General features: G+C 41.7%; 1 non-coding gene and 1 pseudogene across 1 annotated transcript; both read left to right on the top strand.

Annotated features, from left to right (window-relative positions):
- Positions 1-34,562: 34,562 nt before the first annotated feature.
- Positions 34,563-35,609, top strand: LOC142427302 (heterogeneous nuclear ribonucleoprotein A/B pseudogene; annotated as a pseudogene).
- Positions 35,610-40,423: 4,814 nt separating this feature from the next.
- Positions 40,424-40,586, top strand: LOC142428197 (U1 spliceosomal RNA). Its single transcript, XR_012780168.1, has one exon. It is a non-coding gene; the product is annotated as a U1 spliceosomal RNA (small nuclear RNA).
- Positions 40,587-72,089: the final 31,503 nt, after the last annotated feature.

The following is a 72,089-nucleotide window of genomic DNA, read 5'->3' on the forward strand; positions in this document are numbered from 1 at the left end:
GACCTAACGTCAATCCCAGAGCTATAGGGTCCATCTATAAGGAAGCAGGGACACATGTAAATGCCCCATTGCAGGGCACTCGTGCACTGTCAAACAGAGTAAAAGAAGTACACACAAAGAAACAATATAGATGAGAGTGACCTTCTAAAAATCAGACATTTTTGCATCAAAAGAATAAAAGGGGAAACCAAGCAACAAATAAAACAACAACAACAAAATTCTTGTAATTTTAGGCTGCAGTGTTGTATGTCTATTTCGTGTACAACTATAGACAACTGGAGCAAATATAATTGAATTTTCCTTGGAGCCATATTTTTCATCATTTCCACCTTTCAGAATTTTGAGAGATTCAGTGCACCTTGATTAAGTGACCGAACAAGCCTAACTCCAGGAGATAGGGGACTGCAAAGGAAACCCAGAACATCTGCGTCTAGAGTTGGATGTGTTGCTCCTTCAGAGTAAAGGGAGCACTCAGGAGCTCATTGAGAACATGTGTACCAACCCTGTTAGGAAAATGATGTGCAGATGGGTAATGTCATGAGGGTGACATTTAAGGAGACCCCTATGAACCACTGCTATGAAATTATCTGAGATGATTGTGGCAGTCAAACTCAGACATGGAAGTGAGCTGAACTCATGTGCAGCTACATCACGGTCTCAAGCTTAAATCAGTCAGACAAGCACCAAGGGTAGACGGTGAGATGGGGGCTTGGTAAAATGAACAGGATCAGGTGATGCTCTGCGAGTGCACATATGAAAAGGGAACTGACTCAATTATCTCCAAATGAAAAATGCTAGTGTCCTGTGCTTATACCCCTGGATTGTACTGATATCTATGTGTCTTCATTTCAAAGCAATTGCTTATTCCCTTCAGCAAATTCTGGCCCAAGGAAGTCCAGGTGACCAAAACCTTGTGCTTGGATTTCCCCATTGTAATATGTATATATATATATATATTCAGTAAATGAATGGTGTCAAAGCTTAGTCTGGGGAAAATATTTTAAACTGTGTTATTGAGGCTAACAAAAGAAACTCCATTTTTGTAAGCTGCTAAGTGACTTACCTGTTCCTCCCTCCCATCTCAAAACGTAGACTGCTAGTTGACCTGTCCTTTCTCCCTCCCCTTATGGGAAAGTATCTGCTTGTGATTAATTTTAGCATGTACTCCCATGTTCCCAGGTTCTGGACACAATTAGTTTTGACTATTCTTCAATATATCATTTGTTCTGATTCAATATTGCTTCCTTTGATGTTGTAATCTGAACGGTGTGGTTAATCTTATGGTTATGGTAACCAGGTTGTTATAGTCAATTTTGGCATTGTTTCTTTTATGATAAGGAATGTACCTGGTAATGCATGCTTGGTTTTTTTAGTTGCAGAATGTTATAATCAATGCTGTGCCCTGTAATGCTCCCTAAGCCTAAAGAATAGTAGCATTAATTTTTCTTTCTTCTTCTGTCCATGCTTGAGTACATCTTAGACAAAGGATAAATAAGCTTTTTGCCTTTAAAAGATTGACTGAAATGTGGACTTGGGACTGCAAACAACAAATCACTTTTAGATTCTAGCCATCCAGTTATAACCAAATAAAGACTCTTCTAAATTATTAAGACATTATACTGACTGTCATTTATTTGAAAATGATACATTATGAAGAAAGTATTTGAAGAAAGTAGCATGGCTAGAGATAGTGGCGCAGCTTCTAGAGTCAATAATATGAACAGTTTTACAAAAGTAGACTCTCCTTGAGTTTAGGGAATAAATGTAAGGTGAGACCCATGAGCAGTTGCAATGGGGCTGTGTCCAGAGCACAAATGGAGAGGTTGTCGCTGGTTGGAGATGCTCCCATTTCAATTGAACCAGAGCCCCCTGGGTAAGGGACATTTAAGAGTGTCTGCGCACATTCTCTAAATGTTGAGGATCAACTGCATGGATGAACCTAATGTTAATGGAGAGTGCCTGTTGGGTCTCAAGAAAGTGTCTTTTGGTTCAAGATCTAAAACACTGTTCTTGGTTCTTCTTACTCTGATTATTTTCTCAAATGATGGTTTTCCACCTACTGCTCTTCTGAATTTTTATACTTGAAACCAGGATTCGACTGATTTGACATCATTTTCGATATTCCAGAAAACAAAGGTGCGTGTGTGCGTGTCTATTGAGAATCTTGCATTTTTTAGCGGCTACAGAGTGAAAACATTATCTTGTCTTAAGCCCAACTTTTATAGGCCACGTGTTCTTCCCTGAGACCCTTTGGCACTCGAATCTCTTTACTTACACTGAGAGTGACCTCGATCATTAGGCTCTGGGATGTGGTGTGTCTATTGCTTGTAAGAGAAGTGGAGTTGGTGATGACCATGACCCAAGGTTGGAAAAATCCTGGCGGAATAAGCTTAGTAGCAGGACAATGCCAACTGGAAACATTCTGTCAGAGGCTTCAGGTCAGATGTGCATAAATAAAATGCAAAGCTAGGAGTGAGACATATCTTTCTACCCAGTGTCTGGTTTAACCTCTCCTGATCTTCAGAATTTGGACTGACCAGACCCCACCACCACGTGATTGATTCCTTCAAGCTTTCATGAATTTCTGGTGGATGTTGCAGTGATTCTCGGAAACCAGATACATGAGGGGATCTCCTCAAGGGAGGAGTGGGTGGGAATTGGAACTGAATGGCTTCATACAAGAGTTGGACCTTTGAGACATTATCAAGCCCAACTCCTTGGGACTGATTTGGTGTTAATGCTTCTAATAGATATTACTCTCACACATGTAAAACTTCTCAGTAATATGAGGATGTTAATTAGGAGGTGTCAGGGTGGACAGGAAAAAAATGGGTCTTGGAGAGTGTGATCTGAAGATGCCTTGGTGTCCAATGGATGTTTTCAACAAACCCTGTCCTGCCCACTCTCTGGGACACAGGACTTATAGAAGTCCAAGGTAGGGCAAGGGCAATGAGAGGCTGGAAGAAGAGAACACTGGACTCAGAAATTCTGGACATTCTTTGTCCTTTACCACACACCTCTTCAGAAAAACCTTCTTTCATTATAGACTAAGATGCATATGAGCTAAAGGAAGCAGTTACCCTAGAATGGGCTCAGAAGGAAGAGGGGAGTCTGGTCTCTAACACTTTCTGCTTATAAGGACAGGGCTCCCTCACATACAAATTATTCTTCAGGCACCAAGGTAAAATTTACCATTGGGCTAAGAAGGCTATCAGTCCTCTTCAGACAGGGCTATAGGTCTCTTGGGAAAGCAAAGCTGTGGTCTAAAGATGCTATTGCTGTGTGTTCTCCTGTGCCTGGTGACAGTTCCCCAAGGTGGGGGTCTCAGATATCTGACTTGAGTCTATGGGGATGGTTGTGACTTCAAGTCACTGACTGGGACCATCTGTTTTTGTTTGCAGGGATCCTGTCCCCGGTGCAGCTTCGAGTCAGGCCCAGGATTGGTGAAGTCCTCCCAGGAGCTTTCCCTCACCTGCACTATCTCTGGTATCTCCATCACCAGTGTTTACACCTGGAGCTGGTTCCGCCAGCCCTTGGGGAAGGGACTGCAGTGGATGGGAGATATAAGGTATGATGGTAATACATATTATAATCCGTTCTTCCAAACTGGACTCTCCATCAGCAGAGACACACCGAAGAATCAGTTCTCCCTGCAGCTGAGCTGCGTGACTGCTGAGGACACGGCCGTGTTTACTGTGCAGTGAACACAGCGAGGGGAAGTCAATGTGAGCCCAGACACAAACATCCCCTGCAGGGAAGACACTGGGCAGCAGGGGCCACGCAGGACCCACAGAGCACAGACACCCAGGCCTACACAGGCACAGATGGATGACAGGGAGAATTTCCTGTTGGAATCGGGGTTCCCTCACTTTGCTCTCAGCATCCCCAAGGATGGTGTTTTTTTCTCTCTACATTTTCTCCTCACTGAAAGCTTGAGAAGGAACTAGCCTTCTCAATACACAGTACAAATAGTCAACAGATTAACATGGTCATTCTCATTATATCTCTTAATCAAAGTTTGTTGAAGAGTCAGGTCTCTGGAGATGTCTCTCTGCATTGCTCCCTGTGGGCTGTGGGTAGTGACTGACAAAAGATCTCTAGGTCTGAGAAAATAATTGTGGTGAATTCTGGGGCCAAACTTGTTTCATGTCTTCAGGGATGCTTGCTACCCATTGTCTCCCTTGATGCAGAAACAAAGCATATGGAGACCCTCAACACTGGGAACAGGTGCACTGGAGTGACCTATCTTCTTGGCGGAGTCCTATGTGAGATTCCTCTTTGGAGTCATAAAGAGTCCACATTCTTTGGAAGGACAGTTTTGATTTTAAAAATAGCAAATGTAGAATTGGGGTCATGATAATTGGGAGGGGAGGAAGCATTCAGGAATTACAGGAAGGTTTTGAGTTTCATGGTTGCTACACTGAACCCTGAGTGACTCATCTCCACCGCACAACCCCTCAGGAAGGGATGTCCAACTGTCTACAGATGGGCATTGGGTCCCCCATCACGCACTCCCCCTCATTCACGATGATGTGATTCCCACCACCACCACCCCCGGCCTTTGTTGTTTGAGACCTGGTCTCCTCTGCCCTTCACGATCACCTATGTTGGTGTGCTGCTTCCATGTGGGCTTTGTTGCTTCTGGGCTAGATAGCCGCTTGTTTGCTTTCAAGCCTTTAAGTCCCCAGACACTATATCTCTCAGTAGCTGGACACCATCAGCCTTCTTCACCACACTTGCTTATGCACACTTCGTCTTCAGCGATTATGTGAGGAAGGTGATCACACAATGATTGTTTTTGTTCCTTGGTGTCTACCACATGGTCCATTCAGCACCTTGTATTTACTTAGGCCGTGTGCTTTGTTGCTTCTGAGCTAGATGGCTGCTTGTTTGCCTTCAAGCCTTTAAGACCCCAGACGCTATATCTTTCGATAGCCGGGCACCATCAGCTTTCTTTACCACGTTTGCTTACACACAGGTCTGTCTTCAGCGATCATGTCGGGAAGGTGGGTGCGATAGTTTATTGTGCCAGCCTGGCCGATAAACACAAGTAGGATTAACTGAAGGGCAGAGGGATAAATGGCTCGGTGAGCTTTGCCTTGCTTGTTCTGTGCCTCAATTCAAAGGGGTACACTACCTGTGGGATGCCTAGCCTGTGGACTTTGTCGCTGTAAGTTAAGGTCCCTTTAAGTCCACATGATTGGAATGTTCATCTCTGGAGATGGGGACCGACAGTTGATGACAGTTGAGGACCTGCCTTCCTGTTTGTTGCCTGGAGATATATATCCCAGCTCTCTCTACAGAAGGGGACTGGCAACTGGCAGCTCTCAAGCCTTAAAGGACTGCTAGTGTCTCACTGCTTTATAATTTAACTGTTAATTTCTTGTATTATCTATCTGTATATAATTTAACGGTTCATTTCTTGTATTATATATCTATCTTTATAAGTATATTTATATATAATTACTAGCAACCTGGTTTGTCTCTCTAGAGAACCCTGTCCAACACAGTGGGTATCATGCAATGACCGTTTAGCAGGGCGAGGTGCTATTGTATTGGGGGAGTATGCATGAGGAGGCCCAATGTCCATCTGCTACCCTACTATTGAACCTATAAATATATGCACATAGGCCTATTGGCCCCATAATCATAAATATATGTACATATGTACATGTCTGTATTTAGGCTTCTCTGTATGCACTTTGCCTCCTACTCCTTTCCTCTATTTCCTTTCTCCTTCCTCCCGTCCCACTACCATGTTCAGCCTTCATTCTGGTTTCAGTAATTCCTCTCAGTTACCTTGCCCTTGGCACTCCCTACCAGTCCTCCCCTCCCCTCCCTCCTCTGGTTTTGAACCACTCGCTGTTCCCTTGTCCCTGTGTTGTGTGACACCCCAATTCTACCTTGTGGACCTGGTTATACCAGAGGATGTACAGCGGTGCAGTAGGAATCTGGAAACACAGGGAATCTAGGACGGACGAACCCCTCAACACCCACGGAAGGAGTGGCGACACCAGGAAGGAAGGGGGTGTAGAAAGGGAGAAACGATCTTGCAGATCTATGTGTAACCTCTTCTCTGGGAGATGGGCAATGGGGAGGTGGGTGAGGGGAGATGCCGGGCAGTATAAGATAAGATATAATAATTATTTATAAACTATTAAGGGACCGGGGGAAAGGGGGAAGCGGGGAGGGAAGGGGAAGGGGAAAAAAAGGAAAACCGAGCTGATTCCATGAACCCAAGTGGAAGGTGAATTTTGAAAATGACGAGTGCAACAAATGTATAAGGGTGCTTTGCTCAATTGATGTATGTACGCATTGTGATAAGAGTTGTATGAGCCCCAATAAAAAGATTTATTAATAAAAAATAGCAAATGTGTCACGAGAGGAGGAAATTTCAGACTAATATCTAAGAATGCTCTTTAAAATTGAGAATAGTGAGCCTTCTCACATATTTTGAACATGTTATTGGGGAACCAGTCCCGAGAGAAGAACATCCTGTTTAGTAAAGTGTCAGCAAAACAGGAAAATGCTCAGTTAGATGCGCAGACAGAGTGGCTGCAAACATGGTCTCAAAGTTAGGAGCATGTGAGGATAACTCAAGACTTGGCAGTTTATGTGTTTGTTCTCTTGTACACACAGTTATTGTGAGTAAAACTGACTCAAAAACACCGAACAACATCCCTGATGAAGTGCGGTACAGAACATTTAGATTAATTCTGGTTAGTCAAGTAAATACCTAAAATAACAATATATTACAGCTTTTTATATTCAGAAAGTGATAAATTATTTAATATTTAAAATTCAATACATATACCATTCCTTATTAAATTTAACTATATGGCTATCATAATCAGGAAAATAAAGTTTAATAAATAAGTAATAAACATGATATACAAATATACTCTCCCTGATACAACATTGGATTTCACATTGGAATGCCAAGTACAAGATCAGCAGTTCAAAATCACCAGCCAATCCAAGAGAGAGTGATAAGGCTCTGAAAAGATGTGCCAGGATTGTAAATTGTATTATTAAAATCCAAAAGGGGGGATAGTATCAGGGCGTAAATTGTGAGATTATGGTGTGCAGAAAGCTGTGGGTGACACTGAAAACTCAATACACACTTACAGGAAAAACTCAAAACATACTTACAGGATTTACACCGGTTATAAGCCTCCGGAAATTTCCCTCGAACCTTAATTGAGGAATGGAAATAACCTGGTGCTCAGATTGAGAGCATTGGAGAAAGGACTAAAGTAAATTAAAATGGCAAATCTGACTTGAATGATTAAAACTTTATCATTTGATCTCCCTTTTGATACCCTTTGTGCTTGATTTGGTTTTTAATATTTTCTGTGGGTTTTTTTTCCAGGTACAGGTTTATTGCTATGGTGTTTTGTCATTGTTGGTAATTTTTTTGACTCCTGGTTAGGTCTTTTTCTGTATTTTGAAATTTTTAAACCCCAGGATGGGTGAATCTACAGAGACAATAATTAGAATTAGGGTTCTGGGGGCTATGGCAGGGGATGTGGCAGGTAAAGGGAAGTTAACATAAAGGATTTCAAGAAGGAAGACAATGTTTTGAAACGGATTGTGGTAGTGACTGTACAACACTGCTTAATAGGACTGAATTATAGAATAGTATGATGTCTGAAATAGATCATCATAAAGTGTTTTTAAGACAATATTAAAGACTCTTACTTGATAAACAAATGTTTCAGAACATTTTTATTTTGAACATATTTAAAAATTACTTTTATATAGCACAGTTGCACATTCAAAAGGGAGTCTAAAATTGATTATCTAATACATATGTGTCAATTTCTCAATGAAGGAAAAAGATTTCTGGCGGCTGAAACAACACTAAGGAGCAATCTCTTCGGTCCTAGAGGGTCACTGTGAGTGTGGGTTCACTTGGTGCCAGTGGGTTATGGAAATTGTGTCTCCAATTTGTATCTTATTTTGATTGCATTTCTCCAGTAGTTTGTTTTCTGTGTGTTCTGTATTTTGTTTAACAGTATTTAATATTATTATCAGGAATTGTTCTATTTTTCCATTATCTTGGTCTCCACATAATTTTCTTCATGGTATTCTTATTTTAATTATGCCCTTTCATCTGTGACATCACTTATGATACCAGTTATAATATTTTTATTAAGATGTTAATGGTTTATATTGTTTATTTTATAGTTTATTTACTCAATCCTGTCATGGAGAATTTTACAATCGCCCCACATCAATTTTAGAGCATCGTCCCCTGCCCCGCCATAGGTAAATTGCCTCTAAGATGATTTATGCAATCACAATCTGTCCTAGTGCTCCCACCCCCTCCCATCTTCATTAGTTTCCCTCCCGATCTCCCCCTACCTATTCCTATAGACCCTTATAGACATTATTATCAACATGCATCCGCTCTACCTGTACTTCACTGCTGGATGACCCAACAAAAACAAAAATTCGCTAAGGTGGTAAGGGTAAAAACATAATAGTATAAAGACAAACATACAAACAATGTGCAAGAAGGAAAAGACCACCAAAAATATTCAAAAAGCCAGGGAAGAGGTTTCTGTCATAGAACCAGTAAGAAATGCTTGCGCCCAGAACAAATTGAAGTCTCGTCGGTTTGGTGGTCCCCTGGCCAAGTGTTGAATTCAACCTTGCATAATCAGGATGACCATGGTCTCTGACAGTAAGGTTGATGGAGACTCTTGCCTGTGACTAGAGCCATCTGCCAGTGGCTCACCTGACCAGATGCTCTGCAGATGGGTGTGGGGCTCTCACCATCCCCATAGGCCTTCACAAATTGGGTGTTCACAATGTGTGCTCTGATGCTCTTCTCCTCACTGTACTGCTGTTTTGTAATTGCCATCTTTGGGTCACACGAGCTGCTGTGCTTTCTCAGTGTGGAGTTAGCAGACTCCTTGCTTAGATGGCTGCTTGTTTGAATACAAGCTTTTAAGACCGCAGACAGTGTTCTGATTGATAGTCAGGCACCTTCTGGTTTCTTCACCACTTTGCTGTAGCACCCTTATATCAAGTGATCATTTCATTAAGCTGAGGATCAAGCAGGACCATGATGTAAGAACTGATTGTTCTTAAATTGGGGATAGGATTTAGTGCAAGCTCCAAACCAATTCCTTGATCTATTCCTTTATTTCCTTTTATTGGATAAAATTAAAATGATTTAACTTGGGAACCACTGTATAGGTCTCATTGTTCCATAGTTCAATTCTGTCGAAACTAATTGTGGAATTGCTTGCATACTTATAACATGTTTTCCAAATGATAGGGTTCCTTCCTAGACTTCTGGAAATCATCTCCCTTTTGTCTCCTCCACCCTTCAAGCACCCTAAACCCTTGTTATACTTTCTTTCCCTGTGGGCTCAACATCCCTAGGTTTCATTTTCTGAAAAATAATAAAACAAATTACACTGCTTCAAGACGGTGAGCCCCAATGGCGGCACACCTCTGAGAGACAGGCTAATGTAGATGAGTATAAGCAGACTGCAATAGGACAGCCACACAGGGTTGCCAGGATAATACAGGTCTTAACACAGCACACTCGCTGTACCAAGACTTGTTTGTTTGACAACCAATAGTACACAGCTCTTGGTGCAGGTCTTTTCTTCAACCCGACACCATGTGTTTTCCTGCTTAAATCCTCAGGTTACAGTGAGTCTGGGGTAGAATCCAATTCCCCCAGTGGAGTTCCCATTTGGGGATCTCACAGATGCAGCTCTGCAGCATGACTTGTACTCTGAGAGTCAGGATTCAGTTTCCCACTGTTCTGTGACATCTGGCCTAGCTTCCCAAGTAACCCCAGAGTCCTAGGTCAGCTCTGCTCTCCCAGTGCAAGACATGAACTACCCTCCCTACCTGTTGATCCCAAGAGCACCTGCAGTCCCTCCTTCCCCCAGTTGGCTGTCAGCTCTCCTTTCCCACACCCCAACAGACACGCACTTATGTTCACCCAAAATTGACTGTTCCATCCCCACTCTCCAGAGCTGCCCACCCCTACCATCACTAAGCCTCAACCCTTTGAGAGGGCCACCACCCTCTCCAGGGGACCTCACCCCAGATCCATATTGCTACCACTCAGCATCCTGCACCCTTTCCCGCCACCAATGGATCCCAGCTATAAGGTCAGGAAGTGCCCTCTGGCCAAATGACCTCCACTGTACTTACCTTGAACAGGATTTGTGGTTCATGGCACCGGTCCAGCTCTTTCCCAGGTGATCTAGTTCCCAGCCAGAAGACCTGATGGCCAGTAAACTTGAGCTTGTGCCCATTCTGCTACCTTTTCCAAGTGCAGTGGACTTAGATAGCATTTGTCCTTTTGTGCTTGACTAACTTCACTCAGCATGTCTTCCAGATTCCACCACGACTTGAGGTGTTTCATTGCTGCTTTTTAGGGATTCTATTTATTTGTGTGTATGTATCAGAGTGTTTTAAAAAATGTATCTACTCTTCTCTTGATGGGAATTTATTTGTTTCCAGCGTCGTGCTATTGTGAACTGTGCAGCAATGATCATGGGGGAACACATGTCTGTTCGTCATCTCTTTCTTATTTCTTTGGGGTATATGCCCAGTAATGGTATTGGTGGGTCATATGGTAGTTCAATTTCCATCTGTTTTATGTATCGCCATATCTCCTTCCACAGTGGCTGTACATATTTACATGCCTACTAGCAGTGTACAAGAGTCCCTATCCCACCAGGCCCTCTCCACCCTTTATTGTTCTCAGTTATGTTTTGTTTTGAAATTGGGATACAGTACTGGGCTTTAGTTGGTATCACATTGTTGTTTTGATTTCCAGTTCCTGGATGACTAAAGACCTGGAACATTTCCACATGTGTTTATTAGCCATTTAACTGTCATCTTGTGTGAATTGTCTGTTCAGGTCTTTTGCCCATCTTATCAAAAGTTTGTTTTTTCCTTGCTATAAGCTTGTAACATTCTGTGGATCTTAGTAATTAGTCTTTTATCTGATGTGTCATTAGATGGAAAATATCATTTTTCAGTCTGTGGGCTCTCTTTTTACTCTTTTATTAAATAAACTTTTGATTTACACAAGTGTTTTCTTTTTCATAGGTCCCATTGATCTATTTTACCTTCTATGGAGTATGTTTCTTTTGTTAATTCTGCCAGCCCATGTATTCCCTGAACTAGGCCTCCTAGCAATGTCCTAATTTTCTCACTAATGATCCTGCTAGCTCAGGATTTTACATATAGGTCTTTAATCCACCTCGAGTTTATTTTCGTGCATGGAATAAGATATCCAGGTGGATATCCAAATTCTTCTGCAGGTGGATATCCAGATTTTCCAGCACCATTTATTGAGGAGGGCACCTGCTTCCTATTTAATGTCTTTTGGGTTATTGTAAAAATCAATTGTATGTGGATATTTTTATTGTTGATTTTCTGTCCTGATTCATTGGCCTGAGAATATTGGTCTTTAAAAAAAAGTTTATATGCTGTTGAATTCCATTGGCCAGGACTTTGTTGAGGATTTTAGCATCTATATTCATGAGAGATACCGGTCTGCATTTACAGAGGTTATTGTGGTTTGGGGCAAGGGAGGAGTATAATCAATCTACTAGAGTCCCTTATGGACTCTGTGAATTATTCTTAGAAGAGTGCACTTTTAATGTGCTTATAACAGTGGTTTCCTATACAGCTCAGAATTATCCGCTGTTTATGCGTTTTCCTGGGGTGTAAGTTTTCTAGTACAGTGGATGGCCCAAGGAAGAGGAGTGTACATTCAGAAGTGGATCAGGCTAGAGTCTGGGCACCAGTTCTGAAAGGTACCAGGCCTGTGCAGGAAAACTGCCGGGAAACCTGGAAATGCCAGGTCCTATTTCTACTAGCAGGGTGAGGAGCTTTGTGATTCCTTTCTCAAATCAAAATAGAAACACCTCCACCGACACCTAGCCCCGCTCCTGGAAGATTCCAAGGACTCCTGTTTCCCGAGTGCTGAGACTCTCCACGTGGCCTGGTCAAATCATCTGCAGGAGGGAGCTGGGCGTAGCTAGGGATTATCACCAGTGGGAGCTCTCCTCCCTCTGCGGACCTTGTGGTTCAGCATCAAGCCTCCAGTTGTCTCTGCAGGCTTCTGTGGGATGCTCCTGAAGTATCAACTGCTCGGTCGGGAGTTGCCACAGCACCTGTAAGGGAAGCAAAGCACAGGAAGGTGCTGTGAACTGGGACGGCATGATTGAGAGCACAGCTGTGCTCTCTGTGGGTAAACCAATTTAAAGCACACCCGGTATTATATCCCGGTCTCCCAACCCAGCTACCACCCACAAATTTGGCGATCCCACAGCAGTAAGTTGTTCACAGGGGCGATCAAACACTTGGTTTTCCTTTTAAGCATATTTTTTCACTTGCTGTGCTTCAATTTAAAGGTAGATTTATAAAAATAGCCTTATTCTTCCTTCCAACAGTATTCCCCTCTATTGTAGTGTAAGGTCAACTTAACAGCATAATTCTGTTAAACCATTGTCTGTGGTCGCCAACAAAAGCAGTTTACCCACAGACATTGCATGCAACAGAACTTTGCACACACAGAGATGGAGCCGGCTCATCATCAGGAGTGGGTCCCACTCCCCACAGCCAGCGGTCTCACTCTGCGGCCAGTGCAGGGATGGTGGTTTGTAAGTATCCCTCGCTTGTGCTGCTAAAAGAACAGTGTTCCCTCCTCACCGGCAAAGATGACAAAATAGGGCTGTGCTATGAGGCAGAATCTACTGGAAGGCAGGGAGTTCGTTTTCTCGGTGTCTTGTGTATTTCTTGTAATATGTTTAACAATCAGTTTGGGGATGTTAGCATGTGATAAGCCAAAGGTAGAAAGGGCAGGCTGTAGGACCTAAAGAGTATTTTTGAACACAGAAGCCCTGGAAAGGCAGTTATCCAGCAAGGTCACCACACCCCAGTAGCCAGACTGTCACAATTGATCCGAAACACATCTGGCTCAGTCCTGGACTCCAGGGAAGGACAGAAGACTAAATTCGGACTGCCTTCTTCCTCAACTCCCAATTCCTATTCGGGTTCATCTCAGATGTATTTTGCAACTGGGGGTAATACTCTTGAGTTTTGTTATGTGTTTTTCTGTTTAACAGTACAAACCCAGAATTGATAAATGTATAGAGGCAGCAAGACAAACAAGGGTTTCTTGGAGGTACAGTGGGGCAGTCGGTGGGGTAAAAGGGAGCCGATATTAAAGAGTTCAAGAAAGAAGAGGATGTTTTCATACTGATTGTGGTAGCAATAATAAAATACTGCTTGATGTGATTGAACTGTGGAATGATATGGTATCTGTGTTACTCTGGGTAGACTAGAGAAACAAATTCATAGACACTTGTGTCATTGAGAAATAGCTTTATATACAAGAGCAATCAAATATTGAGAAAACATCCCAGACCAGTCCAGATCAAGTCCTTAAGTCCAATCTTAGACCATATGCCCGATAGCTATTTTTAAAGTCTTCTTCAGACTCACAAAACACATGCAATGATGCCAAACGTAAGAAGAGCACAGGCCAGTGGGTGGGAAGTCTTCCGGATCCGGTTGCATTGTAAGCATCTCAGCGCTGGCATGGGTCCAGCATGGCGTGGTTTCTCCAGCTCAGGGCACTAGCATAGTTGCATGTGTCTTGTCAGCTGCAATGTCTCCCAGGGAGTGAACAGAGAGAGACAGAGACAGAGAGACTCCTACATCCAAGGAGGAATAAAGGAGTTCCCAGAATCCTCAGGAGAAGGCCATGCCAACAGAGGTCACACTGGCTATGATCTGAGTGACTGGCTAGACTCTACCCCTTCACTCTTAATCCTGTCAAATTGACAAATGATTATATGACTACCACAGCTAACTATAAACTGGTTTGGGCAAAAATGAACAATAAAATAAAATGATAAACAGACTATATCATTATGATTTTTTTTGGTAAATTCAGTTACTGGCTTATATCATAATCCCTTTTCCTGTTCAATATTTTAAACAGTATTTGATATGTTGTACTGGCAAGGATTTCCATCAGTTTCCAGCTATGTGTGCAAAATTTTCTGTCATACATTGGAACATATTTTTCTCATGAAACATGCAACAAAATACTATTTGCAACATTCTTCTCAGGTGTAGTTCAGTGGCATTAGATTATTGTTTTCAACAATTACCAACATCTGCAAAATTTCCCATCAAACATAACAGAAAACCACCCCCAAAATAATTCTGGCTAGAAACTTTCCTCTTAACATCGAATAATTAATTAAAAGTTCCTGTTTCAATTATTTTGAATAGAAGCCTGATTTAAATACTTACCCATTCCTCTGTAAGGAATGCAGCCTAAACCCCGTCGAATAACTTTGTCTTTGAGCCAGATTTCTTATACCAGTACTTTATTGTGGCACATATCTCAATATCAAAATCTTTATAGCTATGTCTGTATATCATACTTCCTTTCACTGTATCCAACTCAGTGTTTGCAACTTGTAGCACTCTCTACCTCTAAAGCTTTTCACACTGAGGGACCAGAGATAAAAAATAACCTCAGGGAGAAAGTTGACTTGCAGGGGTGCTAAGAACCCACAGGAGCCTGGATAAAGACTGCAGTTAGAACTGCTGTGCTGACTTCTGTGGTAGCTCCACTGCCATGTTTGGAAATCTGCAGAGACAACTCCAGGTCACACTCCTGACCAACAGTCTGAATGCTTATGACCAGAGAAAATGTTACTGTGTGGCCCACAGAAGTTGGAAGGCAGTGTAAGCCCAGGAAACACCTCTCCTGTATGTGATGGGTTGCTGTCAGCAGGGGGCTCAGAATACCCATCACCCACATAGGGTACTAAGCCATGGGAAGAAAAATGACCTTCTTATGATTTCTGTGGGTTCCTGTAACCCCACAAATAACCTTGTTGTTAGGAAACCTTTTTATTCCAATATTAAAAACATAATATGACAAAGTATCTTTTACCCCTTCCCAAATATTCTGAAATGTTATGGGGACAAAGAGTTTTAGCGATGACATATACTTGATTCCCTACATGGTCAGAGGTATGAAACGATTCAGGTAGGCCTAGTCTTGATTCCATTGCATGGTAAGGATAGAGATCGTATTTAATTTCACCAGATCATCTGTGTACTTCTGATGGTAATGGATGTAAAGCTACATTAAACTTAAAATCTGCACAGCTGTCCGCATGATTGGTAGAGTGAAGACCTCAGAGAGAGGGCTGTGTTCTCCCAAGGACTCCACCAGCATTGCTTTTCTAGTGTGAGTCCGAGGCAGGGGCCCCATTCAGCCCTTTCCACCTTTACATACCATGCACCTCCCACACGCAAATGCCTGACACGAACCCAAAGGAAACCACAGCACGCATGGACTTAAAATTTATATTCCTTCTCACCCGGAGAGCATTTTCTGGGTGTCACGAATCTTATCCACATGAACATGAAGCATGTGTGGGTTTTCCTCTTCCTGGCAACTCCGGGAGGTGAGTGGTTCAGGGAGTCAGACATGAAGTCTGGGAGTGCAGCATTCGAGCACATGACTCACTGTTTCTATCCCCAGCTGTACAGGCCCAGGTGCAGCTACAAGAGTCAGGCCCTGGACTAGCGAGGCCCTCACAGACCCTATCTCTCACTTGTGCTGTCTCTAGATTCTCTTTAACCAGCTATCATGTGACCTGGGTCCACCAGGTTCCAGGAAAGGGTCTGGAGTGGATTGGGATAATATGGGAGAATGGGGGCACAAAGTATAATCCAGATCTCCAGTACTGAGTCACCATCACCAGGGACACCACCCAGAACCATGTTTATTTAAAACTGAGCTCTGTGAATCCTGAGGGCACAGCCATGTATTACCGTGCAAGATACCCAGTGATGGGAAGTCAGTGTGAGCACAAACACAAACTCAGTTTCAGCAGAGACAAGGGAATGAAGGCAGTGAGGCTTTCCTCTCAGAAGCTGTGGTTTCCCCACCTTGTCAGCACTTCTTCAGGGACCACCGTGCATGGACTCTAGGGAACCTTCATGCATCTGACCATGCCTTCTTTTCATTGGAATGAGGTTTGTATATCGTTCACCAGGCAGATTTCAGAGCACTATGTATTGCTCAGACCTCAGTTTACAATTTAGATACAACCTACTGCCATTTGTTGTCAAACTTAGAAATATTTAATACAGTTAAAAAATGATCATGTTGTCTCAAATTTTGTCTACATCCTCAGATGTATCTTGAATTTTTTCATTCTAATGAATACTCACTAGTGCACATTGTGGGATAATTTCCTCTTAGAACACCCTAGAAAATATTGTCTATGCCAATACTGTTGTTAGGAAACAAATAATTATTAACAAATTCTCAAAGAATGAATTCAAAAGAAAAAGAAGTACAAAGTGAGGTAAGGGTCTTGCTTCATTTTTCTGCAGGTAGATATCCATTTTTTCTGGTACCATTTATTAAAGATGGCATCTGCTTCCCATTTAATATTTTTTGGGACCTTATCAAAGATCAGTTGCTTGTATGCTGATGTTTTTACTTCTGGGTTTTCGGCTCTTTTCCATTGTTCTGAATATCTGTCATTATGCCAGTACCTCTCTGTTTTGACTACAGTGGCTGTAAAGTATGTGTAAAGTTAAGGTAGAGCAAGCCCTCCGAATAGCCTGATTTAAATACTTCCCCTTTCCTCTGTAAAGAATGCAGCCTAATCCCTGTGGAACATCTTTACTGTCTTTGAGCCAGATTTTTTTTACCAGTATTTTACTGTGGCATATATCTCAATATCAAAATCTATATAAATACCTATATCTGTAGATTATACTTCCTTGAGCTTGTGCCCTTTCTGAAACTTTTTCCAAGTGCAGTGGACTTAGTGGTTAAAATCCTAATGTAGTTGACTGACACACTGAGGGAAACCAAGGAGGGTATTTGCAAAGTCACTATATAGCCAGAGCTTTCCTTCTGCGTGAGATCACTGGTATGTGATGTCACATGACTACCTGTGGAGAGTTTCCCATCTTGACTGAATTGAAGGCTTTTAAATTTTGTAGATTTATGTCAAGAAAACTTAGAAACACAGGTAAAAGTTTGTTACCCACACTCATTACAGCTACATGATAACTATCCTACAAGAAAGCATTAATGAGACACGGGCTCTTCATTTTTAAAAAAAAACTTTTTTATGATTTCAAACTTTACAGAGTAAATTTGTATTCCATTGAATTCATACATTGATTGCAATTCTCAAGACATACCAGCATTCTTCCCACTTCAGCCCTCCTTTTGTTTTTATATTAGTCCTCCTTCTTTCCTATTCCTTCTTGCTTTCAAAAGTTCTGATCCATAAGCAAAAGCTCTCCTTTTGATTTAGTATGGTTGATTTTTCTAAGGAGTGCATACCTCTCAGATGTAATTTTTCCCCTCTGAGCCTGTATATTGTTGGGCTGAAACGTGAGTCAGAGGAGTGAGTAGTTCCAAGAGTGAAGAGTCACTAGAGGCCATAATCTGGGGATTCCAAGTCTACATCAGACCAGTAAGCCTGATCTATTTTATGATTTTGGTTTGTTCCACTTTCTTCTCCCACTCGAATCAGGACCCTCTTTTGTGATCCCTTTAGAGTAATTAGCAGTAGAAGCTGGGCACCATCTAGTTCTTCTTGTCTCAGGGTTGTGGTGGTTGATGGTCCATTCATCCTCAGGATGAATTGTCCCACACACCTTCTATTTTCTTTATTTTTAATTTATTGTACATCTGTGCTGTCACCTGGGGGAGGGGGAGGTAACAAAGAGAATGCAAGTGTGGCAGGCACAACTGGCAAGTAGGTGGGCACTCTACTGGTTGGAACATCTGTGATCCAGAAACAGGTTCAGCTCTCTTTCAGGCACTGAAAGCTGGAAGAGCATACACTCTGCGGAAGTCTGGAAGGTCATTTGCCCCCAAAATGGTGGGCCATGTCAGTAGAGGGACAGCAACACAGAACATGGGTACCCATATGGTAAGTCCCAACTGTCCTTTCCCACACTTAGCCCAGGCCAAACTCCAGCACCTCTTCATTTGTTTTGAAAGCGTTGTTAAACTAATTCCAATGAAAGGTTTCTTGTTGAAAATTTCTCATGTTTAACAAGATCTGACATCCAATATAAGATGTTCCACATTTAATTCATGCAAAGGGCTTCTTTCCTGTGTGAAATCTCTGATGTGCTGTAAAGCATTGCGTCTGGCTGAAAGCTTTACCACACTCACCACATACATAGGGTTTTTCTCCTGTGAATTTGTAGATGAATTTGAGATTTCCTTTAAGAATGAAGCTTTTGCCACATTCACTACATATATGGGGTTTCCTTCCAGTATGAGTTCGCTGATGAACAGTGAGAGAAGTCTTCTGGATAAAGCCTTTGCCACACTCACCACATACATAGGGGTTTTCTTCTGTGAATTTGTAGATGAGTTTTGAGATTTCCCTTACAAATGAAGCTTTTGCCACATTCACTACATTTATGTGGCTTCTCTCCAGTATGAGTTCGCTGATGAACAGTGAGAGAAGTCTTCTGGATAAAGGCTTTTCCACAGTCACCACATACATGGGGTTTCACTCCAGTATGAGTTCGCTGATGAACAGTGAGAGCAGTCTTCGTGATAAAGGCTTTTCCACATTCATCACACACATGGGGTTTCTCTCCAGTATGAGTTCGCTGATGAACAGTGAGATCGTTCTTCATTAAAAAGGCTTTGCCACAGTCACCACATACATGGGGTTTCACTCCAGTATGAGTTCGCTGATGAACAGTGAGAGCATGCTTCCTGATAAAGGCTTTTCCACATTCACCACATACATGGGGTTTCTCCCCAGTATGAGTTCGCTGATGAACAGTGAGAGCACACTTCCGAATAAAGGCTTTTCCACATTCACCACATACATGGGGTTTCTCTCCAGTATGAGTTCGCTGATGAACAGTGAGAGAAGCCTTCTGGATAAAGCCTTTGCCACATTCACCACATACATGGGGTTTCTCTCCAGTATGAGTTCGCTGATGAACAGTGAGACCATCCTTCCTGAGAAAGGTTTTTCCACATTGACCACATACAAAGGATTTCTCTCCAGTATGAGTTCGCTGATGAACAGTAAGTTTACTCTTCCTGATAAAAGCTTTTCCACATTCAACACATACATGGGGTTTCTCTCCAGTATGAGTTTGCTGATGAACAATGAGAGCACAGTTCCGAATAAAGGCTTTTCCACATTCACCACATACATAGGGTTTCTCTCCAGTATGAGTTCGCTGATGAACAGTGAGAGAAGTCTTCTGGATAAAGCCTTTTCCACATTCACCACATACATGGAGTTTCTCTCCAGTATGAGTTCGCTGATGACCAGTGAGAACATCCTTCCTGAGAAAGGCTTTTCCACATTCACCACATACATGGGATTTCTCACCAGTGTGAGTTCGCTGATGAACGGCAAGCTTATTCTTCCTGATAAAAGCTTTTCCACATTCACCACATATGTGGGGTTTTTCTCCAGTATGAGTTCGCTGGTGATCAGTGAGAGCAGTCTTCCTGATAGAGACTTTTCCACATTCACCACATATGTGGGGTTTCTCTCCAGTATGAGTTTGCTGATGAGCATTGAGATCACTCTTCCTGGTGAAGCCTTTCCCACATTCACTGCATATATAGGACATTCCTGCCACATGAGAATCCTGATGTCCCTTGAGGTATGACCCACTTTTGAAAGTTTTCCCACATTGCAAACATTTATATAGCTTTTGTCTTTCATGACTTTTTTGATAATGTTCATTGAGTTTGAACACTTTCTTGAATTTTTGCCCACACTGACTGCATTCATAGGTCTTACCTAGTATATCAATAATCTGGTGCTCATAGAGCACAGAGTCCTCGATGAAGGTTGTTCCACATTTATTACCTGTGTGTGGTTTATCAATTTCATCAGACTCCTGATGTTGAATGCATTGTGACTTCATGAGCCTGGGTGGTTCACACTCAGGGAATTTCATTTCAGTACAAAATCGCTCTTGTTCAATGTGGAGAAAAGTTTTCTCATCTTCACTGAGCACAACTGACTTCTGTATTTTGTTGCTTCTGTTCTGATTTAATTCTAGAATGATTAAATCTGATTTTACAATTTTTTCATGTAATCCAAACATCTCATCATTTTCCTTTGGAGGAAAATTATTTTTATGCTGAGGATATGTATTAAATTTAGAGCATTGTTCTATTCTGTCCATGCGTCTTTCAAATTGCAAGTGCTCAAGCAAATGATCATCATCTTTCTGGATTTCTATAAAAGAACAGAACATTAACTCTTTTCAACATCTTGGTTTACAATGGACCCCTTAAAATATGCATTGATACAAAGTAGATCTTTAGTGACAATCCTCTTTTATGAATATAAATAAAACACTATCCTTAATGTTTATTGCCCATTGAATGAAATACAATCATGTAAACAATTCAAATGATAAAAAATAGTTTTTATAGAAATCAAGTTGGATATGAAAGTGATGAATAGACACAGATTTGATATTTGCTTAAAGAAGTACATGAAAACATAAAACAAACATAACAGAAGGAAGACATTGAGACCAATAGACCACAGGAGTGATAAGACTTGCTAATTCCAGTGATTAGAGGTTAGATGTATTCATTTCATCCATCTTTACTGAAAGACAACTAAGTACTAGACAAAGTTGGAAATGTAAAACATGCCAAATGTTCTACTTGGGAGAAAACCATTTTTTACAGGTATATATGAAAGGGACTAGGGTACAGAAACACATTCTTTATGTTAATGGAGCCTGTATTCTAGCTCACAGCTCTCATCTTACAGTGTTGTCCTTGGTGGCGTGTAGGTGGCTGTGATGCCAGAAGCACTGCCACCCAGTGTTTAAAATACAAACAGGATCACCCATGGTGTACAGGTCTTAGTGGAATCTCCAGAAACAAGGACTGGGAGGAAGACCTGGTGATCAACTTCTGGAACATGAACTCCTCAGGTTTAATGGCAATGAAATAACACTGAGGAAGTACTAAATCCTTAAAGTACAGTCAACAGTAATGATGTGGATGGAGGAAGAGCTTTGGGGACCTTCAATGCTTGACATGGCATGACTGAAAATGAGAAAAAAATAGCTGCTAACATCCTCTAATCATTGGAAAATGGCACACATGCAATATTATCATGAAAAATGTGCAAGTTGTCAAAACAAAACGGAACGGTAAAAAATTGATAGTGTATGCATTATTCAACTGTAATAGACTGGTACTGGCTATTTTTAATTAGGTAATCAAGTGGTTTATAAGGCTGAGATTGACAAATTCAAGAAGATTGGCATCATATTCATTATCCAAAAGCACACTTCAGTGTCTTCCCTGATGTATAATCTTGTCAGTGGTAGGCTAATATTCATATGCCTGCAAGCAAGGCCAGTTAGTACAAGTGTTATTTAGTTTTGTGTGCCAATTAAAGCAAATATAGAAGCATTCACTAAGTTGGAGAAGAGTCCCAGTCACATTCTCTTAATTAAAAATCATGGCCACATATCCTCTCATTATAGTGCTACCTTAATGATACCTCATACAAGCACAGGGCTAATTACTATCTGCCAGCAGCTTTAACTACAAAAGCAGACATGTTGTTATTGTTCTCCCCGCTCAGGAGACAGTTACTCCACTCCACCTACCCTCAGCACTGGTCTTAAGTTGGTCATCCAATTATTTCAGGGATCCCCAAGGTAAAGATCCTGCCTACCTTGTTAGGTAGGTAGGTGTCTGCCTGTGCATGTGGGGGGGGGGGTGTAGCAGGGGGAACTGCATGCCATGAGATTATATAAATTGGTGAAAGAATGCAAAGCCTTTTTATTTCTGCTCTTCAATTACACAACTCTCCTTTAGGAACCATCCAGAGGGCATTTAAGAGACAAAGTGATAGTTGATTCCTTTAGTGACAGCAACAAAGAGAACCTGATTGCTTTTAAAGCTAGGCATCTTTCAGCTGAGTAGCAAGAAGTCAGGCGCCTGAAGCAGCTGTACACTAACATCTTCCTGGAGGGCAGTTGTGGGGAAAACTCTATCTGGAGATTGCGCATTCGCAATTCTACCTTTGGAGCTTGTGAAGGTTTTCTTCCAACACTAGCACTGGTCTTCCAAGCCCTGTGGTCAGGAGTATAGAGATAAGGCTGCTCACACTTTCATCTAGGTTCTGTTTTCCACAATAAAGAAATTGATGGGAGAGGGGATAAAGGAGAGCTGATATCAAGGAATTCAAGAAGAAAATGTTTCAAACTGTGGTAGCAATTGTACAGTACTGCTCCATGTAATTGAACTATGGGATGTAATGATATCTTTAAGAGCACCCCCAAATATATATTTTTAAAATATGTATTGAAAATTTCACATGAATTTTTCAGCCTGACATTGATCAATCATACAATGATGTACACTGATGAATGTAAAATTTGGGGAAAGTATCAGTAGTTGGAAAATGTGACCTTAGTAATAGAAATGACACGCAAGTTTACTGATAAAATTTTGGTAATAATGATGAATTCATAGCAAATTCCTTATTAAATACCAGAAATGGAAACTACACATATGGATCTTTCGGAATGGAACAAATGGAAATCATATCAACCACATCTATAGAAAGAAATGGTGGAGAAGCTCATTTGTCAAAACACGCCTAGGGGTTAACTGTGGAACAGATCATAAATCGCTAAAATCCAAGTAGAAGCTAGCCAAAGTAGCTAGAGCACAAGCTTAGAGACTATGTAAAGAATAAACTTGAGGAATAAAAGATTGACTGAGGACTAATGACAGAGACCAGATGGGATGTGGGATGACATGAAAGCCAACTTACACATGGAAATCAAAAGGCTACTCAAAATACAGAAAAGAAAAGAGAGCAATATTGAATATACTATGCATTGTTTGAGTAACAGCAATAAAATCTATTGGAATATACTGCAAAAATATTCTTTAGAAGCAGCAACGGTCATCGTTCGTGTATTGCAACCTGTTAAGAAATAGTGGGTCTAAGGAAGGCACACTGTAAACTAAGGAATACACAGCAGACATGTGCGTAATGAAGAAAGCAAGAATATAAGATGCTGATTGGAGGAACAGACAACTTCAAATAAAAATCTTCCAGGTAAAAAAATATTGAAGGTACAGTGCTAAAGTATGTTCTAAGCTGATAACAATTTTCTTGCTAGGAAGATGATTTTAGATACCTAAAAATAACAGAAGTCATAAATGTGTTTCACCAAAAGGAGTAAAATATGGAGAAACATGTCTGTTAAAGAATTCCAACAGAGAAAGAATTTGGCCATCTCTCTAAGAAAACAGAATAACTTATGTCACCTGCATGAAGAAAACTTTAAAGGAACAGGACAACAAACACGAAAATGGACACCAAAACCTTTAGAGAAACTCCGAGGGGGGAAGCTAAGGAAGCCCAAAGGAGACCTGCTTATGGTGGGGGCTCAAGATCCAAGATGGTGCTGCACAATACAAATGGCAATCCACTCTTACTCAGTAGGGGATGAATGTGCTGAATTCAGAGGACAGTTATAAATTAAGAGTTCTCTGTTTGGAGAGAGGCTTGCAAGATAGATTTTCATAGTAAAGTGGAAACATAAAAGAAGGGAATATTTCAGAATGTTAAAGAAAATTATGGCAGCAAACATATAATAGTGTAAAACAAGAAAATAGAAATCTCATCTCATAAGAGCTACAGGTGCACTTCCCTCAACATCTAGGACAAGTGAACTCTCACATTCAAAGTAGCACACACTTTTATGCAATTTCGGACACGTATCATAGATATGAGGCCTTCTCCTTGTTGAATCAACTACCCCAGCCAACTCCCCTTAAGGGATTTTGACCATGCATCTGAAAAAATTCCACTATAGCTTGCTTCTACTACCAAACACAGTTCTCTTGTTCCAACTGAGAGAAAGCTTCTGGGGTGACAACTAGATAACCTGTTTATGAGAAATTACAGACTCTTAGACACCAACATTAACGTAACGTTTGTAAAGCCTGTAGAATTTTGTATTTCTAGGAAAATAATGTTCAAAGGAACAAAGTAAATAGTGTTCTCTCAAGGGTAAAAGACCTAACCCACTAACCTAGGATGAGACAATGCAATGAGAATCGACCTCTTTGAGAATACCACAAACACCGCAAAGTTTTTAACACATAAGACAGGAAAAGCCAGTGACGAGGTCAATGACTTGAGAATTCTCCTCACCGATGGAAACCAGGTTGCGATAGTTCTCCAACATCACATCCTGATATAGGGTCTTCTGAGCAGGGTTCAGGAGCTGCCATTCCTCCCGGGTGAACTTTACAGCCACATCGTTGAATGTCAGTGGTTCCTGTAGTAAGAGGAGTCTACTAAATGAAGTATTTTCCATTTGAAAATTAAAAAAAACTCTTACAGTAAAGAAAACAAAACAGTAATAAAAACTACAGTGGTAGTTCATTCCATAATGTGCCATTAACCAAGGACAGGGTAGAAAATATCTGACCTTGCTTTACACTCACACAAAGTAGATAAACACCTATTTGTTATAAAATGGAATTAGGGTTTCTACCGGCATCACCATTATAAGAGGCTCGGTACCTTCAGTGACAAGAAGTATCAGGAACAGTGCAGATCGGGGAGGTCAAACATACCTCAACTCTCCAACATTTTTTGTCAACTCTAAAACAAGTCAGTCCTTCCACACCACTCTGTCTCACTTCTGGGTTTGATAATCTGTTGCTGTGGTCACCCAACACTCAATAGATCAAAGCGGTCTATTAATGAACAAGGTACAACTCAGGATCAGGAACAAGAAGCTATAACTCAGAACCAAGATCAGAATGTTCACAGATATTATCTCCCTTCCTGAGTGCAGAACAACTTTCTAAGCTCTTAATGGCCACTTTAGGACAAGCTCCTCTGGACAACCTTAGGACAAATTCTCCTCAGCCACCTTTGGACAGAATTACCTTTATTTTAATTGCAAGGTCCTCTTGAACCTGCCATCTTTCACCACATGCTCTCCAAGGGGCCCTCGTAGTTCTGTTGGGTGGACCTCTGGAGCCCTCCCAACCTTGCCTAGGCAGGGAAGGTGTTAGGTTGACCCAAGAAGCCATCATATCAAGAGGGAGAGAGAGAACTGCCTGCAGGCATGGTTTGAGAAGAGACAGTGAGAAATTAGCCTGTCATCTGAACTGTTGATTTGGTTTTGTTAGCCCCTGCAGCCACACAGTCCAGAATGAACCCACGGATTAGGGATTTGCAGCTTCCAGAAATTCATGAGCCATTTCTTTGAATGACAACTCTGAGCCACCTGTGTGAACTTACTTGAGAGCTTGCTCCACTCCATGAGCCAACAGCGTGCTGTCTGACCTTCCCAATTGGGTTCCTCAGCCCCTGCAACCTATTATGTGACCAGATTCAACAACTTCACCTTGTGGACTACTGTCCTGGTGATCTGGTTCATCAGCCTTTGCAAACACATCAATGAGGAGAACCCTTCAGACCAGCGGTTCTCAATCTATGGGTCTCAACCCCTTTGGGGGTCGAATGACACTTTCACAGGGCTTGCCTAAGATCATCAGAAAAGACATATTTCCAATGGTCTTAGGAACCAAGATACCGCTCCTCTATCTGTATCCAGGAAGTCCACCCACATGCAGATACGCCCACATTCGAGTACCGGGCGTGAAGACTATTACCCATGCTATACATGCTTCAAAACAAAATTTCATTTTTTTGTCATTAGAAAGAAATATTTCACAATATATAATTACATATTGTTTTCTGATTACTCACTATGTTTTAATTATGGTCAATTTGTAACAATGAAAACACATCCTGCTTACATTGTGATTCCTAACAGTAGCAAAATTACTACAAATTAGGAACGAAAATAATTTTATGATTGGGGGCCACAACGTTAGGAACTGTATTAAAAGGTGCGGCATTAGAAAGGTTGAGAACCACTGCTCCAGAGTGATACCTGACCTATGGACTTGGGACTCACCAGCTTCCACATCTTGAAGAGTTATTGACTTGATGGCTGTTTACTTTTGTGAGATACAGCAGGGCAGATCATGGACATCCTGAAGCTCTACCTCATAGTGAAGGTCTACTGCTGGTCCTGCAAAATGAACTGTAAGATTCTTGCATCAAGAGCTGTCCAATGAAGATGACGACCAGGGCAAAGGGGACACAGTGACAGGTCCACACAGAGCTTTCCAGCCAAGATCGTGGAACAGGCCGGCAAGATCAAGAGGACAGTATCACTAAGGAGCTGATATAGATGAATTGAAAAAGATGGAACCAAGAAATGAGCTTATATTCAGAAGGCACAATGTCTGAGAGGGACAGAGAGAAGAAGCCTGCTCTGAAGAAGAGCAAATCTGCCTACATGTTTCCTTAATATGAATCCCAATGTGTAGCCTATTGATTCTGTTAGCAAGTTATATTTTGTTACTTAATAAAACTTGTACCTGTGATTCTGGACTATAATTTCTATGTGGCCACTGAAAAAAAATGAATGATCTGAGAAGGAGAGAACTGTGTAAAAATAACTGCTGTCAGAACTGGAAAACCATTGGAGGGTAGATTTATGTTTAAGTTCTGCCTCATATGAATCAGGGCTAATGCTGATGGTTGGTTCTCTCTCCTACATCTATAATTAGAGGAAGTGAGAAGCCGTCAACCATTTTTAAATTAGTATTGCTACAAGGCCCATTTCAGATGCATTAATGAGAATGCTGCAGTTTGTGAGATTATTCAACACCACCTTCAGAAAGAAACATTACGGAAACTTACTCAGACAAAAAACCCATGGAATAATGGACTCTCCTAAAGAAGTGATCTTATTTCTCCTTAAAAACTGAGCATAGTGTTAAATTTGAATGATTCTCATGGGTTGGCCATAGAATAATGAATTATTAGTTGAAAGCTAATATCATCCAAAGAATCCTTAGTGATGTATTATGTTCAATGTCAGTAGTTTAGTGTTATTCCTGTGATCAACATATTCTTAATCTTCTCCATCTCAATGTTGAAGTCAGAGTCAAAGTTTATCTCTAATTTCTGCTATTTCAAATTTCCACTTTCCAAGGAACCAAATCAGTATTAACAGGCTTCTGCACTTCCAGTAGGAAATACAAAAAAGAAGAAAATGCAGCAGAATTACCTGAGCCTTGGCCATTTTCTTTGGTCCTTATAACACGGCCAGCAACTGGGATGCTCTATGCTTGTCTTAACTCTATCAGCTCCAATGATGCTCACAAATTTCAGTCTCTCATGAGGACATCCCAGAAATAATAATACCCAAACCAGGCACTTCTTCCTTCTTCCTCTAAGCTGCTGGTTGGTGAAAATCTGCAAGCTGCTACAATGCGAGAAATTTAGTTCCAGATGCTGTAAGGGTTCCTGTCCATCTTCTTAACACAGTCCCCAATACTGTTAACGATCTCCTTATTGAGTGACAGAAAACATGTTAATACCATGAGCAATAAAAGTGAAAACTCATAATTTTCAGATCTGAGTAAAAGATGACTTTACAATAAATAAGGATTGGATAATCAAATATACATGTCAAAAAGAAGAAACAATAAATCTGGACCACTACCTCAAAGCACACAGAGAATTAATTCCTTACTGTGTGACTCTCAAGGAGAATGACAAATCAATGAACCTTGATGATGATTATGTTAATTAAAGCATCTGGAAAATTTGAAATGAGCTATATAACGAACTATTATAAACTGAAGATTATTTTGCTGGAGGAACTGTAAATTGTACAATCACTTTAGAAACACTTTAAAATTCACCATCAAGTAGAGTTACACATATAAGCACCCGATAGGACAAAGGAGAACGGTTCTACAGTGTTTCCAAGACTACAGAGCCACGACAGGCAGCTAATGGGTTAGCAGTCCAACACTTACCACTTGTCAAAACCACAGCTCCATATTAAACACATATATCACCAATTAGTTTGAAATTTAAATATGTATATATGAAGAAGTATACATCCCCCATAGTGAGTGCACTTTTGAACTCCAAGACAAATAACATTTTTAATGTAGCATTATTTACAATAACCCAATGCACTTAGTTTGCCTGTACGCCTTTCTAGCGATGGCCGCATAACTCCTTCCAAATGTTTAGGTGGGTGTGTCGTTCGACAATGTGAATGAGGAAAAGGAGATCTGGTGGCATAGTGGTTACTGTTGGGCTTCTAACAGCAAGGTCAGCAGTTGGAAACCACCAATTTCTCCTAGAAAGAAAGATGGGGCTTTCTCCTTTCACGAGTGACATGGCTTTCTAGTCCACTAAAGAGTGACACTCTTGGAAACCCACATGGGGCAGTTGTACCCTGTCATATAGGTTTGCTATGAGTCAGTGTTAACTTGATGGCAGTGAGTTTGGTTTTTTGGTTTAAGAGAATTGTGAAAATTGCCAAACAATAGATTGGTACCCTGGAGACTTGGAGTTATGCAAATAAGCTGCCTGACAACCTAACCTGGAGCTGAGTCACACTGGACATCCTGTTAGGTTTAACTGAGACATTTCTGAGACACAAATTGGGATCTCACTACCATCCAAAAAAAAAAAAAGAGAGAGCGAGCCAGGAGTAGGGGCCTTTGGATCCCAGATTCTTGCACTGAAACTCTTCAATGTAGAAGACAGAGAGCTGTGCCACAAGAGAAGAAGTGATGGGGAGAAGCAGCAACACAGACATGGTGGCAGCAGAACCAAGAGACTGAGACAGAGCAGTGCAATTCCCAGGCCACAGAACAAGAGAGCTGAGTGCCTCTGGGCAGGAGGTTAATACATGAAGTTGTATACATCTGAGTATTTATCTGGGGAACCAGATCTGCCAACCTACACAGAGTTCCATGAGGCTAAGGGACAGAGTGGGCACTTATCTGTAGAACTAAAAGACCTTTGAAACACTTGCCCATTCAGGACAGAAGCCAAAGGGCTGCAGGGCCTGACTTTAGCTGCAGGTATGGCTGTCAAGATGCTGTCCCAAAGTAGAACTGTATCTTGAGTCATTTAGGATCCAAATTGTGTGTTAGGGTACAAAAGTTACCCCTATGCCAAATATAACTTAATGAGAACATTTATTGAACTTTAAGAGAAAACAAAAGACAAACACACACCGTATGGATAAGTGAGACCATTAGCACGAGGTCAAAATAACAACTGAGTATTCACAGCCTGGGCCCTGGGTAACAGGGCAGAGAACAAAAGGCATGTCCCAGATCATGACTGGTGGCAGATCAATACATCACAGGTACAGGTGGGACTTCAGCAGCAGGAAAGGGACCATAATTAGGACGTGCACCTTATTCAATAGAAGAGCTTACAAGACTGGTCCAGGACCTTCATACACAAGCAATCAAGGCAAGACTCATGACAATGCCCCTTGTTCTGTCCTCAGTAAGGTGACCTCCATCAAGCATACACCGAGGCAGGCCCATGGAGAGGGCTGGCTGCAAAAGAGTGCAGGCAATTTACTTTCTCATGCATTCTCCCGGAGGGTGAGATGCTCTGTATCATTGGTTAATGATCAGAGAGAATTTAATGGCGGCTTAATCAAAGTGGGGACGCAGCAAATGGACACTGAGGTATCACTGTCGTCAGTAACCCAAACCTAAAACCCCACTCACTGCCATCGAGTGGATTCCGATTACAGCGCCCCTTTAGGAGAAGTTGGAACTGCCCCAGGTGGGTTCCCGAAAGTGTAACTCTTTACAAGGGTAGAAACCCTGCTTTTCTGTCCAGGTGTGACTTGTAATTCCGAACTGCTGACCTTGCAGTTAGCAGCCCAATCTGTAACCACTTAGGCCACCACTTTTTGCAAATTGGAGGGCTCAGAACTTAAGAAGCTCTAATACAATTATAAACGGTTGTCCATCCAGTGAATTCTGTCATTCAGGGAGAGGCGCAAAGCCCTCTGGCCCTGATGGGCAGGGCACCCCCGGTGATTGTGTGTGGGCGCTCTCCCCGTCGGACCCCAGAAAGCATGGCTCCCGCCTGCTGCCCCGCCCCCCCAGCTCCTCTGCCCCGCCTCGCCCTCAGGAGCCCAGGTCCTGACGCCGCACGTCCACGCGTCGCTCGCCCTGTTTCAGAGGCAGACACGCACTTGTTCTCCTCACTTACCGTCGTCCCGACAACTTACACTACTTCCCAAAGTCTCTACCGCGCCGCCGGTGCGCAGGATCCTCCTCAAACTCCCGCCGCAGCTCCGGCGCGACGGGGACGCTGTGCGTGACTATGGCGGCCGCCAAAGGCCAAAATACACGCCAGATGCTGGCGACACGCACTTCCGGCCCCGCCCTTCACAGACTTGGTGGAGGGCGCCCTGCTTAGATACTTGCTGTACAAGAGGAAAGAGTGAGTGAGTGAGTGAGTGAGTGAGTGCGTGAGTGAGTGAGTGAGTGAGTGAGTGAGTGAGTGAGTGTGTGTGTGTCCCACTTGTTCTAATTTCATACACCTTATTTGCAGGGCCTTACCTATTCTTTGGTTGGGAAGGACAAAGCAGTGGACAGAAAGGCCATATAAAAGCAATCCATCACTCCACTCTGGTTCATGAGGTTAGTCACTCACTTTCAAATACATATATATTTTTCTGCTGTGAAATATCAACTAGTTTTGGAATTTTATTGTTTGGGATCATTTAAATGATGTTTTCACTGACTTTCATATATTTTTTCAACATATATATGTACATATATGTACACACTATACTTTACATTTCTCATTATACAGTCATAGCTATAAAACAGGAAGTCTTGGTCATTATCTCTGATGTTCAATTTGGTAGGGTGGTAACACATGTCTAGCTAACACATGAAATGTGATCAATATAAATAAAAAACTGGATTGTAAATTTTAAGGTTTGTTTTTTGAATCGTCACAAAGTAGTGCCATCATGTTATTGCTAATTTATTTATGAATTAAAAACTCATAAAAATTTAAGGATTGTTTAATAACCTGTGGGGAGATACGCGTTTATGGTGTAGTTTAATTATTTGAATAATTCACAGTGGAATAGATTTGCAATCAGCATAAAGGTGAGTACTATAAGCTGGAGGTCAGATATACACTACCGTTCTCCAACTCCTTCACCATTTCTAAACCCATCAATTCTCTGTGCTTCACTCCCTGCTCAGCTGGGTTTGACAAATCCATCCACTAGCTGCACAGACTCACACCACACTCACAGGTATGTAGTTAATTGGAGGTTGAAAACAGGTTATACATTGGGATGAAACTTAATTTGAAATCAGGGGCTCGAGTGGGAAAAGAATACTGTGAAAATGATGATGGTGGCATATGTGCAAATGTGCTTGACACATGTGAGGAACATATGGATTGTGATAAGAGATGTAAGAGCCCCCCAAAAAGGTATTTTTTTAAAGAAAAATAAAAATTTGAAAGTAACAAGATACAAATTGTATGTAGTTGGCTAACCAGGGGAGCTTTCGAAGCAGATAAACCTTGGAACAAAAATATTCCCTGTTGATACAATTCTTGATCAGAGCATCGGACAGTTCTCTACCAGTGGGGTCTCTCTGCTGCTCACTGGTCTAACTCCAGGTCAGTACAGAAGTTCTGCATTCGGTCTCTGCACTAGCAACCTCTCTACTGCTATGTGACCTAGCTCACAGGCAGTGGATAGCAGGTTTCTCAGCCCTTTCCTGATATCTACATTGGGTAGCTCAGGTGCCAGAATCCCTGCCATCAGATTCTCTGTTACTAACTGACCTGGAAGATCTTCTAGTTAGACCTCTCCACTGTACTGCCACTTGACTCACTACCTTCCTGCAATCACGGGATCACATCCTAAACAATAAAGTTTACAGACACGGTATCACATTTGTGACCATTCTGCTTACACATGGCTCTGCATTATGGTCAACCTACTTCCCAGCCAGTATGCTTTCTGTCATCCAAATGACTCAACCACAACCATCACCCATTTGTTGTTGTTACCTGCCATCCAGTTGGTTACAACCCCATAGGGAACTGTACACAACAGAACAAAGCACAGCACGGTCCTGTGCTTTCTTTAACATTGCTCCCATGCTTCAGCCCATTGTTGTAGACACTGTCAGTCCAGTTTCTTGAAGGCCTTCTTCTTTCCATACCCCTTCACTTCACTCCAAGTTAGTTTGTCCTTTGAGCAATCCCAGGTACTTTCAACTGTCTTCTTCAGGACCACAGTTCAAATGGATAGATTTTTTTGGTCTTACTTTTTCAACGCCAAACTTTTAAAACTCACATGCAAATCATTTTTCAGGCACTAAGTTAAAATTTCGCTTTTGGGCACTGAAAGTTGTCAGTTCTCAGCAGAACTCTAGGTCTCTTGGCAAAGCAGAGCTGCGGTCTAAAGATGCTTTTGCTCTGTGTTCTCCTGTGCCAAGTGACAGTTCCCTAAGGTGGGAGATTCAGATATCTGACCTGGGTCTACAGGGATGGTTGTAACTGCAAGTGATTGACAGAGACCAATTATCTTTATTTACAGGAGTGCAGCCTCAGCAGTCGAGAACAAGACTGGTGAAGCCCTCCCAGAAGCAGTCCCTCACCTGCACTGTCTCAGTTTTCTCCATCACCAGAATTTCCTGCTGGAACTGGATCTGCCAGACCTCAAAAAAGGGACTGCAGTGGATGTGAGCGATATGCTATGGAGTAGTACAAGTTATAACCCATCCTTCCAAAGCCAGAGACACACTAGGAATCAGTTCTTCCTGCAGTTGAACTCCATAAACACTCAGGACACGGCCATGGATTACTGTGCAAGGAGCACAGTGAGGGGATGTCAGTGTGAGCTCAGACACAAACCTCCCCTGCAGGGGAGACATGGACAGCAGGGGGCACACAGGACCACTGAGCACAGACGTGTTAGAATGAGCACTTCCTCTCTTAGCTCTCAGCATCCCCCGGATAGTTTTTCTCTAAATTTCTCCTCACTGCAGGCTTAATAGGAGAAACTAGCATTCTCTGTTTGTAGTCCAAATATTAAAAGTGACCCCGACCCTTCATTGGCATCCCATATGATCAATTTTCCTTCTTGGCATACAGATTATCATGATTATTATCATTTATCTGTTCGTCAAAACTTGTTGAAGGGTCAGGTGTCTGACTGCTTTGCTCCCTCTGCAATGTGAGTAGTGACTGGCTGATTTTCTATGTCTGAGATAATTACTGTGGGGACACCTGGGGCTGAACTTGTGACATGTCATTAGTGATGCTTGCTACTCATTGTCTCGGTTTATGCAGACACAAGTGTTCCAGGCAGAGAGAGATCTCTAACATAGGAAACAGGGGAACTGGAATGACCCGTCTGGTTGGAGGTGTCATTTTTGAGATTACTCTTTGGAGCATAATGAAGCAAACATTCAATGGAAGGAAACTTTAATTTTAAAAATAGCAAATTTGCCACAAGAGGAAGAAATTGCAGACTAACATCTCAGAATGCTCTTTAGAATTGAGAATAGTGGGACTTCTCACATATTTTGAACCTGCGATCAGAGAATCCAGTTCCTAGAGAAGGACATCCTGCTTGACAGAGTGTCAGCAAAATAGGGGAAAATGCTTAATTAGATATACAGAGAGTGGCTACAAAATTGTTCTCTAGGAATAAGTGGGGACAGTCCAAGATGTGGCAGTTTATGTTTTTTTTCTGATGTACATAGAACCATGATGATCAAAGCTGACACCAAAGCACCCAACAACATCTCTGATGAAGTGTGGTGCAGAATGTTTAGATTAATGCTGTTTAGTCAAGTAATTACCTAAATTAAGAATATATTATAGTTTTTTACATTCACAAAGTGTTAAATTGTTTAATATTTAACATTCAGTACACATACCACTCCTTATTCAGTTTACCTGTATGGCTATTAATCAGGAAAACAATGTGCAATACATGCATAATAAATGTGATATACAAATGAATACAATTGGGGACTCCACTATCATCCACAGTTTCCTGCAAAACAGAATCTCACCATTTAGACAAATGCAGTCCCTCCTCCTCTTACTTTCCAGGCATCTTTGGGAAATGATTCACTAGACCTTACTCTCAGGTATCTCTGGGTGAGTGTGAATCACCTGTTATATGGTGAGCAGAATAGAGTGTAATCCTTCACAGAGGGACTCCACATAGACCAATGGAGTAAATTTTAAAGTAAAAATTATATGCTTATACAACTGAGGTAAACTTATTTTATATAAGAGTATTAATCCCTAATAAAATGTAAAAAAAGAAAAGAGGAGAAAAAAATGATTAGGGCAAAGACTGTACAGATGTGCTTTGTACAATTCATGTATGTATATGTATGAACTGTGATAAGAATTGTATGAGCCCCTAATAAATTGTTAAAATTAATTAAAAAAAGAGTATTAAATCCTCTTAAGTGAAGTAACCATTAAATAAATGATTCTGTAAGAATTAGATTTCCGAGGCGGCGGAACTACGCAGGCGGGAGGGAAGCTGAGCCGCCGCGCACTGGCCTAGCTATGTCAGAAACGGGTGACGAGCAGCCAATGGAGACGACCGGCGCCACGGAAAACGGGCACGAGGCCGCCCCAGAGGGCGAGTCGCCGGCCGGGTCCGGCACCGCGACCGCGACCACGACGGCGACCGCGACTGTAGCCACCACGGCGACCGCCGCCACCCCGGCCGGCAATCAGAATGGCGCCGAGGGAGACCAGATCAACGCCAGCAAGAATGAGGAGGACGCGGGAAAAATGTTTGTTGGTGGCTTGAGCTGGGATACCAGCAAAAAGGATCTGAAAGACTATTTTACCAAATTTGGAGAGGTCGTTGACTGTTCAATAAAAATGGATCCTAACACTGGACGGTCAAGAGGATTTGGGTTCATCCTCTTCAAAGATGCGACCAGCGTGGAGAAGGTACTAGACCAGAAGGAGCACCGGCTGGATGGTCGGGTTATTGACCCTAAAAAGGCCATGGCCATGAAAAAGGATCCGGTGAAGAAAATCTTCGTTGGGGGTCTGAATCCTGAGGCCACTGAGAAGATTAGGGAGTACTTTGGCGAATTTGGAGAGATTGAGGCCATTGAGCTTCCCATGGATCCAAAGTCTAACAAAAGACGAGGCTTTGTTTTTATCACCTATAAAGAAGAGGAACCTGTGAAGAAGGTTCTGGAGAAAAAGTTTCACACTGTCAGTGGAAGCAAGTGTGAAATCCAGGTGGCCCAGCCCAAAGAGGTCTACCAGCAGCAGCAGTACGGCTCTGGGGGCCGTGGAAACCGCAACCGAGGGAACCGAGGCAGTGGTGGTGGTGGTGGAAGTGGAGGTCAGAGTCAGAGTTGGAATCAGGGCTACGGCAACTACTGGAACCAGGGCTACGGCTACCAGCAGGGCTACGGGCCCGGCTATGGCGGCTACGACTACTCGCCCTATGGCTATTACGGCTACGGCTACGACTACAGTCAGGGTAGTACAAATTACGGGAAGAGCCAGCGACGCGGTGGCCACCAGAATAACTACAAGCCATACTGAGGCCGTGGCAGGCACGACAGGTGACCGCGCCGCTCCGTTTGGATATCAGTGAACACAATTATGTACCAAATTTAACTTGGCAAACTTTCTATGGCCTGTCCTATGTGCATCTTATTTAAAAATTTCCCCCTGGAAATCACTCTCCTGTTTACTATTTCCAGAGCTAGTTGTGTTAGCAGCGTGTGGTGTATCAGAGGCCGAGCAGCATCGTGGGCCTAATTTAACACCAGGTTCCCCCAAACCCGAGGGGTGGGTGTGCGCCCTGCTGCTGCTCTGTATCCGGGGCCTGCAGGCCCTGGTGGGTAAAGAGTAAACTTGCATCTTAGGAAACCAGTGTCACCTTTTTTCACCTTTTAATTTTATATTATTTGTGTCATACATTTCCTGTTAACGGAAGTGTTAATTTTACTGTACTTTTTGGTACCTTTTTGGGAATCTAATGTATTGTAAGGTATTTTACACATGTCCTGATTTTGCCACGACCTGGATATTGAAGCTATCCAAGCTTTTGAAATAAAAATTTAAACCCCCCCCCTAAAAAAAGAATTAGATTTCCACGTGCAGAAGAATGAATCCGTGTATCAGATCATGTCCCCCACCCGCCACACACAGGCATACAACTAAAAATATCCAAAGATCTAAGCATGAAAAATAAAGTCATTTTTAAGTAAGTATAAGAGTGTGATTTAAAATTTTTATTTAATGAGAAATAACCATATGACAGCAGAAGCAAGAAGCATAAACGACAAAGTAGGTAAAAGTCTGTCTTATCACAAAACTGGCTTGTGACCCAAGACCAGAGGCACAAGTGTGGGTAAAAATACTAATAATTATGGCTAACGGGGGCTGTATAATCTATCTGTGGGGTCAGTTAAATTAAAGACATAAAAGTTAACTCAGAAGCTTATGGTGAGTAAATTTTGTTATCAAATTGTTAATCTTCAAAGACTTTTTTTAAACTAAGGAAATAGAACATGGAACACATTATGAACTCTGAACACAATGGAAACCTGCAATGATGGGCACATGTGTGGATAGAAGAACTGAGGAACTGTTCCCCATTGGGACATTGTGCTCACCTATTCTTTAGGTATGAAGAGTTGTCCTCTGATAGTTTCATAGGAAAATCTTACAAATTTCACCCTATAGCATTGAAGTAGCCTACCTCAAATTCTTTGTTTTTTCCCCCTAAGAGCTCAAAGAACATGGACAAAGAGCATGAGGTGAGTCTCTGGGGGATACACAGCTGAAATTTTAAGAATTCCATTTGTAGTTTTACACCTATAAAGTTAAGATGGTAATGGTGCCTCTACCCACATTTGTGTATTTATTCAAAAATGCAATAAAGTGATGTGTTCTCTCCATATAGTATAGTAAAATTATACATACCTTACTTTACCCAGAATGCAGTGTCCTTCCAAAAGCACATCCAAAAAGCATCAGTGCCATTGAGTCATTTCCTCTCAAAGACACAAGGGGCCAGAGTAGCACTTCCCCTGTAGGAGTGTTAAGTTGCAAATCTCAGTGGGAGTGGAAAGCCTCATCTTCCTCCCAATGAACCACTGGTGGTTCAAACTGCTGACTTTGTAATTAGCAGCCCCACTCATCATAAACAACACGCCTGAGACTCCCTATGATACTTAGGACATTCTTATCTGCTCTTGTGATGACCTTCTCAGCAGTCATGCACTTCACTTACTGGTGTCAACCCTTCCTTCTGCTGATGAAACAACCCAGCCCTGGGAGAAGTGCCTCAACTCTGGAATTCCCAGGTGTCCAAATTCAATTATCAGGACTGAACACAAGTCACCTTTGAGTGCTGATCCGGGTTTTCCTTGTTACTATGTTAAAAAGTGATTTTACAGAGAAAAAGCAAGCGTGAATGTGCATGGTGGAGAGACACAGTGGATGTGTGTGAGGGTTTTGCTGACTGGAATGTCCCTATGTTTGCAGGTGTCCAGTGTGAGATGCAACTGGTGAAGGCTGCGAGAAGCTGGAGGCAAACTCTTGGGGGGAAAAACTGTCTACTTCTTGGACTAGTGGGGGCAGGATCATCACTTCCTTCAGCTGAGGCAGGGCCCCATTGGAGGGTGCTGACAGCTCAAGGAGCGGATGCAACAAGTGTCGTGTCCTTCACCTAAGGGACAGTTGACAGTTCCCCCCTTGTTCCCTGTAACATCGCTGAAGCAGGATGACCTGCAAATCAGCTATGCTCCTTCTTCCCAGCTTCCGACTCCCCTCGACTAGCCATGAAATTCCTTATGCCTTGCCCGTATAAATTAATGCGCTGCAGTTGCTGGGAAGCCTCCTTCCTCATCAGGGAAAAGGCTCCACCTGCCTCAGCTTCTTGTATTAGGTCTCCTGTCTTTCTTCCATCCCCCACCATCCTCCTTCCTGTGCTCCTGGTCGCTGCAACCCTTGTGGATTTCCAAATGTAAACTTTGAGCAACAGGTTGGCCCCAATTTGACCCAACATGTTGTTGGCAGTAGCCTGGTTTCTATCTAATAAAGTCACTATTACTTACAGATCCTAAGCCAAACATCACAAAGAAGTGAATTCATTTCAAATACAGATACCATCCCAAATGGACACTTTCTTATGTCTTTTTGAAAAATTGGTTGTTGGGACAGGGGCTCAAACTCACACTCAGATGCGTGACAATTTCCCCCTGAAAGCATTTTATTGGAGCTCTTACAGAAATCATACCAATTCATGCCGGTCTTTTCTTTCTTTCCAACTATTTGTATTTTTATCTCTGTAATATTATATTATCCTTGCAATTGAACTTTTTCTCTTTATACTGCTTCTGTTTGTTTTCCAGGTTGCTAAGCACAGAAGGAATAGGAGCACAAACATAAGAACTACTGCAAGGGTTTATAGGGGATGGAGAGGTTAGGGCGGGAGTTAGGGAGAGTAGGTTTGAGGGAGCAAATGATGCATGTGGGATGGGGAGGGAGCACTCTTTAGAACTGATGATGATTACACAACTCATTTTAAAAGTGCTTTAACCATGGAGGCAGGAGTGAACGTTCAAAAATAATTTGATTGGGCAATGAGTGTACAACTCTTATTATGATTGAACTACTGAACTGTGTGATGTGTGGATTACATGCCTATAACACTATTAAATTGTTTCGAATGAATAAAACCATAAAAATAAATCCACAGATGATCATGTACTGTAGTTAGGAGGCTAGAACATAATATGTCAATAGTATGTTTTTTCTTTTTCTTTATTGTCTTTTATAATAACCCCTTACTGTATTGCTTGCCTCTCAATACATGATATTCTAGATATTATCCCAGTCATCAGATTTCCTGTAATTAGTGTTCAATGCATCAAGTCTGGTCTTCAGATGTTTTTGAGGTTCAAGTGGGATAGACTCAAAGGTTGTACTTTGGCTCTCCTGGACTTGTTTTCATTTGATTCCATTTCAACCTGAATTTACTTATAAGGCCTGTCCCACAGTCAACATGGGCCTGGTTTTAGCTGCTGATAGTGAGCATGTCCATTGTCTCTTCTCACAGATGGAGTCAGTCTGTGCATTCCATCTGGAGAAGGTCATGTTATAGTCGCCTTTTGTGTTGTTGGCAAAAGGTATTTGCAATGAAGAAGTTGTTGATCTTGCAAAGTTCTGTCGTGTGATTTCCAGCTACATTTCTATCACCAAGATCATATTTTCCAATTACTCTTCCTTCCTTTTTCTTTCCAATTGTCAACAATTATCAAAGTATCTTGATTGCATGTGTGATTTCAGACTGCACACATTGGCAGAATTCTTCAATTTCTGCATCAGTAAATTTAGTAATTGATGCATAAATTTTAATGGAAGTTGTATTGATTGGAGTTTCTTATATCTGGATAGACATTATCCTATCACAGACAGCATTGTTCTTCAAGATAAAATTTGAAATACCATTTTTAATAATTAATGCAATGCCATTCCTCTTGACTTTGTAATTCCTGGCACAATTAAACTGTATGATTTTCTGATTCAAAATGACCAATACAGACTATTGTAGTTCATTAATGCCTAGGTATCTGCCTTTATGTACACCATTTCGTTTTTGATGACTTCTAATTGTCTTAGGTCGATACTCTGTACACTCCAAGTTTCAATGACTAAATGATATTTTCAGTGGTTTCTTCTCATTTTGAATCCTGCCCCATCAGCAAATGAGGATTCTGAAGGCTTTCCTCCCTCAGGCTTTATCGATCGACAGCATTATGGTCCACAGTGCTTTGAGAAGGCACTTCTTCCTCAGTCGTGTTTTGAGTGTCTTCCAGCCTGAGGGGCTCATCTCTCGGCACTATCTTTGACAATGCTCTTGTTCTATGCATGCAGATTTCAGTATCGCACACGGTTTCATAGCTATCCATATGTTTCCCTTGGCTAATTTATATGAAAGGGAAAACTTACTCCTTGTTTGCAGTCTGGAAGCTCTGTTGAAACCTGTTCCCTTGGTTACTTTGCTGGTACTTGAAATACCAGTGGCATAGCTTCCAGCATCACAACAACACACAAGGCGCCACAGGATGACAAACCGACAGGAAAGTGGTGCCCCAGTGAGTGTCGCAGCAGTACATCAGTGCAATATCATGTGGAGTGTTTCCACAAGCTGCTGAAGCACGCATCTATGCCAAGAAGTTTGGAAGACAGTGACTCATCCAACTGACTGGAAAAGAGTCATGTTTGCACTCATTCCAAAGAAAGGTTATCCAACAGAAGGTGAAAATTATTTTAAAAATCACTGACATCATATGCAAATACATTAACAGGAAACTCTCAGAGATTCAGGCTGGATTTAGAAGAGGTTGTGGAGCAAGGGACACCATTGCAGATCTCAGATGGGTCTTGGCTGGCAGGGGAGAGATCATGATCACGAAGGTGATTTTCCCAGGGCGAGGCTTATCCATTGCACTCCGGATGTGCTGACCCCTGCGATTTCCCAAATGTGGGAAACGCGACTGCATAATTTGTGGTAGTGGGGGACTGCGGTCACGCTCTTCCTTTGGTCATGCTTCAGAGCAGACCTGTCCTTGGAGAGGGATCTTACGCTTGGTTAAGGAGAGGGCCATAAACAAAGACCCTGGAAAAGATGGATTGACGCAGTGAATGCCGTCAATAGTATGTTTTATTGAATAAAATAGAGGGAAGGTTTGCGGGGGTGGGGAGAGGATAGGTGATTTGTTCTTCAGGAGAAAGGACTAAAATATTTCACAGGTTTAATATGGGGAGATTCCAGTAGATGAAATGTCACACTTCTCATTTACAGAGCTAAGGCACAGATTCAAGAGATAAGTGGATAACAATTTTGGGCCAAGTTGAGACCCAACAAAATAAAACCAGGGTTTTAAGGTCAAGACTTCTGAGTACGCACTGTTGTATCTGAAAAGTTTGACCCTAATTATCCACTATTGATAAGTGCCAATTGGACAAGGCCACATAGACTTTCCCTGGTGCCTAGAGAGTAAAGCTACTTCAAACATATTAGGAAACTGAGAGCTACAGGCCTAAGTACTATGAGACCCACTGGATCAGATACAACTGTCCTCAGGAATTGTGGTTTCAAGGAGTCATAGCCATATCCTTTACATGGAAAACTTTATGTGTCCTTGTTTCAGACCAGGCTGCCAATGGTGCCATTGATGAGTCACAATACATTGATCATAGTTCTAGTTAAGATTTCTAGAAATAATTTCATCACCTCAATATGTATGCGGTTCCTTGTGCAGTTATCAGCTACCAAATGCTCTGTCTCACTATCACTTACCAAAAACGTATTTAGTGTTCCTCCTGAAAGGAGTCTCTGCTCTTCCTTCAGAATGCACATTGAAATATTACTCATGGGGTCACAAAATGCCTCAAGCCCACAAAATGCCACAGGCCCTTAAAAACAAGTTGACACATTCTTTTTTTTCAAATCGTCTTATTAGGTACTCATACAACTCTTATCACAATCAATACACACATCAATTGTGTAAAGCACATATGTAAATTTATTATCCTCATCATTCTCATAACATTTGCTCTCCACTTAAGGCCCTGGCATCAGGTCCTCATTCTTTCTCCTCCCTCCACACTTGCTCATGAACCCTTGATAATTTATAAATTATTATTTTGTCATGTATTTCCCTATCCGATGTCTCCTTTCACCACTTTTCTGTTGCCCGTCACCCAGGGAGAAGGTCACATGTAGATCCTTGTAATCAGTTCCAACTTTCCAACCCACTCTCTCCCTCTACACTCCCAGTATCACCACTCACACCACTGGTCCTGAATGGATCATCCACCCTGGATCCCCTGTGTTTTTGGTTCCTATCTGTACCACAGTACATCCTCTGGTCTAGCCAGACTTGCAAGGTAGAATTGGGATCATGATAGTGGGGTGAGGAGGAAGCATTTAGGAACTAGAGGAAAGTTGTATTTTTCATCATTGCTACATCACACCCTGAGCCTCCTCCCCGAAACCCTTCTGTAAGGGGATCTCCAGTAGCCTACAAATGGGCTTTGGGCCTCCACTCCACACTCCCCCCCCCCGCCCTTAGTCACTATGGTAAGATTTTTTGTTCTGATGATGCCTGATACCTGATCCCTTCGACACCTCGTGATCGAACACGCTGGTGTACTTCTTCCATGTGGGCTTTGTTGATTCTGAGCTAGAAGGCCGCTTGTTTACCTTTAAGCCTTTAAGAACCCAGACGCTATTTCTTTTGATAGCCGGGCACCATCAGCTTTCTTCGCCACATTTGCTTATGCACCTACTTGTTTTCAGTGATCATATCATGGAGGTGAGCACACAATGGTATGATTTTTTTGTTCTTTGATGCCTGATAACTGACCCCTTCGCACCTTGTGATCACACAGGCTGGTGTGCTTCTTCCATGTGGACTTTGTTGCTTCTGCACTAGATGGCTGCTTATTTACCTTCAAGCCTTTACGACCCCAGACGCTATATCTTTTGATAGTCAGGTACCATTAGCTTTCTTCACCACATTTGCTTATTCACCCGCTTTTTCTTCAGCGGTTGTGTTGGTAAGGTGAGCATCATAGAATGCCAATGTAATAGAAGAAAGTATTCCTGCATTGAGGGAGTACTTGAGTTGGGGCCCAAGGTCCTTCCTCCACCTTAATACTAAACCTATAAATATATGCACATAGATCTATTTCTGCATCCTCATATATAAATATATATGCATATGTACATGTTTTTATCTAGGCCTCTATAAATGCCCTTTGCCTCCCAGCTCATTCCTCTATTTCCTTTGATTTTCCTCCTGTCCCACCATCATGCTCAGTCCCCATCAGGGCTTCAGCAATTCCTCTTGGTTACATTACCCTTGATCATACCCTACCAGGCCTCCCACACAATGATTTGGCTCACTTGTTGTTCCCTTGTCCCTGGCTTTGTTAACACTACTACCTTCCCCCCCACCTTCCCCTCTCCCATGTCCCCCCGGAACTGTCGGTCCCATTTTTTTCTCCTCGAGATTTTTCGACCAGCCTATCTTATTTAGACAGACCTGAGAAGATAATAACATGCACAAAAACAAGACAGAGCAAAACCAAGCATCAATATACAACAAAATAACAACAAAACAATGACAAAAAACAACAACAAAGTATAATAAGAAAGAAAAGCTTGTAGTTAGTCCAAGGATCGTCTGTTAGCCTTTAGGACTGTTTTCCAGTCCAGTCTGCTGGGACACCATGTCCTGGCCCCAAAGTCCACCTTCAGCATTCCCTGGGGACCTCATTGTTCCATTCCCTTGCTGCTCTGTTGCACCACCTTAGTATTTTGCCTAGGTGTGGTGGGATCAGGTCAGGTGCAATTCCCACACTGTGTCTCCGGTGATGTCCCCTGTAGGGCTATGGGTCACTGAGGGGGCATCATGTGTCATAGTGGGACTGGCCATGTGGTCCTTTCTGTGGACTGGCTGTTCTAATTGGGAACATCATCTTCACGCCAGATGTGAGGCCAGATGTGCTCCACTCTCTCCTCCTCCCACTACATCTGCTCCCCTGTGCTCTGATTAAATATGTCCGACTCCGAAAGCTGCAGATTCAATGCCGACCTTTGAAATAAATTGTTCTGGTGAGAGGGTTAGGTGTTCACTTAGTAGTTGAGATTGGGGCTGGATCCCCAGACTTCTCCACTGGTTCCCTACTCCAACGCCGACATGTGGCATTCAAATCTTGGAGCACTGGGTTGAAGTGTGGTTCCTCTTTCCCTGTGGAGATTTAAACAATACCCTCCCATTGGGTGGGTTAGTGCCCTGTGCCCCCGCTACCCATTTCTTTTTATTACTCTTTTTTCCTTTTGCCCAGTTATTTTTTAGGTGTCTGTCATTTGTATCCCTGTATTTGGTCTGGTCTCTGCCATATTACCTGGTCCTCACCCCAGGAATGTTTGTATACAGTAGCTTTTTCCCTATGTCCCTTAAAAAAATTTTTTTTTAAAGCTTACCTCAGCGGACTCATGTGGTACTTGTCCTTTTGTGCTTGACTTAGTTGGCTTAGCATTATTTCCTCCAGTACTTCCCATGCAGCGTTGTGCTTCATACGCCCATCACTGCTTTTTAGCAATGCATAGTATTCCTTTGTATTCACAGTTTTTTAATCCAGTCATCAGTTGATGGAAATTTGGGTTGTTTCCAACTCTTTGCAATTGTGAACGGTGCCACAATGAACATTGTGTCTGGCCTTGGTTTGTTTCTTGCCTCTTCTGGGTATATGCCCAGTAGGGGGATTGCTGGGTCATATGGTAGCTTGATTTCCATCTATTTAGATATGGCCAAATCGATTTCCATAGGGGCTGTACATCCTTACAGGTCCACCAGCAGTGGATGAGAGTTTCTGTCGCCCCACAGTCCCTCCAACACTTGTTGCTTTCTGATTTTTTTTAATTGGGCTACCTTTGAGGGTGTTAGATGGTACTTCATTGTTGTTTTAATTTGCATTTCCCTTATGGCTAAAGATCGGGAACATTTTCTCACATGTTTGTTGGCCATTCAGATTTCTGTCCCTGTGAAAATTCTGTTCAAGTCCTTTGCCCACCTCTGAAGTGGGTAATTAGTGTTTGGGGTTTTTTTTTGGGGGGGGGGGGGAAGCTAGCAGAGTATTATAGATTTTAGTAATAAGGCCTTTGTCTGATGTGTCATTGTTTAAGATGTTTTCCCAGTCCGTGGACTCTCTTATTACGCTCTTGGTGAATTCTTTCGATGTACATAGGTGTTTTATCTTCAGTATATCCCATTTGTCAATTTGTGCATCCTCTGTGTTTGTGTCCTTCCCCATTTCTAATAGCCTATGTATTCCCTGTGCCAAATTCTCAAGTTCGTCCCAAATCCCTCATTGATGGCCCTAATAGTTTGGGGTTTAACATCAAGGTCTGAAATCCACCTTGAGCTTATTCTTGTGCATGGAGTGAGATAAGGGTCTTGCTTCATCTTTCTGCAAGTAAATATCCATTTTTTCTGGCACCACTTGTTAAAGAGCACATCTGCTTCCGATTTGATATTTTGGGGGCCCTTATCCAAGATAAGTTGTCTGTATGCTGTTGATTTTATTTCTGGGTTTTCAGTTCTTTTCCATTGATCTGAGTATGTGTCATTGTACCAATACCATGTGGTTTTGACAACTGTGGCTGTATAGAATGTGCTAAAGTCAGGTAAAGCAAGCCCTCCCACTGTGTCCTTCTTCTTGATGAGTTTTCTGCTAATTCTCGGCTTCTTCCCTCTTCATATGAAGTTAGTAATCAGTTTTTCCATTTCTTTGAAGAAAGATGAGGGTAATTGTATCGGGATGGCATTAAACTTATATAGTGCCTTTGGCAGAACTGACATTTTTGACTATATTGAGTCTTCCAATCCACAAACAAGGGATATTCTTCCATTTGTTGAGGTCACTCTTGGTTTCTTGTAATAGTGTTCTGTAGTTTTCCCCATATAGATCTTTTGTTCTTTTAGTCAGGTATATCACTAGATATTTCCATTTGTATCTGGCTATTGTGAAGGGTACCACCTTTTGGATCTCTTCTTCTGTGGCCTTATCCAATGTGTATAACAATCCGGTGAACTTGTGTTTGTTGATCTTGTATCCTGTCACTCTGCCAAACTCCTCTATTGCTTCCAGTACTCCCCTTGTGGACCTCTTGGGAATTTCTGCATATAAAATCATATCATTTGAAAATAATGAGTTTCACCTCTTCCTTCCCCAGAAGAATACCTTTGATGTCTCTTCTTTGCCTTATGCTATTAACTAAAACCTGCAGAACGATATTAAATAAGAATGGGGACAAGGGGCATCCTTGTCTGGTCCCCTTTTTCAGTGGGATTGTGTTAGTCTTTTCTCAATTGACTACCACGTTGAGTGTTGGTTTTTCATATAAAGCTTGTATTGTCTTGAGGAATTCCTATCTTCCATTCCTATCTTCTCAAGTGTCACAAACAGGAATTGGTGTTAGATGTTGTCGAATGTTTTTTTCTGCATCTATCGATATTATCATGAGGTTCTTATACTTTTTCATGTCAGTGTGATGAATAATAATAGTGGTCTTTCAAATGTTGAACCATCCCTGCATCCCTGGTATGAATCCCACTTGGTCATAGTGAATTATTTGTTTTATATACTTTTGTATTCTGTTGGCTAGTACTTTGTTAAGGATGTTTGCATCGATGCTCATTAGGGATACCAGTCTGTAGTTCTCAATTCTTGTGGGATCCTTGCCTGGTTTTGGTATACTAGCTTCATAGAGGGAGTTCGGTACTTTGCTGTCTTTTTCTATAATCTGGAAGAGTTTGTGTAGTATTGGTGTTAGTTCTTCCCCAAATGCTTTGTAGAATTCTCCAGTGAAGTCATCTGGTCCAGGAGATTTTTTTGTTGGTAATCCCTTGATAACCTTGTTTATTTCTTCTATTGCTATGGGTCTGTTGAGACTTTTTATGTCCATTGAGGATAGTTTAGGGAATGATTGATTTTCCAAGAATTTGTCCATGTCTTCCAAATTGTTCAATTCATTGCAGTACAATCCTTCATAGTACTGTGTAGTTATCCTTTTTTGTTTCATTAGGGTCTGTTGTATTGTCCCCTCTGTGATCTCTTATTCTTGCTATTAAATTTGTTCCCTCCTTTCTTTGGTTAGGTTTGCCAGTGGACTGTCAATTCTGTTTATCCTTTCAAAGAACCAACTTTTAGCAGCAATATTTTCCCCATAGTTTTCTTATTTTCCCTCTCCTGAATCTCAGCCCTGATTTTTATAATTTCCTTTCTTTTTCTATTAGTAGGATTGTCCTGCTGACTCTGCTCTAGTTGTTGTAAATGTTGTGCAAGCTTATCAATCATGAGTCTCTACTCCTTTCTCATGTGTGCATGTATCACTATGAAACTTCCTCTGATAAGTGCCTTCCTTGTGGCCCATAAGTTTTGGTACATCATGTGCTCATTCTCGTTGGTTTTTAGAAATTTCCTAATTTCATCTCTGACCCGTGCCATTACACATTCCTTTTGCAGTAGAGTTATTCATACTCCAATTGTTTGCTCTTGTTTTCTTTGTCTTCGTTTTGTCGATTTCTAGCCTTATGGCACAGTGGCCAGAGAGATATCTGTATATCAATGTGCTTAAATTAATGTAGATTCACCTTATACCCCAACATATGGTCTGTCTTTGAATATGTGCTAATGTGAGCTTGAGAAGAATGTGAATTTGGATTAATAGCTCTGTAAATATCTATCGGGTCAAATTGTCTAATTGTAGTGTTTAGATCTCTAGCCTCATTGTTGAGTTTCTTTCCCTATGATTTTTCTCAGTGAGTGGTGTGTTGAATATAATTTTTGAGGCTGTGATTTCTTTTTTCATCTTTAACCGTGTTTGGTTGACATATTCAGCAGGTCTCTCATTCAGGGAATATATGTTCACAATGGTTAGTCGTTCTTTGTCTACCATTCTCTTGAGCATTTTATAGTGTCCCTCCTTATCAGATACTTTGGAAATCATCAAACTGATATAAGCATTTATTTAAGACCATAGTGCATTAAAACACAAAACCAAAACTAAAACAAGTGGTGCATATTCCTGACCAGATTTTAGAGAACAACTCTCTGTGTTTATGTCCTTTAAACAACTATTAAAACACTTAACAACATAAGGCATTATTAGGTTGCCCTTTAATGTTGCTTGATTCATTCATTTCAAAAATATGGTATCTCACTGTTAAACTTTACAATTCCCTGATGACAAAGACATTTAACATGTTATCATATCCTCACCAACATACCTTAATCATTGGTGTCTGGTTTGAGTTTTTGGTTTTCTGAGGCTTGTGTGTGAGGAAGTGATAGGTTGTTTTACTTTTTATTTTTTCTTATTTAATTTATACTTTCAGATATATGTGCAGCAATATTATCTTCTGGTTGTTCTTCTGTTCCCCTTGTTGTCATTTGTCCCCAAGGGCACTTTTTTGTTTGTGTTTTCTTTGTGGCTTTCATTGATCACTATTGCAGTCCTATAAGGAGGAAGTGATATTTTCTCTATACAGATGAGAATTTTCCAGTGACTAAAAAATTCTTAGTATCCATGGTGATGCAATGGCTTAAGTGTTCAGCCGCTAATGGCAAGGTTGTTAGTTTAAACCCCCCAGCCACTTTGCAGGAAAGCGATTAGGCTGTCTGCTTCCATAAATATCTGAAGTCTCTAAAGCACTGTGGAGTAGTTCTACTCCATTTTATTGGGTCACTATGAGTTGGAATTGACTTGGTGGCATCAGCGTGTTTCAGGGTGACTGTTCTAATACCTTTTACCTACATGACATGTGGCCCTTTCCTCTCATTAAACGAAGATTCTCATCAGCTCTGTGGTTGAGAGAATTTCTTTCTTTTTTTTTCTTTGACATTTTATTAGGGATTCATACAACTCTTATCACAATCCATACATACATCAATTGTGTAAAGCACATCTGTACATTCTTTGCCCTAATCATTTTCAAAGCATTTGCTCTCCACTTATGCCCTTTGCATCAAGTCCTCTTTTTTCCCCTCCCTTCCAACTCCCGACTCCCTAAAGAGAATTTCTTAAGAGGAAAAAAAAAATCTTATACTGTGTGCCAAATTTACTCTCTCCCCTCATACCAGATTGAACTTTACCCAGGTGGGCCCCTATCCTACAACAGCCATATATTGTTCTCACGTGGGAATGATAGGTATTTGCCTCAAAGGAAATGTCTCCAACTCAAATCAGTACTCAGACTTAAACTTATACCACATTGAACATTTTGTATTAAAACTGAACACATTACTAGTAGGTACATTTTAACTAGTAGTTTTCTATTTATTGGATTGTTTATGCTCTACTTCTTGTTTTGAATTAGTATTTTATAAATATTATTTACATTAATTGAATTAGTAAATTATTCTTGCACGAACTTTTACAAATCTATCCTGTTTTATAACATGAATTTTTAATAATCTTATTTTATGTTTAGACAATAATACATTCCTTCCATTGAGCATAAGGATAATTTAATAACATATTTCCAATTCTTCCTTCCCTATCTTCTGTCCCTTTTTAAACAAAATCACTTGAATATAATAGATAAGTATACAAATTTGTTATTGTTTTAAATATTAGTTATCTTTAAAGACAATTAAAATAATAAACAATGTTAAATTTTCCTTAATTTAATTTATTATCCCTGAAGAAATTCTTTCAGTGTTAGTATCAGACATATACTATTGTAAACTTGATTATAGTGGATTTAATCATGGAAAAATATGGTACAAGGTCACTTGATTTCCCTCTTGACTCAACCTGAATTTTCTCTAGGGTTAAATATCTTTTTATTTTTCTATGAGAGTAATTCCTTTTCTGTTTTAAACATATTATGAGTAGACTTTTATTTCTTACATTTTATTTTTATCTTTATATAATTATTATTGTCTAGAAGTGCTGGGCACACAGAGACAATAATTGATTAAATCGTTTATCAAGGACAGGGGTGGGGACAAGACTGAGCAGCACTACACACTGTTGTACAGAGGGTCACGTTAAGACAGAACTCAACTCAATGGCACCTAACAACAAGAAACCAAAGGAGATCTAAACAAATGGAAGACTGTCCCTCGCTCATGATAGGAAGGCTCGTTATGTAAATATCAATATTACCCAACACAAATTTTAAATACCATTCAATACTGATCCAAATAATAACTTCATCCCATAATCAAATGTTAACACTAATTACTAACTTCATATGAAGGGAGAAGAGACCCAGGATAAGCAAGAAAGATCAAAAGAGCAACAAAGTAGGAGAACTCACACTACCCAATCTCAAAACCTATTATACAGCCACATTAGGCAAAACAGCATAAGACTGGTCAAATCATAGGTACACTGACCAGTGTGTGTGTGGTGGTGGCTGGGGCGGGGGGCAGAGACAACTCACAAATAAAGTCAACCACCTGTAGGCAACTGATATTCAAGAAAGTGCCAAAAATTAAATGGGAAGAAACCATTCTCTACAACAAATGGTGATGGCAAAATTGGATCTAAATCTACAGAAGAATTACACAGGACCCATTTGACTTCTCATATACAAAACTGAATTCAAGATAGATCAAAGACCTACCTCCATGTACAGACCCATAAAGATCACCAATGGGAAAATAGTTACATACTTAAGGGCCCAAATACAGGGCATACACGTTTCAAACACAGCAGGGGAAGTCCACACAAGAGAAGCAAAATAACTGACTAATTCTTTGTATAATAAAACCCATATGTACATCAAAATAATTCAATAAGAGAATTAACAATTATTTCCTGGACTGGAAAACAATCATGACCAATGACACAGGGGCAATTATATACCTCTAAAATATATAGAATGATGCAAGACTTTAATAAGAAAAAAATCCAAATAACTCAACAATAAAAGCAGTAAAAATTATACCTAGACTGTTAATCAAAATAGGCATCTAAATGTGAAATAGGTACATTAAAAATGTTCCTGATCGAGTGAGCACTTGGCTTGCAGCAACCATAGAAAATGTTCCTGATCATGAGCCATACAGAAGATGCAGATATAAAAAAATTGTAGATATATAATTTTACACTGAAAATGGTAGCCCATGAAAAGAAGGAAAGAAAAACAGAAATAAATGTACCAGAGAAGAAGCAGAGAGATTGGAATTCCCAGACACTGCTGCTGGTAGTTCTGTCCAACTACTCTGTAAAGTGATATGGTGATACCACAAACAAATGGGATAATAAACTGCATGTATTCCAGCAAAGCTTTCAGTGGGTATATTAAGATCACAAATTAAAGATAGACATATGAATGCCCATGTTCATCAAAGTACTCTTCAAAATATCAAGAAATTGGCCATAACCAAAAACCAACGAATAGAAGATTGGATAAAGCAACTTTGGTACATACACACAATCGGATACTATATATGTGTAGGAAATAGTGTAACACCAACAAAGCTCATCACTACACAGGTAGACGTAAAGAACATTATGCTGAGTCAAAGCAGTCCATCTCAAAAGGGCAAAAAATGCATAAGCCAATATCAGCATAAACACCAACACAGAGTCTGAGACCTATTCTCAGATTAGGTAATCATTTCATATGATGCCCCAGGCAATGTTACATGACTGTAGCTCAGCTCGATTTAATAGTATCACTTACTTTGCTGTTATTAAAGGAACGGAAATATTCCATTGGACTTAAAGCTGGAATATCCTGGAATGGAGGCGCAGATGACTGCTAACCCAGAGTCATGAACTTCAGAGTATGATGCAAGGATTTCAAATGGTAAAGCCAAATTCAGAGGAGGGAATGTTATTAGAGGTTCAATCCGTGGGTATCAGAGTTGAAGTTTTTTCTTTGCTTCTTTTGCTTGGCTTTGCACTCTCCAGAAACAAATATAAAAAATCCCCCCAACCCCACTTGCCTTTCCAGCACTCTCAGGTGCATTCAGGGTTATTATATTTGATGACTGTTAGTTCTGTGATGTGGCTTTCTTAAAGGGAGTGGTGATTAATCTAATCTTCTGACTTTACATCATTTTTAAGGGAGCACTCTGAACCAAAGACTGGCTTGGGACCTTAAAAGTATCCATGTCTCTCCCTCGGGGGAATTATGGGCCCAGGAGAGAAATTTCTGACCCTGTCCAGGATAGAACTTCTTTTTCTCTTTCCCCCCCCTCCCCCCCACACACATCTTTTCCCCAAGCTACAGTAGTTTACCACCTGTGACCATAACATCCTGTTTTGGTGTCATTCACTTTTACACTTAGGCAATTATATCTTACGGATGACAGGAGCTGTATTACGGGGGAAAATATTGTTCCCTCTGTTCCTCTTGGTGTCTATGTGGATTAATCAGTGCAGTAAACTCGTATAATCAGATATCATATTTTTCCAAACACTATAATTACCAGCTATTTGCCCCAGGACACTCATATCTTCCCCTCAGATATCTTTCTAATGAAAGCATCTCCCAAAGAGCATGCTCGTCTGCTGATGAAAAGCAGCCTAGCCTAACCCTTAAACTCTAGAAATGAGAGTGCACAGCCATGGGCTGCCCAGGTCTCCCCATTCACTGAGCAGATATGATATGCACAAGTCCCAATGGAGTCTGCTGACCTAAGGTTCCCTGGTGGCAATTATAAAAAGGAAGAAAAGATGATGAACAAGAGAAACAGTGGATATCTGTGATAGTTTCCTGAACAGGATGTCTTTGTGTTTGCAGATGTCTAGGGTAAAGAGTAGCTGGTAGAGTCTGGGGGGGAGACCCAAGGCTAACTAGACAATGTCTCTGCATTTACCAGCAGTTATGAATGGATTGCATCAGCCAGCTCCAGGGGAGGGCCTGCAGTGGGTCTCAATTACTAGTACTAATGTTGGTACTACACCCTACATAAGCTCAGCGGGTGGCTGATTGGCAGTCCCCAGAGACAATGACAAGAACATTCCCTACATTCAAATAGTCAGGCTCAAAGTTAAAGACATAACCTTGTATCACCATAAAAGAGACACCGTGAAGGGAATCATTAAATGTTTATACACAAATCTCCCTACAGTGGGACACTGGACTTCAATGATTGCTGAGGACCCTCCGACCCAGGGCTCAGTTCCAGCAGACCAAACAGAGAGGAGTTAAAAGTTGACTTCCTGTCAGTGTCTGGGGCTTCCTCTCTATCTTACCGTTTCCCTTGAGGATCTCTCTAGATGTGTGGGTCTGAATCAAACACTGAATTAGAAACATTTCATTGTAATATGAGGAAATGCCCTTCTGTTCCCAAAGAGCAGAAGACCACCCATGGAGGCACATCATGCAGAGGGAACAAGGCAAAGCTGAAGGACCTGTCAGCTCTGATGCAACCCTGTCCCCAGGAACTGCTATGAGGAGGAGAAGATATAGGATGGGTAGGGGTTCCCTGAAATGTGCTCAGTCCAGGGTAGACCAGCGAGAGCACAGTGGTATCCTCAAGCCACAATTGCTCATCAGAGCTGGCAAGTGGGTCTGAAAAACTGGTGGCCTAAATCCTGCTACCATCCTAAGCCACTGACTGGGAATCAGGACAGAAGAAGTGACTGGTTTCAGAGGACACATTTGGGGCCCTTGGAATAGTGTGCTCCTGTGCTTGAAGCAAGGGGAGGGACTTATTCCTGAAGAAACTCTACACTTTCCCTTGTGGGGTTGATTGTCTATAAATACCCAAAGTATTTCTAATTTGTCAGCTCTTAGAGACCATATTAATTTAAACAATTTCATATTTTAATTTAAACATAAGTGAAAATCAATAAATTTTAATGTAGCTTTCATTTTATTTAACTCATGATTTTCAGGACACACGCAGGCACCATGTTGGGAGGAAGCGCAGTCAAAAGGAGAGATCCAGGTGCTAGAACAAGGTCCTGATCCTCAGCCCTGTATGCATTCCTAGCTTACAACCAGGCCAGCTGGCCAGACTTAAGACAAAGCCATCTTGGAAGAAAAGGCTCCATTCATCTGTTGAGCTTTTCAATCAGGCACTAGATAAGATCTGGAATGGAACCATCTCCTCCATGCCATCTCTTAGTCATAGAGTCAGAAAAACAAAACAACAAAGTAGTTAGAATTTTAATCTGAAAATTTTATTCTTGTTTATCAATTAACAGCACAACTGCATGAAATTAGATTATGTTTTCCTTGGAATCATATTTTCTACCATGATTTCCACATTTCAGAATATTGGGGTTTTTAGTGCACCTTGAGTATGACTGACCAAATCTAACTCCAAGCAGTGTTTATGACTATTGTTTGCAGATTCACAGTGAATCAGAACTGACTACAGGACACCTAACAAGTACACAGCATCTGCAAAACAGTATCTTCTATGTTTAAGACTAGTACTGCAGTCACTGTATCAATGCATCTCCCTGAGGACTTTACAGAAGGAAGTGTCTTCTCCATAGTCATTGCAGTCAGCACAGAATATCTTCAGATTATCACACTGCAGTCTGAGGACACTGCCACCTATGACTATGTAGAAAACACTGTGAAAATTCACATCCTGAAAATGTCCCAGAAACCCAGGACAGAGGGAATGACTTTGACAATTTGTGTGCTGTCTCTATTTTTCTCCACGTAGTGGTTAAAGCTTTGAGGGAAAAAAAACTTTCATTTCCTGTGCAATATTTTCTGATTGGGGGCTGTTAAACCAGGTCCACAAAATGAGAAGAAACTTTGATTCAAATCATACAATTAGGCCCTACACACAGTCACCAAGTCAATTCTAAGTCATAGGAGCCTTGTAGGGTCTGGAATGTAAATTATTTGGAGGCACACCCTTTAATCATCCTTGCTAGAAGCTGGATTTCAGGTGGTCAACGCCCTACCCACTGTGCATCCAGGGTTTCTTTATGCTCATAGCACTTAAACAAAACCAAACCAATGTAGTACTGTTTTAGATTCCATGGGGGTTGATTCTGATGCACTGTGTCCCATTCTGCACAGAGCAGAACTGCATTTCTATTTCAAAGGCTAGACCTTTGAAAACTAATTCAATAAGCCTGACTTCCAAGGCCTTCTGGGTGAATCACCATTTGGTTCAGAGTGCAGTGTTGTAAGGACTTAAGCTTGACTCGTGTGCCCCCATTTTCGAATTTAGTAAAAATGATGTCCAGGTCTCTTTAATCACTAAAATATGTGACCTCTTTCTCTTCCACACTCAGGTTTGCTCCTTCACAGTGTATTATTACCCAAAAGTCAATATCCTCCTTTTCTCAGAATGTGCCCTTTGTCTCATACCCCATTCCACCCTACTTCACAAACTTAAGAACATTAATGCTTATCTTAGTTTCTATAAACTGCTTGCTGAAAGGAATGTGGAAGCCTCAACCTTTCTTTGTTTATACTTTGTAATATCCTCAACCCCTACTGATTGCCAAACCGACTATGGTTTTTGCTCTTATAAACCTACCAGAATATCATTTTGTGCCTTGGGGAATTTCAGAGAGTTTGAATCCTCCCAAAGTCCACTAGCTAGAATAAAGATTCCCAATCTGGACATAAATGAAATTACACCACTTATGCACATCAGAAGACTACATTAGAAGAGTGAAATGGAGGAGGGGTCAAGATGGCAACCAGGTGAGCCACACATACCGAAGGCTCTTTTGGACATGGTGGGTTAAGTGTCCTGGTAGTCGAGTGGAAGGATTCTGGTGAGAGATGCCCCTGGATCAGCCCCCCCACCCCCACTCCACACATCTGTCCTGAGCCATAGACTCAGTGATCTGGGATCGATTCTTGGGAAATCTCGGCTCATCAGGCTGAGTGACCCCAGTGCACCCCCACCACTGGTGTGAGCAGTGATTGACTCACTCCACGCCCAGGCCGGGCCTCCACACCAGGAGCTGCTTGGTTGCCCCGCCCAGACACGCAAAGCTATGGTGGGACCCCCTACAACAGCTGCCCACACATGGGACCCCACTAAGAGAGAAATTTCCCTTTCTCCCAGTTCCCCTCTCCCCATGTGGCAGCAATCCACCTGGGCCCGGTAACTGACCTGAAATCTACCAGTAGCTGGCTTGGTAACTTGCACTAGGGAAAATCCGCCCCCATTGTTGCCTGGGACCTCGCCACCAGCACCCTGGTCTGCCTGCCTGCTCCTGTCAGCTTCGCTACTGCTCCCTGCCTGGGAGGCTGCATGACGGTGGGCACTCTCCACCAACATGCACCCGCTGCCAAGTCCATCCAGCTTCTACCCACAGAGCCACTTCAGGCTGGCCCATGCCACTGTGGTGCCCTGAGGGGTTCCCAGTGTTGGCAGCCCCAAGAGCTAAGCCTGCCTGCCCCAGCCCATTCCCACAGTGCAGCGGGCTGGCCCCACTGCCCCGTGTTTCCCACCAGAACCACTTCTGCCCTTTCCTGGCCTGGCCCATGCAACTGCAGAGCCCTGTGCAGCCCTGCGGGGTTCACAGCACGGCCCGAACGATAAGCATTCTTGCCTGCTAAGGAGGCTAATGACAATCTTTGGGTTTCCTGCCGGAGCTGTTTCTATCCACTCCAGATGGCCCAAGCAACTGCAGTACCCCAAGGCATCCCCAGCACCAGCGGCCCCAAATGCCTTCTGGCCCCAGCCCAGTTCCTGCTGGCAGAAGAGGTGGGCATCTTGGTCTGGCATTTTCCACAGCACCTCTTGCTTCCCCAGTCCTTTCAGGCTGGTGTGGTTGGCTCGCTGCTGTTGTGCGTTTCCTGGATGCCTAACCTCTGCCTACTGGCTAAACACAATAGGCCTGCAGGGACCTTGGGAAGAGCATGCTTGATCTGAAGAGCATTCATTCCCACATAGTCTGGCTTTGGAGCCCTTGATCAGCACCATTCGGGTGACAGTGAGCTCTCCCCAACATACGCCTTCAATTCGGCATCTTTAAAAATTGGAGGCAAAAGGGGGAAAATAATCTGTTTTTCTTTTCTTTTTTCTTTGACCTTTTACATTATTATTTCTTTTTTCTCTTCTTTTTTGCTTTTATGATTTTCCCTATTAAAAATTTTTTTTTAACCAAGAAAAAGACTAAGTGTGCCCTGACAGACCAGGTCAAAGGATCCTAGGAGCATACATTTAGGCTCCAGCCTCCACTCCAGTCACTGAAACTTCTCACCACTGTTGGCCACTGAACCATCAAGGGACTCTGTCTACAAAGGAGTCTGACCCACCTCTATAGAAGGTCATATGTAGCCCCCAGAAGCACCTTTAATAGTAACACATGGAAGGAGTTAAGGGGCCCTTGGTGTCCTAGAAACATGGGGCCTATGAAAAAATTGAGGAAAAATCAACAGACCACATCAGTCCCTACAAAAATCCAGAGACAAAACACAGTAGCAGAGTTAATGACTCTCGTAGAAGAATCAGAGACAGATCTGTCACAGAAGAAAATCTTCAGAAGTCTGCTCAGAGTAATACTGGAGCTGAAGGAAGCAATGCAGAATAAGGATACAATGATAAAGGAGGTGAAGTCCACAATAGAGGGGATGAAGTCCACACACCAAAGGGAAACACAGGTGCTAACGGATGAAGTAGCAGAAGCCAAACACAAGCTTACAGAATTTACGATTACGCTTGAGGAGGCAGAGAACGGTATCGGTGATCTCGAAGACCCACAAACAGACATATGCAAGTGGGAAAGACCGTCAAATAGGAAAATCAAAGAAGCAGAAAATAACCAGATATCAATGACAGATGCTAGGAAGAGGAATAATATTCATATAATTGGTCTACTGGAGCAGAACACACCACAGAAGTCGACAGCCAAGATAGTGGAAGAATTTCTGGAAGAAAACTTTCCCACCTTAATGTGTGAGAACCAGACACTCATACAGGATGCTGAACAAAACCAACTAGACTAGACCACAAGAAGAACTCACTAAGACATATAATAGTAAAAATATCCACCTTTGAGGAAAAAGAGAAAATTTTAAGAACAGCAAGAGAAAGGAAGGCAGTCACATACAAAGGATATCCGGTAAGAATATGCTGAGACATATCAGCAAACACTATGAAGAGGAGAGAGTGGAGAAACATCTTCTAAAAGCTGAAAGAAAAAATGCCTCCTCCAGAATCCTTTACCCTGCCAAATTATCCATTAAGATAGATGGGAAAATAAGGGTCTTCCAGGACAAGGAAAGAATAAAAGAATATGCTGCAAGACACCTGACCCTGCAGAAGATACTGGCTGACTCATTGTAGCCAGAGGTTCAACCTCCACCAGAAACAAGCAGACACCATGTATCCAGAAGCCAAAATGCCAGCAACAATTACCAAGACAACAGGGCCTAAGAGAGAAAAGAAGACAAAATAGAAAATCTCTACACTGATATGAAAGGATAGGAAAACACCCAAAACACAAGACAGGGTGTAAGAACATTGAATGCACAGATTGTAATAATAACTCTGAATTCCAATGGACTCAATTCATACACGGAAAGAAAGGAGGCTGGAGGACTGGCTCAGAAAACATAATTCATCAAGATGTGCCTTCAAGAGACACACCTTAAGCACACAGACAAAAATAAACTAAGAATAAAGGCTGGCAGAAGTATACCAGGCAAATGACAACTTTAAAAAAGCATGGGTGGCAATCTTAATCTTTGACAAAATGGATCTCAAGGTTCAAACCATAAAAAGAGACAAGGAGGGACACTACATAATGCCTCAAGGCCCAGTAAACCAAGAACCAGTTAGCATATTGAATATTTATGCGCACGTTGGAGTGACAAATTTCATCAAACTATTAAAAAGATGAAAAAATAAATCACAGATTGAACCACCATAGAAGGTGACTAGAACACTGCTATCAGGGAAAGACAAATTACTGGGGAAAAAGCTCAGTAAAGAGGCTATATGGCTAAAAAATGTAATTAGGAAACTGGGCCTGACATTTATACCGCTTTCCATACAAATACAAATAATTCACATTCTTCTCAAGGTCACATGGGTCATTTTCAAGAAGAGACTACATGCTGGGACACAAGTCAAGTCCGTGTAAATTCAAACACATAGATATTATTCAGACGTCTTTCTTAGATCATCATGTCATAAAGCTGGACATTAATAAAAGTACATCCAGAAGAGCAAGGGCAATCAATTGGAAGAGCAAGAGCAATAAAAAAGATAAACAATTATCTCCTGCGACATGAATGGGTAGGCCCAGATTAGAGAGGATATTAGGAAGTGTCTAGAAAGTAATGAGAATGAGAATACAACATATCAAAACTTATGGGATACTGCGAAGGCAGTTATCAGAGGTAGCTTGATATCATTAAATGCATATAAAAAAGAAGAGAGACTTATGAGAGATAATATTATCACAAAACTCCAACAAGTAGAATAGGGTCAGCAGAAGGACCCCTCCAATAGCAAAAGAAAAGAAATAATAAAATTAAGGGCATAGTTAACCAGTGGAAAGACAAAAGAACAATGCAAAAGATAAATGCAACTAAAAGCTGTTTCTATGCAAGGATCAACAGAATTGACAGACCACTGGCGAATCTATCCAAGGATAGGAAAGGGCAAGCATCCATAGACAGGATGAGGGATGACACAGGGGTAATTACAACAGACCCAAATGAGATTAAGAGGATAATCAAAAAACACTATGAAAGTCTGTATTCTAATGAATTCAGAAAAGAGGAAGACAAGGATAGATACTTGAAATAACAGTCCATCCCTACATTATCTCACACAGAGGTCAAGAATGTCAAAAAACCTATTGCAAAAGAAATAGAGGGTCATCAAGATGCTACCAAAAAAAATAGCCTCTGAGCCAGATGGCTTCACAGCAGAATTCTACTAAGAATTCAAGGAAGAATTGACTCAGATTCCCCACAAAGTCTTCCAAAGCATAGAAAAGGATGGCAAACTCCCAAACTCATTCTACGAAGCCAGCATAACTTTGATACTCAAACAGGGCAAAGACCCCAGAGGTATAGAGAATTACAGACCAATACCTCTAATGAACATAGATGTAAAAATCATTAACAAAGTAATGACCAATAGAATATAAAAGTATATAAAACATATTATCTACATTGGCTAGGTAGGATTCATGCCAGGGATGCAGGGATGGTTTAACATCCAAAAATCCATCAAAATTATACACCACATCAAGAAGAAAAATGATTTACAAATATATGATAATATGCATCGATACAAAAAAAGCATTTGACAACACCTAACATCCATTTCTAATTAAAATACTCATGAAGATAGGAATGGAAGGTAAATTCCTCACGCAGGTACAAGCTGTCTACGAAATGCCAACAGGCAACATCATAGTTAATACAGAAAAGACAAAATCAATTCCACTGAAAAAGGGTACAAGACAAGGATACCCCTTGTCCCCACTTCTATTCAATATTCTACTGGAGGCTATAGCTAACAACATAAGACAGCAGAAGGATATCCCAGGGATCCAAATGGCAGTGAAGGAGGTGAAACCATCACTATTTGAAGATGATACTGTATATTGAAAACCCCAAAAGCTCCATATGGGAGTACTTACAGCAATAGAGGAATATGGAAGAGTGGCTGGATATGATATCTACAAAGAGAAGTAGGTAGGTTTGCTATACACATCGGACGGAACCATGGAAGAAAGCATGAAGAAAGCAGCACCCTTCACAATAGCCAAGAACAAACTGAAATATCCAGGAATATATTTAACAAAAATCCTAAAGACCTATACAAGGAAATTTACAGGATCCTATTACAGGAAACTAAAAGCAACCTCCACAAATGGAAGAATATCCCATGCTATTGGATTGGAAGGCTCAACATAGCAAAGATGGGGCCGGTCATACAAGCTCAATGCTACTCTGATTCAGATACCAACAACCTTCTTCAAAGAATTGGAAAAACTGATCACCAAGTTCATATGGAGAGGGAAGAAGCCCAGAATTAGAAGAGAACTCTAGAAGGACAAAGTTGGAGGATTCGCTTTAACTGATTTTAATACATATTACACAGCTACAGTGATCAAAGCATTGTGGTACTGGCACAATGACATCGACTCACACCAGTGGAAAAGAATACAAAGCCCAGGAATAAAACCATCAGCATATAGACAACTGAACTTCAATACGTGTCCCAAAACCTGCAAGTGGGAAGGGGAGGCCCTTTATAACAAGTAGTGCTGGAAACAATGGATATCCACATGTAGAAAAATGAAAAAAGACGTTTACCTCACCCCATGCAAAATAAACTCAAGGCGGATCACAGACCTAGAAGTAAAACCCCAAACCATCAGGATCATCAAGGAGGGAATCGGGATACACCTAAGATCATTGACCCAGGGAATTCATAGGTTCACTGCAATAGGGAAGGGTACACACACAGGTGAACTGGAAATCAACAAATGGGATTTAATAAGAATAAAACCCCTGTGTGCCTCAAAACTTGGCCAAGAGGGTGACAAGACTACCCACAGACTGGAAGAGGATTTTTAGTAATGACACATTGGACAAAGAGCTCATTACTAAAAATTTTAACACCCTCATGGCCTGCAAAAAGAGGAAAACAGTTAACCCCCAAGTGTCAGGGGAAGCCAGTCCTAACACATCATTACGGGTACAGTACGCGCAATTGTACAGTGATAAGTAAAGATCATAGTAAAGTTATAGAGAGCATGAGAGATAGAAGTATTGTAATAAATGGAGTCAGACATAATTCATGGTAGCATGCTCACCTCAGCCCCACTTGATGGTCCATGTGGAGGGAGAGAGAGATCTTTAATGCTAGCCCAGGCTTTTTATATTCTCCAGGGACATGCAAGCCCCCAAATTACAGGTGAGTACAAATGTCACAGAAAGGGGGTGTGCTATAGTTAATACAGTAATGAGAGGGGGTCGTCTAGAAACATACATGCAATAGTAAGAGGAGGGATTGGGGGTATACATGTGATAAGATCGGCGGATAACTTAACTTTGATGTCACAGTCAGTTTGGCCTGTTCCCTGACTCAACTGATAGAGATCCTTATAGGTAGGGTGAGAACACTTGGTTGCAGGCCTCAGGGAGGAATAGTTTATTGTCCCCAGTAGCAGGGAGTGAGGCCTGCCATATACTCTGGTGACTAACTGCCATCGGGAGGATGTCTGTAAGCGTCTGACCTCTCCCAACACCTAAGGAAGTGGGTAAAAACTGAAAAGAACTTTCACTAGGGAGGAGACCCATGTGGCCAACAAGGATATGAAAAACTGGTCCCTGTCATTAGGCATAAGAGAAATGAAAATTTAAACAACCATGAGATACCACCTACTGCCTTGAGGCTAGCTCAAATCAGAAAATCAGAGAGCAACAAGTGTTGGAGGGGTTGTGGTGAAATAGGAATCCTCCTCTACTGCTGGGGGTCACGTAGATATGCACAGCCACTGTGGAAAGCAATCTGCAGATACTTAAAGACAATGGAAATTGATCTACTTTATGACCCAGTCATCCTTCTACTGGGCGTATACCCAGAGGAGGTAACAAATAAAACATGATCAGTCATCTGCAATGCAATGTTTATTGCGGCACAATTCACAATCACGAAGACTTGGAAACAGCCTAAGTTTCCAGGGGATTAGTAAACTCTAGCACAAAGCACGGATGATCACATGGAACACGTCGTTTCATAGGAAGAGTTGGAAGGAATCACGTTAAGCGAGGTAAGCCAATGTCAAAAGGACAGGTATAACACGAGTCCCCTGAGGTAAGGAATACAAGAACAGACACTTATCTCGCAAATCACAGGAGGCATCACAGCTAGTCAGGGGGAGGTCAGACAAAACCCAGGGAGGTAATATATGAGTCCAGGGGGAAAAGAGGACCTGATGCAAGGGGCTTAAGTGGAGAGCAAATGCCTTGAGAATGATTGGCGAAGGGAATGTATGGATGTGCTTTATACAATTGATGTATGTATATGTATGGATTGTGGTAAGAGTTGTTTGAGTCCCTAATAAAATGTAAAAGAAGAAAAGAGAAAAAATGATTAGGGCAAATACTGTACAGATGTGCTTTATACAATTGATGTATGTATATGTATGAACTGTGAAAAGAATTGTATCAGCCCCATTAAATTGTTAAAATAAAAAAAAAAGAAGAAGAAAAAATATATGAGTCCAACATAAAAAAGGGGAAAAGGGGAAGGAGGAAGGAGAATGGCGGTGGGGAGAAACCGAGATGATGATATGGGGGGAACAGGGCATTAAGCCACCCAGGAGGAGAGGATTGGTTGTGTCCCCACAGAATTGGAATGTGCAAAGAGAACCCACCATGACGCACCAAACCAGGAGGGCAATGTAACAGGTGGAGGAATCCATAAAAAGACTGGTCTATAAGGACGGCCCCAATCAGAACCAGCCTGACCACCATGGAAGGGTGTGCATAGAGAATAACATTAGACCTTCTGGTGAGAGAAAGGAACTGACCTACCATACCTAGAAGAAAGCAGAAGCAAATAAACGGGGAGTGGTGCAAACCGTGGCCCACCAAACCCTGAGGACAACAACCCCACTCAGGGCAGCCAATGCCCAGAGAGGACCATATGCCTGGCCCCACTACATCCCACACTGACCCATAGTCATACAGGGGGCAACACTGGAGGCACAGTGTGGGATTTGTGCCTGAGCTGACCCCACCACACCAACTAAGGGTGTGCAACAGAACAGCAAGGGGAGCAGAGCAAGTAAGACCCAAGGGAAAATAAAAAAATAGACTCGCCCAGGGTGTGGTATCCCATCAGACTAGACAGGAAAACATGCCTAAAGGTCAACAAACAGAACTTGAACTATTTACAGGCTTTTCTTTCTTTCTTTTTTTTTTTTTGCAAGTCAGTTTTTTTTTGTATTGCTGCTGTCATTGTTTTTATGTGTCACTTTTTTTAGTGCAGTATTGTTTTTATGTGCATATTATCTCTACACGTCAATCTAGATAAGCTAGGCTGGATAAACAATCTGGAGAAGAAAACAATGCAACAGATAGTTCCAAGGAACCTGGGAGAGGGGAAGGTGGGGGAAAGGAAGTGGTGTTAACCAACCCAGGGACAAGAGAACAAGAGATCCAAATCAGTGGTTCATAATTGGTGATTCAAAACTAGTGGCAAGGAGGGTTTGGGAGGCCTGGTAGGGAGTGATCAAGAGCAATGTTATTGAGAATTACTGAAATGAAAATGAAGGCTGAGCATGATAGTGGGACAAGTGGGACAAGACAAAAGTAAAAAGAGAGAGCGCAAAGAACTAGGAGTCATTTACATATGTAAACATATTTATATATGATGGGGAAATAGATCTATGTGCATATATTTACAGGTTTAGTATTAAAGTAGGAGATGGACATTGGGCTTCCACTCAAGTACCCCCTCGATACAAGAACACTTTGTTCTATTATGATGATGCTCACTTAGTGCCTGACATGAGCAGTAAAGACAAACGTGTGCACAAGCACGTGTGGTGAAGAAAGCTGATGATGCCTGGCTATCAAAAGATATAGCGTCTGGGGTCTTAAAGGCTTGAAAGTAAGCAAGCAGCCACCTAACTCAGAAGCAACAAACTCACATGGAAGAAGCACACCAGCCTGTGTGATCACGAGATGTTAAAGTGATCAGGTATCAGACATTGAAGAACAAAAAAGCATCATTTTGTGCTCACCTTCCCCATATGAAGGCTGAAGACAAACGTGTGCATAAGAAAGTGTGGTGAAGAGTGATGGGGACCAGCTATCGAGAGCTATAGTATCTGGGATATTAAAGGCTTGAAGGTAAACAAGTGGCCGTCTAGCCCAGAAGCAATAAAGCCCACATGGAAGTAGCACACCTGCCTGTGTGATCACAGGTGTTGCAGGGATCAGGTATCAAACACCAAAGAACAAAAAAATCCTATCACTGTGAATAAGGGAAAGTGTGGAGTGGGGACCCAAGACCCAGTGTAGGCAACTGGACATCCCTATGTAGAAGGGTCAAAGGAGATGAGCCAGTTATGGTACAGTGTAACATTCATTTAACACACATCTTTCCTCTAGTTCTTAAATGCTTCTGCTCCCCCATCCGCAGCCCCCACCCCCAGCAATATCATGATCCCAATTCTAACTTACAAACCTGGCTAGAGCAGAGGATGCACACTGGTGCAGACAGGAACTGGAAACACAAGGAATCCAAGACACATGATCCCTTCAGGACCAGTACTGAGTGGCAATACCAGAGGGTGGAGGGAAGGTGGCGTAGAAAGGGGGAACCGAATACAAGGAACTGCATATAACCTCCTCCCTTGGGGATGGACAACAAAAAAGTGGGTGATGGGAGACTTTGGGCATTGTAAGCTATGATAAAATAATAATTTATATATTACCAGGGTTCATAAGGGAGTGGGAAATGAGGAGGATGGGGGAAAATGAGGAGCTGATACCAAGGGCTCAAGTAGAAAGCAAATTTTTGGAGAATGATGAGGGCAACAAATGTACAAATGTGCTTGACACAGTGGATTTGTATATGTATTGTGATAAGAGTTGTACAAGCCCCCAACAAAATTATTTAAATAACAAAAAAGACTGAGAGCCCACGAATTGGTAATTTTTTTTTTTTTTTTACCAATGGCACACTGGAAAAAGAGCGAGTTACAAAAATATACAGAACTCTGTATGCCCTGTGTTCCCAGTTACCACCTGTATCAGTGTACAACCACCGGTTCAACCAGACTTTCAAGGTAGAACAGGGATCATGATAATTGGATGTATGTATGGATTGTGAGAAGCATTGTATGAGCCCCCAATAAATGATTTTAAAAATATATCCTTAAATATATATATACAGAACTCTACAACATATCAATAAGAAAATAACAAGACCCAACGAAAAAATGGGACAAATATATGAACAGACAGTTCACCAAAAATGAGGTACCTATGATTAACAAACATATAAAAAATGCGCACAATCACTAGCCTTCAGGAAAACCACAATGAGATAGCACTTAAGTCCTACAATGCCAGCCCAAACCAAAGAAGCAAAACAACAAATGCTGGAGAGGATCTGGAGGAACTGGGATTCATATATACTGCTGGAAGACATAAATACATACAGCCATTGTGCAAAACAATGTGGCGCTACTTAAAACAACCAGAACTTGAAATCCCATATATCCAGCAATACGATTAGGCATCATGGAATTCATAGAAACATATTTTTAAAAGCAACAACAAAGTAAAAGAGATAAAGCTCAATAGAAGAGAAATATTAAAAACTACAATAGATTTAAAATGGGTCAAAAAGTATCTCAAAGGATAAAGGGTTATATTTTACCTTAACTGCATCTGCAATAACCTACTTTCCAAAGAATGCTGCATGAGAGCAAGGCTATTCGCATTTCTCTTCTATGGCCACAGTATTTCTCCAGTTAATGTAGTTAACATGGGTCAAAAGAGAGAACAAATGTAAAATCAGATATTGGTCTTGATATCAATGCACATATGCACACAGCATCAGTCATTAGGCTTTCCAAGTCTCTGTATTTGTAGGATTTCCTACAGGATTTACACTGCAGTCATACAATGTGGCAGACTTCATTCAGTCTTTCTGTGCAGTTAGTGCATCAGCTTAGCCTGAGCTTTGCGGAACATCAAAGAAAATGTAATTGGATACTGGAGGCACTGTCAGTCACTAAATGCATACGCACTGCCACATTCCCTGTATTCATGTGGTTTCTCTGCTGTACAAATCCTCTATTGTCACATGACACCATTTGGGCTAAAGGCCAGCCAACCAGGACTACATTGGTTAAAATCCTAATGTAGTTTACTGACACACTGAAACCAAGGAGGGTATTTGCAAAGTCACTATATTGCCAGAGCTTTCCTTGTCATTGAGATCACTGGTATGTGATGTCACATGACTTCCTGTGCAGAGCTTTCCCATCTTGACTGAACTTAAGGTTTTTAAATTTTGTGTATTTATGTCAAGTAAACTTAGAAACACAGGTAAGTTTGTTACCCACACTCATTACAGCTACATGGTAACCATATTACATGAAATCATTGATGAGACATGAGCTCTTCATTTTTTAACTCTTTTTATGATTTAAAACTTTACAGAGTAAACTGGTTTCCATTCAACAATTCATACATTGATTGCAATCCCCAAGATATACCAGCATTCTTTCCACTTCAGCCCTCCTTGTGTTTTTATATTATTTATCCTTCTTTCCTATACCTTCTTGCTTTCAAGAGTTCTTATCCATAAGCAAATGCTGTTCTTTTTATTTAGTATGGTTGATTGTTCTAAGGAGTATACCTCAGATGTTATTCTTCCCCTCCTAGCTTATAGATTGTTGGGCTGAAAGCTGAGTCAGAGGCGTGAGTACAGGTCCAAGACTGAAGAGTCGCTGAAGTCCATAATTTGGGGATTCCATCAGAACAGTGATCTATTTTATGATTTTGGTTTGTTCTTTCTTCTCCCACTCGACTCAGGACCCTCTTTTGTGATCCCTTTCAGAGTAATTAGTAGTGGAAGATGGGCACCGTCTAGTTCTTCTTGTCTCAGGGTTGTGGAGGCTGAGGTTTGCTGTGGTCAATTCAGCCTCAGGATGAATTGTTCCCACACATCTTCTATTTCCTTTATTCTTATTTTATGGTACTACTCTGCTGTCTGGGGAGGAAGGGTAAACAAAGAGCATGCAAGTGTGGCAGGCACAACTGGCATCTGGGTGGTCACTCTACTGGTTGGTACATCTGTGATCCAGAAACACCAGGTTCAGCTCTCTTTCGGGCACTCAAAGCTGGAAGAGCAATGAGGTACCCATGCACTGTGGAAGTCTGGAAGGTCATCTGCCCCCAAAATGGTGGGCCATGTCAGTAGAGGGACAGCAACACAGAATATGGGTACCCATATGGTAAATCACAACTGTTTCCACACATGGCCCAGGGCAAACTCTAGCACTTCTTCCTTTGTTTTGAAGGTTTTGTTATACTAACTCCAATGAAAGATTTTCTTGTTGAGAATTTTCTCGTGTTTAATGAGACCTGACTTCCACAAAGATGTTCCACTTTTAATTCATGCAAAGGGCTTCTTTCATTTGTGAAATCTCTGATGTGCTGTAAGGCATCACGTCTGGGTGAAAGCTTTACCACACTCAACACATAAAATATTTTTCTCCAGTATGATTCCACAGATGAGTTTTGAATGAAGGCTTTGCCACCTTCACTACATACATGGGTTTTCTCTCTCCAGGATAAGTTCGCTGATGAACGATGAGCTTATTCTTACTGAGAAAGGATTTGCCACATTCACCACATACATGGAGTTTAGATCCTGTATGAAATCTCCGATGTGCTAGTAAGGTATGGTTGATGGCTGACAGCTTTACCACACTCAATACATACATACAGTTTATCTCCTGTATAAATTCATAGATGTGGGAAACAGAAAGATTTCTCCCAAGTCATCTCCCCAAAACATGTTAGACTTAGGTCAAACTGGAACAGTGAAATCCAAACTTAGGCTGCCATTCTGAACCCAGGATCCACCCATCTTGTCACATGGATACACCCAATCCCTCCTCTTCCTATTGCGTATATATCCCTATATCACCCCCCCCACACACACACACACCCATTACGGTATTACCTATAGCACAACCCTTTCTTTTTTTTTTAATTTTGTTTTTAATTTTAACAATTTATTAGGGGCTCATACAATTCTTATCACAGTTCATACATATACATACATCAATTGTATAAAGCACATCTGTACAGTCCCTGCCCTAATCATTTTTTTCTCCTCTTTTCTTTTTTTTACATTTTATTAGGGACCCATACAACTCTTATCACCATCCATACATATACATACATCAATTGTATAAAGCACATCCATACATTCCCTGCCCCAATCATTCTCAAAGCATTTGCTCTCCACTTAAGCCCCTTGCATCAGGTTCTCTTTTTTTTTCCCTCCCTCCCCTTTCCCACCTCCCTCATGTACCCTTGGTAATTTATACCTCGTTATTTTGTCATATCTTGCCCTATCCGGAGTCTCCCTTCCCCCCTTCTCTGCTGTCCCTCTCCCAGGGAAGAGGTCACATGTGGATCCTTGCAATCAGTTCCCCCCTTCCAACCCACTCACCCTCCACTCTCCCAGCATCGTCCCTCACACCCTTGGTCCTGAAGGTATCATCCACCCTGGATTCCCTGTACCTCCAGCCCTCATATGCACCAGTGTATAGCCTCTGTCCTATCCAGGCCTGCAAGGTAGAATTCGGATCATGGTAGTTGGGGGGAGGAAGCATCCAGGATCTGGGGGAAAGCTGTGTTCCCCATCGGTACTACCTCGCACCCTAATTAACCCATCTCCTCTCCTAAACGCCTCTATGAGGGGATCTCCATTGGCCGACACTTGGGCCTTGGGTCTCCACTCTGCACATCCCCCTTCATTTAATATGGTATATATATACATATACACATATATACACACACTTATATCGGTGTTTTTTGTGCATGATGCCTTATACCTGGTCCCTTGGCACCTCGTGATCGCACTGGCCGGTGTGCTTCTTCCATGTGGGCTTTTTTGCTTCTGAGCTAGATGGCCGCTTGTTCACCCTCAAGCCTTTAAGACCCCAGACACTATCTCTTTTGATAGCCGGGCACCATCAGCTTTCTTCACCACATTTACTTGTTCACCCACTTTAGCTCCAGCTGTTGTGTCGGGAGAGTGAGCATCATAGAGTTCCAATTTAATAAAAGGTATTCATGGATTGAGGGAGTGTTTGAGTAGAGGCCCAAGGTCCTTCCGCCACCTTAATACTTGACCTATAAATATAGACACATAGATCTATTTCCCCATCCTCCTATATATATTTGCATGTACATGTCTTTGTCTAGACATCCATGAATGCCCTTTGACTCCTAGCTCTTTCCTCCATCTCCCTTGACTTTCCTCCTGCCCTACTACCATGCTTCATCACCACCTGGGCTAGAGTATACCTCTTCTCTAAGCAACCTTACCCTTGATCATTTCCCACCATGCCTGCCACTCCCCCTTCTCTACCATTTGGGGTCCCATGTTTTTCCCTTGTCCCTGGGTTTGTTAACACCACTTCTGTACCCCCCTACCCCCCCACCCCAAGTCCCCCCGGAACTATCGGTCCCGTTGTTTTTCCTCCAGATAGTTCATCCAGCCTGTCCTATTCAGACAGACCTGTGGAGTCACTAACATGCACGAAATCAAGACAGAGGAAAACAAAGCAACAGTATACAACCAGACAACAAAACAACAAAAACAAACCACTGACAAAGAACAGAACAAAACAGTTCACAAGAGAAAAGCTTGTAGTTAGTTCAGGGATCGTTTGCTGGCCCTTAGGAGCGTTTTCCAGTCCAGTCTGTTGGGGCACCACGCCCTGGCCCCAAAGTCTACTTTCAGCATTCCCTGGGGACCTTGCCACTCCATTCCCTTGCTGTTCCGCTGCACTCCCCCAGTGATTTGCCTCGGTGTGGTGGGATCAGGTCAGGTGCAATTCCCACACTGTGTCTCCGGTGCTGTCCCCTGTATCGCCCTTAGTCACTGAGGGGCATCATGTCTCATAGAAGGGCAAGCCATGAGCACAACCCTTTCTTGTGACATGTCTTCCCCTGTAACTGGGGAGTTGCACGTCCCCAGAGAATACAAAACCTTGGTTAGCAATAAATCTCTCTATCACCACGTGGACTACCAAGTGGGGCTGAGGTGAGCATGCTACCATGAAATGCGTCCGACTCCATTATTTCAATTTGTCTTCTATCTCTCATGCTGTCTATGACTTTACTATAATCTTTACTTATTATCATTGTACAATTGCGGCTACGGGACCTATGATGGTGTGTTAGGGGCTGGTTTCCCTCACACATAAATTTTGAGATTTCCTTTCTGAATGAAACTTTTGCCATATTCACTACATTCTCGGGATTTCTCTCCTGTATGAGTTCCCTGATAAACACTGAGGTCCTTCTTCCTGATAAAGCCTTTTCCACCTTCATCGCATCCATTGGACTTCTCTCCAGTATGAGGTAACTGATGTTAAGTGAGGGAATTCTTCCTGATAAAGGCTTTTCCACATTCATCACATACTGGGTTTTCTCTAGAGCAGGGGTGTCTAACTCAATTAAAATGAACAACTTTGATTTTGTGATTTCACTCATTTTCAGTAGTTAAAGCGTTAATGAAGGAATTTTGTGTACAGCATTGCCTTGATCTTCCCTAAGTGTTATTTCCTTCATAATAATTTTTCTATTTACATTTTATTTCAGATTTTACCTCAGGGGCCACACGTGGCTCACAGGCGACCAGTTTGACACCCCTCCTGTAGAATATGAGATCGTTGATGATTATTGATGTCTTCCTTCCAAATAAAGGCTTTGCCACATTAATTACATACATTGGGTTACTCTCCAGTATGAATTCGCTGATGGTAAGTGAGAGAAGTCTTCCCGATAAAAGCTTTTCCACATTCACCACATTCATAGGGTTTCTCTCCAGTATGAGTTCGCTGATGATAAGTGAGAGCAGTCTTCCCGATAAAGGCTTTGCCACATTCACCACATTCATAGGGTTTCTCTCCAGTATGAGTTCGCTGATGATAAGTGAGAGCAGTCTTCCCGATAAAGGCTTTGCCACATTTATCACATACATGGGGTTTTTCTCCAGTATGAGTTCGCTGATGATAAGTGAGAGAAGTCTTCCCAGTAAAGGCTTTGCCACATTGATCACATACATAGGGTTTCTCTCCAGTATGATTTCTCTGATGAAGAGTGAGCCTGCTCTTCCAGTTGAAGGCTTTTCCACATTCATCACATACATGGGGTTTTTCTCCAGTATGAGTTCGCTGATGATAAAGGAGAGCAGATTTCCCAATAAATGTTTTTCCACATTCATCACATACATAAGGTTTCTCTCCAGTATGAGTTCGCTGATGAACAGTGAGCTCGTTCTTCCAGTTAAAGGTTTTTCCACATTCACCACATACATGGGGTTTCTCTCCTGTATGAGTTCGTAGATGAGTTTTCAGATGTGTTTTCTGAATGAAGCCTTTGCCACATTCACCACATACATGGGGTTTCTCTCCAGTATGAGTTTGTAGATGAGCTTTAAAATGTATTTTCTGAATGAAGCCTTTGCCACATGCACCACATACATAGGGTTTCTCTCCAGTATGAGTTCGCTGATGAACAGTGAGCCCATTCTTACAGTTAAAGGCTTTTCCACATTCATCACATACATAGGGTCTCTCTCCAGTATGAGTTCGCTGATGGACAGTGAGATTGTACTTCCAGAGAAACGCTTTTCCACATTCATCACATACATGGGGTTTTTCTCCTGTATGAGTCCGTAGATGAGTTTTCTGAATGAAGCCTTTCCCATATTCACTACATACATGGGGTTTCTCTGCAGTATGAGTTTGCTGATGAGCAGTGAGATCACCCTTCCTGGTGAAGTCTTTCCCACATTCACTGCATATATAGGACATTCCTG

The sequence above is a fragment of the Tenrec ecaudatus genome, chromosome 15, assembly GCF_050624435.1.
Source record: "Tenrec ecaudatus isolate mTenEca1 chromosome 15, mTenEca1.hap1, whole genome shotgun sequence".
Lineage (NCBI taxonomy): Eukaryota > Metazoa > Chordata > Mammalia > Afrosoricida > Tenrecidae > Tenrec > Tenrec ecaudatus.